General features: G+C 44.4%; 1 protein-coding gene across 1 annotated transcript; it reads left to right on the forward strand.

Annotated features, from left to right (window-relative positions):
- The first annotated feature begins 27138 nt into the window (after positions 1-27138).
- On the forward strand, positions 27139-46012 carry NUAK2 (NUAK family kinase 2). The gene is made up of 7 exons (XM_083444378.1): positions 27139-27500; positions 35240-35360; positions 36721-36872; positions 39411-39476; positions 41605-41724; positions 42255-42387; positions 42803-46012. The coding sequence occupies exons 1-7, from the start codon at positions 27291-27293 to the stop codon at positions 43951-43953; spliced, it is 1953 nt and encodes a 650-aa protein (XP_083300504.1). The 5' UTR covers positions 27139-27290; the 3' UTR covers positions 43954-46012.
- Positions 46013-72089: the final 26077 nt, after the last annotated feature.

The raw sequence follows: 72089 nt of genomic DNA on the forward strand, positions 1-72089 counted from the left end.
ACTGGTACGGTCACATCAGCCAGGATGTCACTGACATGAGTGACCCTGGAATTACCTCCACAATTGTTGTTTTTGAGAGTTGTGTAACAGTCGTATCTTTCGTAGGAGATTTTCTGTGACCTGTGCTAAGTAGTAGCGTACCTGGTCCCTGCTAACTTCAAAGTAAAAACATACTCTTTGATCCTACCTCTATAAATCTGACAGGGTCAATTTATATGGAGGGCCAGCGCTGAGAGGCTGTGTGGTCTAGCAGACAGAGCATTGGATTTGGGGTTCAGATTCCCTTGAACTCTGTGGGTGGCCTTTGACAAATCATGCCCGCACAACCTCAGTTCCATATCTGGAAAAGAGGAGAGATATAACATACTTTTTCTGCCTGTATATTATGAAGGAAGGGGGAAAATGTCATGTGGTTTCCACCTCCTCTTCAAAGACCTTCCAGATGAATGCTAAATACAGAGTGGCATCATTTCTCTTTGCTCCCTGCACCAGCTTGACCTCAGTTCTGCATGGCACCCAGTTGGGTTTAAAAAGAGAGTATAGAATTTGGAAAAAGCTTAGAAAAGGGCAACCCAAATGAGCCAGGGAATGGAGCAACTCCCTATGAGGAAAAGTTACAGCACTTAGGGGTTTTTAGTTTAGAGAAAAGACAAGTAAGAGGCAATATGATAGATGTATGTACAATTAGGCCTGGTATGAAGAGAGTAGGTTAAGAAGCGTTTTTCTCCCTCTCTCATAACACTGGAACTCAGGCACATCCAATGAAGCTGAATGTTAGAAAATTCAGGACGGATGAACGAAAGTACTTCTTCACGCAGCACATAGTTAAACTATGGAACTCACTGCCACATGAGGCAGTGATGGCCATAAACTTAGACAGCTTTAAAATAGGGTTGTTTTAGTTCATAAAATTTATACACCGCTTAGTTGTAAAAAACAACAACCCTCAAAGTGGTTTACAAAAAGGAAGAGGATAAAACAAATTTAAAAGAGGATTAGACAAATTCTTAGAGGACAAGGCAATCATTGACTACTACCCCTGATGACTATGTCTGACTTACAGTGTAGGAGACAGGATGCTCCTGAATACCAGTTGTTGGAAATTCAAGAGGGAAAAATGCTCTTGTGTTTGGATTCTGTTTGTGGGCGTCTTAAAGCATCTGGCTGGCTAATACAAGAAGAGCAAGATACTGAACTCAGTGAACTAGAAGGGTCTTCCTATGTTCTTAGGTTTCCTCTTGCCCATCTGGCTACCTGACACAGTTGTAAAGCTGGTATATCCTTGGATCTAGTCTTCTTTGCTACCTGTAAAACCTGCAGTTGGCACTGATTGAAAATGAAGACAAGTCACTTTGGTAGTTTCTCGAAGTAGAGGGTACTGTTAGATGTGGATATGGGAGACCCAAGAACTAATCCTTTAAGAAAACTGACTGGGTGTACTTGCTGCCCCTTAGAGTTGTGCTTGTTTTTTTGCTTGTTAAATTCAAAAGGGAGAGATAAGTTGTTATATATTTTCAATAAACCATTAACAAAAACAGAGCCAGCATGCAACCCAACCAGAGGAACTGTTAGGGTACACATTTGCAAATATTTTCACAAAGAGGATTTGCTTTCCTCTGAAATTCTGTCTAGTATTTTTCCACCGAGGAATTCTAAGATCTTACTTGGAAGTTTAGAAGTGTCTGCAATCTCCAAGAAACACCACAGCACAACTGAGTTGGGGAGGAAGATTAGATGGGGTGAGATAACAAAGCAGAATTTGTGAAGGACAAGACCAGCCAGACCATTCTCTTTAGTGGCACTGAATAAATCCACTGGGATTTGCTGTCTGCATACTTTCTTGCCTCCCAGATACTAAACAAGAGTTCTTCTATTTTATTGTAATGGTCGTATTAAAAAGGATATTCTACTGTCCCATTGCTTCTAATATTTTTTCAACACCAAATTAAAACCGTCCTTTTCTCTGGGGCATATGATGGTATATCCTGTTCTGATTGCAATGCCTTAATTGAAGATTTGTGATTTGGATAACATGTAGTACTGTTATAAAGTTGTGTTGTGTTTTTGTTTTTAAAATATGTACCGGTATGTTTTTAAATTGCTGTGAGTCACTGAGAGACCGTCTGGTTTTGGGTAACTAGCAACTGCAATGAATAATAATAATATTAGGAGAACAAATTTGCTGTTAGTACTTCAGGGCATCCATTTTATATACATAGGGGTGGGGTGGCTTTAGTTTTCACTGATCTCCCACCTGACTTGGTTAAAGTGGGCAGGAAGAGACACGTACAGAGAGATTATGAAATTCAATCAAAACACTTCATGCATGTTCATTTCTGAACCTAACCAGGAAAACATTCGGACACCTGCAAAGAGTTATAATCGACTTGCATCCAAGATTGCCACATTTGTTATGCACAGAGGCTCTGTGCCTTAGCAGCTACATGATAGGCATAATTCAACAGGTGATACTTGCAGTGATGGAAATAAACTGCACTGGTTGATTTCTGCCTACCATTAAGGCAAAGAGCCTTTGACCACTGAAACAAATGGCAATCTTGTTATCCTCACTGACCATTGATCTGCTCAGCAGACAAGGGACCACTGGCAGATCAGCAGGGTCTGTACAATTCCCATGGCTGGTTTTCCCCTTGCCTCACTCTCTTACCAGTGAAATTTTGCTCTTTAGTGCTAAATCGGAGCAAACATCAATCCAGAGAGAACCAAAATTGTCATTTGTTCCAACTGAGTGCTAAAGAGTGGTTTTCCCTGGGGGAAAGCAGAGGGATAAAATGAAGTGTGGATGAGCCCAGAGTTCACCTTTCCTGGTCTATATAAAGGTTTGCATCCTTGAAGTTCTTCTAGCTCCTTTCCTTTATGAATCACAGATAATATGGACAGCAGAGGGCGCCAGAGCTCTGAGACGAACAGGAAAACCAGAAACCTCAGGTCTGTGTAATTTTCAGACAATTCTCCTGCATCTTAATGGCCTTTGCCAGCATTTCTTTGTCTCACATTCAAGAGTGTGGGATTCATTTGGTCTACGACCCTCAAAAACAGATGAATACCGAGAATACCATCACTACTCTCATATATGCAAAAAGTAGAAAAAGTGTAGTCGTTTATGGCTCCCACCTGGTTAAAGTGACTGCCATGATACAAGTTTACACAGCAGCTTGCTGTGGTGCCACACACACTTGACACGGAAGTTCATCCCAGCAAATTCAGCCAAACTGTACAGTAAACCTATTTAATGTCAAGTTGCAAGAAACACTTGGCAGGGTTCCATTGTTAATTTTTAAAAGGAGCAAGTGGCTAAAGCCTGTCTGATTTAGGAACTCTAACTCTTACTTTCAGATCTGGGATTACTCAACAGGGAAGCAAAGTTACTCTGCACATGTTCAAAGGTGCTGCCATTTATTCTGGGACCAACCCTAGGCGGCAAAAACAGCTTGATGGTCCATGGCTCAGATTAAGGATGCTTCTAGCTGAGGGACTGATGTTCCTCATACATGCAAGCTTTTCATAGTCTCCACATTGCATCATTTAAACAGAGGTTGGGTGACGATCTGTCATGGATGCTTTAGTTGAGATTCCTAGATGACCCTCAGTGAACCTTCCAGCGCTACAATTCTATGATTCCATGATCAGCCTCAAAATGTCGGTCCACATTTTTCCTCATCCAGACTTACCCTCCCCATGGAACCCCACTCTTTTTTAAACAGCCTCACCATTCTGTTGCTAGTTTTACAGTATACGTATAAATGACCTGTTTGTGACATTAAGCCCCAGGCTGGAAGCAACCGAAGTCCCAGCAGTGTTTAATTATAGCAGTGTTAATTGCCTTTGTTCATGAAGCTCTGAGTTCCAGGCCTTTATCTCAAGTACAAGGCAGGAAAGAAACATCCAAGGTACACAATCGAAGTGTACAGCATGTATATTTGTTAATATTCAGATCATTCTGTAGAAGTTCCTTTGTTGGTTTACCATGAAGTAATACCTAGGTGGCTCTACTTGGCAAAAGACAGCATTTTTGCTAGATCTTCCTTGCTTCTGCTGCTTAGGAATCTCATGGAAGAGGACAAAGGATGTAGGGTCTGGTGATAGAGTGAGGCAGAAAAACCAGGGGAACAGGCAAGGGACCAAACTAGACATGATGTTAAATGGCTCATTAGAAACCACATTTTAAAAAACTGGATAGCAGGTGTGCATGGGGGTGGGGGGTGAGAAGATGTTCATCAGGACTGCAGCATGTGAGGAGAGACATTTAACCCTTCACTCCCCAGCCACAATTCTGATGAAAACTGGGACCTACTGTCTACATGCAACACAGATGCCCTGCCACTGAACTATATCTAGCCCTTCCCACGGAGGTCTGTAGTGTCACAATGGCGTCCATTATGGTCCCTAATGCTCTTTATTGAGGGAGAGTTACTCATATAACACCCATTTCTCAGAAGGGAAAATTAAGGCACAAAACAGGGAAATGACATTCACAAAGAGGAGTGGGTGCCTTGAGGCTCATTACAGAGGCCTTTTCTGAAACAGAGGAGATGACATAAATGGTTGTTGCAGCCATCACACGACCTGTCACCTGCTTGTGATCTCTAAGGAAATGAGCCTGGAGTCCTATTGCAAGCCCACAAGCAGCATGTGGAGTGTATTTTTCAACAGTGGATCTGAGAACTTTTCCATCTTTGAGAGCGATACTTGATGGATCTCACTGCCCAAGGCGACAAGAGAAAACATAAACCAGGCAATTTAAGCCGGTGATCAAACCAGCTCTGTTTCGTAGGGTCTTTGATCGTAATTACCAATTGTGGCAGAGTTCTTTACCTTTTGCTGAGGGTGATGGGAAACTGCTTGTCAGGATGAAACATTACAATGAAGCCGTCTGTCTGCCAAAAAAATATGTTCGGCTCCTTCAGAAAACTTGGCCTCAAAGTCCCAGGACATGATAAAGAGATAGATTGCACTGTCTACGTGTGCTTCTGCAGGGACACAGTACACCTCATATGTGCATTGCAATCATGCCACATTATCTTGTCTGTCTATGCATACAACTGTATGTATGGATGTATATTTCTGCACACTGACAGCTACCTGCGTAATACTCCATATCTACGTACATGAACGAAGTTATATCCCACGCTCCATAGATAAAGTTACCTGTGTTTCTGGATTACATTTGCACTAAAATATATAATGCACTTTGTGCCTGATTGCATTTTCAAACCTGTGTTTAATTTTACAGAATATGCATCTTTTTCATTTGTTAATTAAGAGCCAGTGTGGCGTAATGGTTAGAGTGTTGGACTATGACCTGGGAGACCAGGGTTCGAATCCCCACTCAGCCAGGAAGATCACTGGGTGAGCTTGGACCATTCATCATCTCTCAGCCTAGCCTACCTCACAGGGTTGCTGTGAGGATGGAACGGGGAGGGGGAGAACCAGGTACGTAGAGTACCTTGAGCTCCTTGGAGGAAAAAAGTGTATAAAATGTAACAAATAAATAAAATAAATAAATTAAATGCCTCTTTGAAATAAAAATATGTGGTTGACCATATATATAGTCTTTCCCTTTCCTAATTCATCCAATCCTTTCTCATAAAGCTGGGGGCTCCCTTTCAGAGTCTTTCCAGTCTCCCAGAACCCCACCCCAGGATGCCCAAATTGCACAAAGGTACCCTTAACTAAACAAACAAACAAACAAACAAACAGGTAAACAAGAGTGGAGTGAAAGAAAGAAAGGGGGACAAAAAGGGTGGGATTTTCTGATATTCTCCATCAGTTTCCTCAGGTAATCAGAAATTGCACACACATTCAATCACCAAAGAATGTCAAGGAAGCCCTACCAGATGCCTTCAGGCTTATCAGACTTTCTCTTCATATTGTATCACTTTTTTCATTGGCTACAAGGTTCAAGAGGTCACAAGACCAGTGATCTATGTCTGGTCCAACTCAGGCCTTCCATTTTGGCAAGATCAGCCCCTTGGCAGCCAGCAAGATGCTATCTGATTTCATTTCAGTCCCTGTATGAGAGGAATATATTGTCCAGTATTAGGGTAGAACTTCAGATTGGTGAATGTTTATATTTCGACCCATAGGTCCAAAAGGCAACTGGCAAGCCTACCACGCAAAGCCAAAATGAGCACCATGCAGATGTGTCATTAGTGAAGCACCAGAGTTAAAGCTATGAGGCAGCACTTCAAAGGCTTACCATGCTTGGGTCTGGCCTTTCCTCTGGTAAAAAAAATTGGGGGGGGGGCTGAGCGGGGAACAAGGGACAGTTCACAAAATAAGGAATCGGTTTGGGGTTTCCATTCTGAAGAACTGCAGCTGCAGTGCATGGGGTTTGATGCAAAACCTGGTTTCTTTTAGCTCATCACTTGAAGGAGACAGGGGAGCTGTAAAATTTGATTAGGCAAACACAATTAGAGCCTAAACAGGCTCCAAATATTAATCTCAGCACAGCCAAGTCAAGAAGCAACTTGCCGTTGGTAATTGCATCCAAAGACTCCATTTTCAAGAGCTGGTTTGTTATTCTGACTGCACCAGTCGCACTGGGCCTGGGAGCAGATGGTACCAGATGGAGTGTTTGTTTGTTTTTCTACCTCAGTCTGCCAGTGTAACCCATCCCTAATGGGACACAGGTGCTGCCCCTTTGAAGTTTCATTTTATATAACTACCAGAATTAGCTATTCCATTTTTATTATAGCCTAGTTGCCTCAAAAGAAAGGAATTTTGCCGGGGATTTAGAACAGGCAGTGGTTCCTGCTTTGGAGAAGAGAGGGTTGGCCTCCCCCGGGCTGAAGAACCCAGTTCTGGAATCCAGAAGAAACAGACATGGGTTCCCCACCCAGACCTTAAAAGAAAAAAAGACAAAAACAATGGAGATCAGTGCACAGTTCGCAGACCCATAATGTATACAGAGAGCACTCAATACTCATCTTGCTTCAGGGTGGTCAAGGCATCCTGAGCATGACTAACTTTATTCATCATTCTGTCCAGACAAAGAGGTGTCTCTTTAGGAGGGACTCTTGACCGAGATCACATGCTGCAGTCGCTCACTGTGCTGCTTCCATGTGGCAAAAACCAGAAAGATTGCCACAGTCACACATCAGTTCCCTGCCACCCCTCAAGCTATAGGTCCATCTAGCCCAATGATAACTGTGGTAAAGGTAAAGGTAAAGGCACCCCTGACCATTAGGTCCAGTCGTGACCAACTCTGGGGTTGCAGTGCTCATCTTGCTTTATTGGCCGAGGGAGCCGGCGTGCAGCTTCCAGGTCATGTGGCCAGCATGACTAAGCCGCTTCTGGCGAACCAGAGCAGCCCACAGAAACGTTGTTTACCTTCCCACCGGAGCAATACCTATTTATCTAGTTGCACTTTGACGTGCTTTCGAACTGCTAGGTTGGCAGGAGCAGGGACCGAGCAACGGGAGCTCACACCATCGTGGGGATTTGAACTGCCGACCTTCTGATCAGCAAGTCCTAGGCTCTGTGGTTTTGACCACAGCGCCACCCGCGTCCCTTATGTCTGTGGTAGCTGGCAATAATTCTTCCGGTCTCAAGCAGGACCCATTCATAGCATCTCCCAAGATCTTTATGGCTGGCAATGCCAGGGATTGAACTCAGACTTGCCCCATGCAATGCATGTTCTCTGTCACCGAACTATAATCCCCCCAGTATGTCTGGTTTACTCCCTTTTTCAACTAAATCAGTCTGTATGAGATCTACACAGCACACAGCCCTTTATTAAACAAAAATTGTACATTTCCAAAATGGCACAAACATGAAAGGGGAGGGGAAATTATGTTGCTGATTACGCAAAACATCATAGACAACCTCCAGTAGGTGCCCACGACACCTACGCAGTCTAGAGTGAATAACTGCATTTTCCCAGCTGCACAATGTCATGCTTTGAGTACTGGGGAAGTGCGATAACCCCCAGAACACTGACGCAAGTGATGTGCAAATGAGGAACCAGTGTGCATGTATTGCATGAGGAAAGGCACAGTTGAAAGTTGAATCCTTTCTTCCTCTTTCTATTTCCTGTGTGCAGAATGACAATGTTTGCCCTCCAGCAAAGGTAATGACTCTGTCCTGTAGCTCTAGGGAAGCACAGCTTACACAGAGGCAAACTGTCAAAAGAATCTAGCGCACAGAATGGAGGAGGGATGAGCTTTCTGAATGGGTCCAGCCTGCTTACCTGCCCTGAAATCTAGCCAGAAGGGGCAGCACAGAAAATGATGAAGGATGCTCAGTGCAGACCCATAATGCAGCCTCAGTGGGTCCACTGGATCTGAAGCTGACCCCATTGCAATCACATGATGGCATTGGGTTTGATCCAGGGTGGTGCAGTGATTTGCCTGCCTCCCACATTATTATCCCAGATGCCATTCCATTAAGCCCTGCCAGGTAGAAGCCAGGATTTAGACTGTGTCTGTAAGGCTGCAATCCTATGCACACTATTGACAGGGTGTCCCAATGAGCACAGAGAGTCTTACTTCACTTTGCAATCCTTTGCATGTTTACCCAGAAATAAGTCCTAGGTGGAATCTACACGCATATAAAAAAAATTATGAAAATGCTTTTTTAAAAAGTGTTTTTAAAAATACATTGAAGTTTCCATAAGGCTCCCCATTCTTATCGAGTGTCACATTATTATTATTGTTGCACTTGTTGTTGTTGTTTAGTCGTTTAGTCATGTCCGACTCTTCGTGACCCCATGGACCAGAGCACGCCAGGCACTCCTGTCTTCCACTGCCTCCCGCAGTTTGGTCAGGCTCATGTTTGTATCTTCGAGAACACTGTCCAACCATCTCATCCTCTGTCGTCCCCTTCTCCTTGTGCCCTCCATCTTTCCCAACATCAGGGTCTTTTCCAGGGAGTCTTCTCTTCTCATGAGGTGGCCAAAGTATTGGAGCCTCAGCTTCACGACCTGTCCTTCCAGTGAGCACTCAGGGCTGATTTCCTTCAGAATGGATACGTTTGATCTTCTTGCAGTCCATGTGACTCTCAAGAGTCTCCTCCAGCACCATAATTCAAAAGCATTAATTCTTCGGCGATCGGCCTTCTTTATGGTCCAGCTCTCACTTCCATACATCACTACTGGGAAAACCATGGCTTTAACTATACGGACCTTTGTTGGTAATTGTTGCACTTAAAATATACTTAAAACATTTTATTTTCAGCTGTATGGCTGAGTCCCTAATCATCTCAGTTTGCTTCCAAGTAAGTACACTCAGCATTATGCTAAGTGACAACTGGAATGTGTGAAACAGCCGCCACTGATCTCTACAGGCAGAGTCATCACCTCGGACAACAACATTTACATTTCCCAGATTCGTTAAAAGAAAGAAACACAGATCTTCAGTCAAATATTGTTCAAGGAAGCCCTCATCTCTTCTGAGACCCAACTCTGCTAAGCTGGTTGCTTGGGTGAGATGTCAGACAGAGGCATAATTGACTTTAATTAGTTTTCATACCAGATAGTAACACTCCTTGCCTACAGTTTAAAAAAAAAAAATCAAACAAGGTGTGAAATTCACCCTTCCTTTGAAGAACAGGGACAATAGCAAATAATCTAATCCTGCCAGTTTCAGTGATAAATAAAAAAAAGGGGAGGTAAACACATTAGCACCATTAGGGAAAGCATCAGGAGAGTAATTTATGGTCTAGGAGATGTCATGATTGCTAACCCTTGCTACAGAAGAATTTCACCATAGTCATCTGTCGGTGAAGCCATTTCTAATCAGTCTTGCTGAATTCTTTTTATCCGTTTCTTATGGACAAAAGATTCTGTGACTAATGGACAGGTTGAATGTAATGTGATTATTCCATTCCCCGGGTTCAGGTATTTATAAAAGCTCTGTTATTATTGTTGTTATGCCTGAATACTTTGTCGGGGTGGGGGCAGTGAGAGCAAAACCATTCTTGGAGGCCATATTGGTGATGGCAAGCACAGTTCCACCCTCTGCTCTGTGTTGCCTTCCACTCTGTTACAAAAAATAAAATAATATGTAGACTTGCTCACTGAGATTTCTTTCCTGATGCATGGCTCCTGTCCACTCTTAGTCCCCTCTCACACAAACAGTCTTCAGGCAAGATCTAACAAAGTTATAAATGTAAAGGCAAGCTACTGCCTGCCACTCTCTCTGTCTGGTTTTTTCCTCTCTCTTTGAGCATAGCTGCTCTGCTCTCTGAATGGGCAAAAGGTAAAGACTGAGGAACCTCTCAGCTAACAACAACCAAGGTAGGCTGGTGTGGTGCAGCAATACTGCAGGGCTGACTTTCTGGCACCCATGACACTGCTGCCGTGGGCCAGGACAGTGAGAACTAGCAATGCATAGAGATAGATGGATTGAATGCATTTTTATGCCTCTTTTCATTCAAATGAATCCTGAAGTGGCTTACAAACAATAGCTATTGCTATCACCACTGCTGCACATAGGCAGGCACAGATAAATTTGCAGGGCAGTCCTCCACATGCCTTCTCAGAAGTCAATCCCATTGGGTTCAGTTAAGCTTCCTATCAGGGACGCGGGTGGCGCTGTGGGTTAAAGCCTCAGCGCCTAGGGCTTGCCGATCGAAAGGTCGGCGGTTCGAATCCCCGCGGCGGGGTGCGCTCCCGTTGTTCGGTCCCAGCGCCTGCCAACCTAGCAGTTCGAAAGCACTCTCGGGTGCAAGTAGATAAATAGGGACCGCTTACTAGCGGGAAGGTAAACAGCATTTCCGTGTGCGGCTCTGGCTCGCCAGAGCAGCGATGTCACGCTGGCCACGTGACCCGGAAGTGTCTCCGGACAGCGCTGGCCCCCGGCCTATAGAGTGAGATGGGCGCACAACCCTAGAGCCTGTCAAGACTGGCCCGTACGGGCAGGGGTACCTTTACCTTTACCTAAGCTTCCTATCCCAGTTCAGTGGGATAGAGGCCTGCAATCTCTCAGCCTAACCAGAGCTGTTAAGTGGAAATGTATGTAAATACAATATTTTCTCATTGCTGAGTTACGAAAAAGCTGATCCAGAAGCAGAAAGATTAGTGAGCCAGCAAGGAAAGTGCCCAGATGCTAATCTCCCCGCAAAATGAAAAAGATGAAAGAGTCTTGGGGCACTTTAAAGGCTAACGAATGTGTTATGGCATCAACTTTTATGGACTGGAGTGCACTTTATCAGATGGAACAAGGCCCATGATGCTCTGCAGATGTACAGCCAAACCCTTTGCATCTTTATGCAGAAGCAAGTCCAGCTGTGTTCAGTGGGGCTTATTCCTAGATAGGTGTGGATCACAGCTTTTAAATGTTGTGGAAGAGAGTGTGTTAGGCACCATTGGCATTATACATTTATTTATTTATGCATAAAAGATAGGTACTGTAAAGGTAAAAGGTAAGGTAAAGGGCCCCAGACAGTTACGTCCAGTCAAAAGCGATGTTGGGGTGTGGTGCTCATCTCACTTCAGGCCGAGAGAGCCAGCGTTTATCTGGAGACTCATGGAACTTTGAAGTGTCAGGCATAGCTCTAATGGCTTTAGCCCAAACGTAGCAGAGTTTTCCTGCACAGCGAAGAAGCTAGTTGAGGTGGAAATGACTAGTCAGCTAGACTCAGAATAACTATTTACAGGATTTATTAAAAAGGAAAAGAAACCAGCAGAGTTTCTGCATACAAAATAAAGCAAAAATAAATCCTTTCTTTCTCTCTCTCAACCATACACAGCACTCCTACTCCTAACACACCCAACACACCAAACTGTGCTAGCATTCCTAGATAACAGAGTTGAGTGCTGGTCGTTAACCAATCAGAGTAAGCAGTTTCTAGGTCAAGCAGACCTTGGCTTTCTGCCAAGAGTAAATTGACACTGCCTTGAGTTAATTGTGTGAAGCCAGAATCTGTAAGTTTCCATGAGAATCAATTAACAGAAACTGAACACCCCCTCACAGATTCTGCTGAACAATTAACATCAAATAACACCTTTGTAGGAGATTATTTTTCCAGCAAACCTAAACTCTTGCACATTTGCTTGTTCTTTATCTTTGCCAATGGTTTAGTTAATACATCTGCTACATTTTCTTCACTTGATACATAAGTACATGTGATTATATTGTCCTGTACACAGCAACGTACATTTTGGTATTTTACAGAGATATGTTTGGAACGCGATTTGAAACCCTCTGTTTTACTTAAGGTTATACAAGCCTGATTATCAATGTAAACTCGTACTGGTTCTCCACAATTTACATTTAAATCTGCTAACAAATGCTTGAAATAAATCACCTCGTTGCACAATTCACTCAATGCGGCGTACTCAGATTCCGTTGATGACACACTTACAATGTCTTGCTTGCGTGATCGCCAGCTGATTAAAGCTCCACCAACCATTATGACTAGTCCTGTGACAGATTTTCTATCGGGCAAATTTCCCCAGTCACTATCACAATAGCAAACCAACATTTCATCCTCTGAAGAATTTAATTGTAACATATAGCCAATTGTCTGTTTGAGGTATCTCAGAACTTGTTTTACCCCTTTCCAGGCATTTAGTGTGGGTTTTGAGACCAATCTACTTAATATGCCTACTGCATAGCTAATATCAGGTCTGGACCACTGTGCTAGATACAATAAACTTCCAATTACAGAATGATATACATCAGGATGTTCAAATTCAGGACTCTCATCTATATGAAGTGTTTTTATGAAACCTGGATCCATAGGCACCACTGCCCCTTTGCAATCCTGCATCCCGTATGTAGTCAGTAGTTGTTTAACTTTGTTCTGCTGACTAATTAGGCAGCTGCCATCTTGGGCCCAGCACACTTCCAACCCTAGATATGTCCTAACCGGGCCTAAGTCTTTCATTTTGAACTTACTGGACAATTGCTTGGCAAACCTTTTAGTTTGTTTATCAGTTTTGCAAGCATACAATACATCATCTACATAAATCAGACAAAACTCTTGATCACTGCCTGTACCACGTACATAAACACAATTGTCAGCTGTACTCTGCTTGAAACCAAATGACACTAAGGCCTCATGGAAACATTTGTTCCAAGATCTTGCAGCCTGTTTGAGACCATATAGAGCTTTGTTTAATTTCAACACTCTATTGGAACCTGTCTCATAACCAGGCGGTTCGGCTAGATACAGGTCTTCTGATATTGATGCATGTAAATATGCAGTCTGGATATCAAAATGGTTTAACAAGAGTTTTCTCTTTGCTCCAAGCGTTAGAATCAGCCTTACACTTTCCGCCTTAGCAGTAGGGGAAAAAATCTCGTCATAATCTTTTCCAGGCCTCTGAGAGTATCCTTGAGCCACTAAACGAGCTTTGTATTTGTACTTTCCTGTCACCAGAGGTTTAAGTTTGTACACCCACCTGCAACCTACAATCTTTGCCCCCTCAGGCGCTGCTACTGGCGTATAGACCTTGTGCTCATTCAGAGAGGACATCTCTTCCTCCATTGCCTGTTTCCAGAGCTCTGCCTCCTCTTTTGGTAATTTTAACACCTCCTGAAAACTCTTGGGCTCTGCAATTACACTAAACACATTTGCAGTATCCGGAGAAAAACGCACCGGAGGTACTCCTTTGTTTTGTCTTTTAGATCTTCTGGGAGAAAATTTTTCTTCTGACCCACTTTCCTCCTCAGAACTACGACCTCTCTTTTGTTGCTTAGCAACTGGTCTCTGGCTAATTCCACTTTCTTGAGAGCTCTTATCTGAACTTTCCTCCCCCTCAGACTCTGATTCTCTATGTTTACCTTCAGAGTCATGAAGCTCCTGAGAAGGTTCAAACCAAACCTCAGTATTGGCATGTAGCCTCTCCCAGCCACTATGTTCACAAAAACTGGCATTCCTGGAGATCACAATGCCATTTGTCCCTTCAGCAAAGCGGAAACCTTTTCCCAGCTCCTGGTAACCCACAAACACTAACTGTTTGGTCTTAGGATCTCCCTTCTTTCTCATTTGCTTTGGAATTAATACCCAGGCTTTTGATCCAAACACATGCAAATGGTCAATTTTGGGTTTTTTGTGAAACAATTTAAAGTACGGAGTTGTACCTATTGTTTGGTGAAAGAGCCTATTTTGGAGATAACACGCGGTGAGCATGCTCTCCCCCCAATAAGACATGGGCAAATCAGCATCATCAAGCATGGCAAACATCATATCTTGTAAAGATCTATGTTTTCGCTCTGCAACGCCATTCTCCTCTGGGGAAAAAGCGTTCGTTTTTCTATGCCCAATGCCACGCTTTTGTAACCAATCTCTAAAAGCATTTGACATAAATTCGCCACCTCTGTCCGTCTGAATCCTTTTGAGTTTAGTGGACAGAAATCTTTCCACAGATGCCACTCAGCCTTTAAACTTAGTGAACACATCACCCTTATTCTTCATGGGAAAAACCCAAGAATAACGTGTGGCGTCATCCACAATTGTTAATGAAAAACGCGATCCACCCCTGCTTGCAGGAAATGGACCAATTACGTCCATGTGAACCAGCTGTAGCGGTGACTCACTAACTCTGTCACTTCTGGGGTAAGAGACTCTGTGGGTTTTAACCTTTTTACAAACATTACAATCAAGGTACTTGTTACAACTCTTTAAATCACACCCATCAGCCAATTCAGACATTTTTAGTACACTTTTCCAGCCAGCATGCCCCATTTTCCTATGCAATAAGTGCACACAGTTGTCATGTATAGCTTTGTTATTCACTGCAGGCTGAGATTTACTGACTACTGCTGCAACTTGAGATCCTGCTTTAAGCCAAAACAAGCCTCCCTCTGACTTAGCAGTGCCTAAAATCTCACCAGCCTTCTTAATAATGCAACTGTCTCCTTCAAAATACACTTTAAACCCAGCTTTTAGCAAACAATCTACAGACATCAGATTGCTCCTTAATGAAGGTACACAAAGTACATTTTGCAGGCATTCACGAAGACAAGGAACAAAAACTGCACCCCCCGAAATCACTTCAGAAGTACTTCCGTCTGCTAGAGCCACCTGGCTGCGCTGTGCTGAGTTCTTGGAAACAAACAATTCATCTGAATTCACGATGTGCCGAGACGCTCCCGAATCGACCACCCAGACAGCTTGTTTCTCATCAGCAATCTTGACCTCTGCGGTCACCAGCTGAGCCGACTGTTTTCGTTTGAAGAATTTCCTTTTACGCTGCTGCTGCTGCTGATCTTGTCTCTGCTCCTGCACCGGCCACTGAGACTTGACCAACTCTGGACATTGTCGTTTTAGATGCGCTGAAGACCCACATCGGAAACAACGCCTAACAGCAAACGCTGACTCCTCACCGGTACGCTGCTTTTGTGTCACCTCTGGCACGGCATGAGAACTCCTTCCAAACCGCCCGCCTGTAGAAGCCTCTGCAGCAAACGACCTTTCTTGCCTCTTCTGCCATTCTTCAATCAAACGCCCAGTAACATAACTGACTGATAAATCACACTCCTGTAAACCTTCTAGAGACAAAACTAAATTATCCCAGCTTTCCGGGAGAGAACTCAAAATAATAGCCACCTTCTCCTGCTGGTCTAACGCACAGTCTCTTTCCTGTAGCGCAGTAAACTTTAACTGTAAACTGTGTAGGTGTTCCTGCATTGTAACCCCAGGCTGTAACATTGCCTTGTACAATGCCTTGCGAATGAACAGCTTGGAAACCGCTGTCTCACGCACATGGAGTTCTTTAAGTGCTTGCCACACACCTCTAGCTGTCTTGATTCCCCTCACATACGGCAACTGGGAATCTTCCAGCCCCAAGACAATTGTGGCCCTTGCTCTTTGATCTTTATCGAGGTCTTCATCATCAGGCTTCGCAGGAAACTTACTCACCACTTGCCAGAGACGATCCCTCTGCAGCACTGCCTGCATGCGTTCCGACCACAGCAAGTAATTGGAGTCATTCAGACGCTCAAAAGCCATCTGAACTGGTTGTGAGGCCATCTTGAGAGCGATGTCCCTGGAACCCGGAACCAGCTACTCACGACCACCGAGAGAGAAAACAGGAACCACAGCAACCAGCATTCACACGCTGCGTCTGTTGTCCTTGTGTCCACTGTGTCACCAGCTCACAACAGTCAGGAACCAGCCAGTGTCCATCTGCTGCACCAACAGGAACAACAACTTCTGGAACTACTGGAACCAACACCGTTGATGCTGACACCACCACAACTCAGGCTGGCAGCACAATACCCATAACCTCATGGAACTTTGAAGTGTCAGGCATAGCTCTAATGGCTTTAGCCCAAACGTAGCAGAGTTTTCCTGCACAGCGAAGAAGCTAGTTGAGGTGGAAATGACTAGTCAGCTAGACTCAGAATAACTATTTACAGGATTTATTAAAAAGGAAAAGAAACCAGCAGAGTTTCTGCATACAAAATAAAGCAAAAATAAATCCTTTCTTTCTCTCTCTCAACCATACACAGCACTCCTACTCCTAACACACCCAACACACCAAACTGTGCTAGCATTCCTAGATAACAGAGTTGAGTGCTGGTCGTTAACCAATCAGAGTAAGCAGTTTCTAGGTCAAGCAGACCTTGGCTTTCTGCCAAGAGTAAATTGACACTGCCTTGAGTTAATTGTGTGAAGCCAGAATCTGTAAGTTTCCATGAGAATCAATTAACAGAAACTGAACAGAGACAGCTTTCCGGGTCATGTGACCAGCATGACTAAACCGCTTCTGGTGCAACAGAACACCGTGATGGAAGCCAGAATGCATGTAAATGCTGTTTACCTTCCTGCAAGGTGAAAATTAAAATCAGAGACCACCAGCTAACTATTATGGAAAGATTACCTGCATAAAGCTGGTGCATAAAAGAGTTTTTAGCAAGTGTATAGATGCTGAAATAGAAGGTGTACATCTGTAACATTTTGGTTGGCCTTATAAAAAGATTGCCCTGATAGGGATTTTGGAATTATCACTATTGACTCCTAATGATGCAATTCAATGCTTCTTCAATCTGCCATTCTGCTAGCACAGCGTTGCGGGGTGAGGCCCCGCGCCCCACAGATGCTACAGTTTAAACAGCCAGTGGCAATGCCCCCCAGCCAGGGGCACGACATGGCTGGGTGCCCTAGTGATGTGGGCAGCATCCTTCTGCCCACTGCTGGGTCACCACGAGGTCCTAAAGCCCCTCCCACAATGCAGTTCCCCAGAAAAGGGGAACTGTCATCCCAAAACAGAGTTTCTGGGGAGGTGCTGAACCCCCCCTCCACCCCCCAGCTAGTGTGAGCAACAGGGCTAAAGATGTGGCTGCAGCTCCATTAAGCCTTGTCACTGCTCAGCTGGAGTTTGGATTGGTCTGCCAATTCATGCAATCAAATATGCTGATAAATTCTAGTTCAGCAATTTTACACAGAGATCTTCCTTGATTGGTGGCATTCAGGTCAGCAGCTATGAGACTGGGGTGTTCTTCCATTGTTTTTTGACCATGGCCATTTTTTAATGTCAGATGAATGTTCACTTACTGTTGACCTCTTTGTCCGATGGTCACTGTATTAATCTAGTGTGCATTTGAGCTTTACACAGAAGTGTCACAGACTGTTCCTCCTGCTTTGAGTTTACCATTTCCCCTTGCTATATCCCAGTTGCAACACTTCATGTTGCAAAAGAATCCTTGGTTTGTTTGTTTTTCTAAAAGGAAAGAGATAAAATTAACAATGACCTCATCCATTTCCACATTTCTGTATATATTTAGACATCTTATCTTGGGCCAAACTACAGTGGTAGGTGTTTACATCTGAGATGCATTAAAAGCAGGGTGCCAACCCCTGTAGGCCTGGAGGAGGAATGCAACTCTTTTCTCCCCTACTGTGGTGCTGAGGAAAACCCCTCTTCTGATGCTAGAACTTGCTTCAGCAGAAAACCCATTAGCACCGATGGGGAATCCCCCCTCCCCCTCCAAGCAAATAATAGCTTCAGAAACACAGCAGGGGAGAAAAGGGGGTTAAATTCCTCCCCCATGGCTGCTCTGATTTTATTATCAGTCCTCTCAGCTGATACTAATCACACCACAAAACAAACAAACAAACAACAACCTTTTAGGCTGGATGCAGAGGCTGCATTTAATGTAATGTCAAGCATACTAGTTTCCTCCTTGAAATTCATGGTAAGAGTGGTCATTTCCCCCTTCAGTATTTTTCTCCCACCTCAGGGTGTGCTGGCATCTGTCCTCAGATACCACTATTGCCCTGCAGGGCTGAGATCACCTGGAGGCACAACTATGCATTTGAATATATAGGAATGACACCTACAGCAATGTATTGGAGCTGGCCAACAGTAATTCCCATGGTGAGTCAAGGCCATTTAGCTATGTCTCCCAACAATGGGCAACAATAAATACTTCTAAGGACAGAGAAGACACAATGCAGCTCTGTTTACTTTTAGCTTCCTGCATTCAGAAACGTTGAGGGACCTTGGAATGTCTTACACAACCGGAAACTGAGACACCCACACCCCACCCCACCCCACCCCCCCCCCGCCTAGCCCTCTATCCTTGCAAAGTATTCCATTCTTCCTCTATTTATCACCCAGATAAAGCCTGGCAAATAGATGCTCTGCTTCGGCTACAACATTCTTGGGATGCTTCCCCCCCCCCCAAGGCTAAGCTAGACGATTGCATCATGTTGACAGGGAGCTGCAAATGTTTTGGGGAAGTTTGATGAGTGTGAAGTGTTTATAAAATGATCTTAGAATCTGCCCCTGCGTTTGCCTGGCTGCATCTTCTGAGACTGCAATCTTCTGTTTGAATAAAGGAAGAAGAATGATGCATACATGACCCCTCCAATGCTTTCTATTCAGTTGGCTTTCAACCAATCTCTTATGGCTACTGGCTAGCAGCTCCTTCTTCTGCACTTGTGGCTGCTTTGCTATGAGGCCAGGTTCAAGGTACTTGTGTCAATTCACAAAGCCCTAATTTTTATTTTTTTAATGGGCACAAAGTCCCTTAAGGGCCATCCGCTTCCTTATATTCCACCTCCAACACTGAGGTCCTCTGATGTGGCACTTCTGGTGGTGTCCTACTAGGGACGTACAGTGGCAAGCCTACATTTTGGGGGGCCCTGAAGTTTGAGCTGTTATGGGGGCTCCTTCGCAACTAGCAATGTGGCCTGAGTAACCACTGTTATCTTCTTCCATGGAGTTGTTCCCTAACAGATCATACCATTAAAAAATAAAAATTAACCACTACATTCCAGATTTTGCTTTAAAGTGCTGTACTGTGACACTCCATTTTTACATCTTCTGTGCTACTGAGTCTCAAGCTTGTTGTGTGACTCAAATTGGGTCGACTATTTTTTAAGCTTTTATTTTTTTTAATTTTAATTGCTTTTAATTTGTAAGCAATGTAAAGTTGCCTCTGGGGTCTCTCCGGGATTAAGGGTCCTGAATCTTAAGCTTCATTCGTTTCATAGTAGATCTGTCAGTGGGAACCTAGTCTCTATTGATGAGTACATGGCCTTGAGGAAATAACAATCCCCCTTCTCACAGTTTACTGCTAATATCTACTTAGCATCTATTGCCTTCTGAATAGTTGATCATTTATTCACATATAAAAGCAAGCTAACAAATAAGGAAAGGGAAAGAGGTGGCTTTCAAACACAGGGCATTTTACATACTAAGGCTGCAATACTAACCCCACTTACCTGGGAGTAAGCTCCCACTGAATTTGAAAATGCTTACTTCTGAGTAGACCTGGTTAGAATTGCCCTGTAATCTGATACTCATTTTTGGTATCAGGAGAGGGTTTTTCCACACACCTTTCACAAGGAAATGTGTTAAGAGCTGATACTCATTAACAAGTTGAGATAAACAAGCTGCCTTTCATGCAGAACTAGTAGCTAGTATATGTAAAACTCACTGCAGATTATCTGAAGGCAAGAGTAGGTAAAGCAGGTTGGGGGTGGGGAGGCCATTAGACAGGGAAGGAGAAAGGGGGAATGACACAAAATTAGATGATCAGGGCATATTAAGAGTTAAAACAGAGAGCACTCTTCTTCATTCCTTGCATTCCCTCAGCCAGTGACCCCCCTCACTATTATAAAGCCCCCAAATTGCTCTTGATAAGCATCAAGGGCCATAGCGCAAGATGAAGTGTTAGTTACTGTCTGACATTTCCCATCATTTTGTGAATTTGAAGTAGATCCTGAGGATTCTGTTTCCTTGGTGGTGAAAGCAAATAGTTCTTGATAATGGAGGGGTCTATAGGCACATTAGTCGTCCCCCTCAAAGGCAGGGTGGGTGGGTGGAGGGGAAAGCAGCTGCCCAGAGGGAGGAAAACCTAAACCTTTGGTTTCTTATTCCATCTCATGCCCTTCTGTTTTATATTTCCGTGCTTGATCTTTCTTATCAAACGGCTTCCTGCAAAAGATCAAATGCAAACGGCAACCATAGAATGTGACATGGAATGTCTTGTGACCACATCAAAGGGAATAATTAAAAAGTTGTGTCGGAGGCTTAGGAGCCCATCATGCTACATTGGCCATGAAGCATAAAAACACTCAGCAAAAGGTGAGACGTTAAAATTTCATAACTTGAGCATTACACAGCAATAACTTAACAGTGTGTGCCTGTGTGTGTGTGTGTGTGTGTGTGTGCAGACTGAGCCCAGTGTTTCTGAGGAGCAATATGATGATGATAAGAGGATGCCGGCTGCATCAGACCAAAGATCTGTGGACCCCAAGGTTATGCTTCCATCCACAGCCACAAGATGCCTCTAGAAGGGAGATGCTCACACACAAGGCATATAATGGCAACAGCTATCCCATGTGGTGTGTCCTCATCATCTGGTGCTTAGTGCTGGAGACCTGGAATCCACTGTTCAGTAGACAATCCCCATCATCAGCCCTTAGGAGTCATGCTGTTGGGATCTCGGAGGGAGAGGACTCAACTGGCAACACAGGAAATTGCCATTAACTGGAAACATAAAAGTTCATAGATGCATACCTGCAGTAATCCCTACTGATAGTATGTTGTTCCATGAGTTGATTAGTCTTCCTCATTTGACCTCATTTGACAAGGCTAATGCGGGACTGTGGGTTAAACCACAGAGCCTAGGACTTGCCGATCAGAAGGTCGGCGGTTCAAATCCCCACGACGGGGTGAGCTCCCGTTGCTTGGTCCCTGCTCCTGCCAACCTAGCAGTTCGAAAGCACGTCAAAGTGCAAGTAGGTAAATAGGTACCGCTCCGGCAGGAAGGTAAACGGCGTTTCCGCGCGCTGCTCTGGTTCACCAGAAGCAGCTTAGTGATGCTGGCCACATGACCCAGAAGCTGTACACCGGCTCCCTGGGCCAATAAAGCAAGATGAGCGCCGCAACCCCAAAGTCGGTCACGACTGGACCTAATGATCAGGGGTCCCTCTACCTCTACCTTTACCTTTACAAGGCTAATGAGTTCATCCTGCGATGGGTTCAGCTCTTTGGTAGACAGTACCTGTCGGCCCCTAGGAGCCCTTTCATCTTCTAAGTTGAATTTATTGAAGGCATTTATTTGTTTAGTGTATGAGTTGCCTAAAGCAAAGCAAGTGGCATCCAGAGTAAAACAGACAAAACTGAAACATAACGTACAGTTTGATTGGAAAGCCACAAATCGATAAAACCAACCCAGCAGCAGTACAACAACAAAAGCCAACCATAAAAATTGATAGGCACAAATTAAACCCCAGCAATCAATCCATTTAGCAAAACAAAACTCAGCCCCACTGCAAAAGATAAAACTAGCCAGATTGTCATAATTCTGCAGATATTAAAATAGTACCGACCATGTTAAATAATATTGAAAGGTGTTAAGAGGTCTGGGGAAGAAAAAAGTGTTGCTTGGGACCAAGAAGACACAAAAGTAGGTGCCAGGAAAGTCTTTATAGAGGAGCATTCCGCAGATGGGGGGGGCACTGCTAAAAAAGCTGAATGTCAAATTTCAGGGGGTTTGAAGATGGGCCTTCATTAAAGACGCCAGGGCATGGGGTAAGTGTAAGTGCATACAGGAGCAAGAGGTGTTTCTTTAGATCAGGGACCACCAATGTGACCCTCATAGGTGTATATATTCCTAGAGTGACCTTTATTGGTGCCCAAAGAGCTCCTCTGTCTGGTGAAATTAGGCTAATGGAACTGGTTGCAGTTTGTGCTTGGCCACAGTGTGCTCTGTGATGCCACAACAACTTCTTCAGCTTGCAAATTTGCCCGTGGGCCCTAAAAGGTCAGCAAGTGCTTTAGGTGTGTGAGAAACCTACCTGGAAAAGTAAGAAACATTTATCAATTAATCAATCAATTTATTACCTATCCTTCACCATAAGGTTCTATCGACTGCTATCAACTGGACACATCTAAGTGTAATACTGGATTCCCACAGTAATCCCTGATAAAATGGTCTCCTCTGAGTGTATTAGTCTTCAGTCTTCCATGAACTCATTAGTCCTTGAGTGACCCCAGCTACATGGTTGATGGTCACTGGTTCATCCTGTGATCTCTGTATACACAGCAGCAGCAGCAGCAAAAAATTCTGCCTCCACAAATTTGGCACATTAAGCAGCCATCATTTTGGATATTCCTGCCATGTACTCAGAGGGCAAGCCCGAACACCAGCTTCTTCCAATAAATGTCCCCTGTCCTCAATATTAGTTGTATCTGATTTACAAATAAATTATTTTTGCTTGGCAAACTGAAGTAGAAGCAGCAATGGCCTGGCTTCCTGGCTCTGCATCAGTTTAGTACTGTAACTCTAAAGCCTCCTTTGGAAACGTGGCCTCTCCGTGAATGAGGCTCTAGTATTTGTGGGTTCAGATAAGGATAGGGACACGGCATTCAGCTTTCTGAGTCGCTAGGCACAATTAGGTAGCTGGATAACTGCATGCCCTCATTTGGGTAAACAAGTAAGGCATGCACTGAGCTGTGAATGGCAGCATTGCAAGCACAAAAAGGCTAGTTAGGTTCTGCCATGGAATCTCGGATAAGACACGCTATTGACCTCTTCCTGTCTATATACTGTATGCCTATCTCAAAACTGTCCTGTTTGGTAATAGCAGCAGAAAGAAAGAAAGAAAGAAAGAAAGAAAGAAAGAAAGAAAGAAAGAAAGAGAATGTAGCCGGTAGAGCACGAGACTCTTAATATCAGGGTCATTGGGTTCAAGCCCTATGTTGAGCAAAAGATTTCTGCATTGCAGGGGATTGGACTAGATAACCCTCATGGTGCTTTACAGTTCTATGATAATATAGCTACTGTATGGTGTTTGTATGTGAATATTTGCAACTTGGATGATTAACAATGTAATCACTCTTCCCAGCCAATTTGGGTTATGCTCTGCACTGTGGAACTCAGCAGCTAATCTGTAGCCTTGTTCCCTATGCCTTTTCAAGCAAGTGGCTCCTTGAGTTAGGTCTCTCTGGGTGTGTTTTTACGTATTTAGTCCAGAGTTGCTTCCATCCAGACTATCACTATTTTCAAGTGGCATTCAATCACATACCAACACCAGATTTAGGGCGCAGAGCCAAGGGGGCACATGATGATGGTGGTGGTGATATCTCTATTTATATGGGTACCTTTGGAGATGATCCACAAAAAAGCAACTGTATCAAAAAGAATTATTGTGAGAATAAGAAATATCGGGGGGACGGGACCAAATTTCGTCTTCACTCAGGGCACCATATTACCAAAGTCCACCTCTGCCCATACCAGTGAAATCAGGTTGCCCCATTAAAGTTTATTTGTCAGTCTTGTGCAACAAACTCGCTTCCCGAAAATATCAGACTTTTTGCAATGTGGAAAATGACGAGAAAATTCACTGGAAAGTGTTGAATAACACTTGCTTGACACACTGTTGTCTGACCTACCCACAAATGTATCAACATGAATGCTAAAAAATAGCTGTCGTGGCTTAACCTTTCTGTAAACAAATGAATAAGCATGTCATCTGGAAGCAGCCTTAATGGGAGAGTCATTGACAAGGAATGCACGAAGACTCCAACAATTGTGGTCACTGATCTTTATCTCCAGATTCACTGGATTTGGGCTTTTATGTTGCTTCAAGTATCCTTAAGGTATTCAAGTGGGATTTTTTTTAATGAGCATTGCAAAGCATGCACATCATTAAACTTAAGATATGCTTGATCATCTTGTTACTTCTTAGATGTTCAGGATAGCAAGCTGCTACCTTTCTGCTTCCCTCCCATGAGCAAAGACTAGCTATAGTGGAGAAGATTAGGCATCCAATGTGTGCTGAGATTGGATTTCAGAGGCACAAGCTTTGGTTGCCAGCATGGAACCTCATGGGCTCAAGTACAGTATGCACACAAATTACCGTAGTTTGTTCAAACATAGGTCCTTATAAGCAAAGCTCAATAGCTGGCCTCAGGAGAGAAATAAATTGCCCTGTGATCTTCAGATGAAGGGCTGTATGGAAATTTAATTAATTAATATTTCTCGGTCTAACCTAGTTATCACGAGGATAAAATGAGATATGGTTGTGGTAAGGTTCTCTTTCCGCTTTGGAGGCCCTGAGAGAGGGCAGAAAATAAAACAATATGGAAGATGTAGTTTCTTCTGTTGCAGAAAAGATACATGCACCACGTGTCTTCAAATATCTGTTGATTTTTTGGTGCTGGGTGGATTGCTTCAACATAATGGAGTTATGTAGGAGTAACCTGCCAACGAGATATTGGAGAGCCTCAACATTTTTAAAAAATAAGTGTGGTGTAGTGGTTAAGAGTGGTTGACTCGTAATCTGGGGAACTGGGTTCGTGTCTCCGCTCCTCCACATGCAGCTGCTGGGTGACTTTGGGCTAGTCACACTTCTTTGAAGTCTCTCAGCCCCACTCACCTCACAGAGTGTTTGTTGTGGGGGAGGAAGGGAAAGGAGAATGTTAGCCGCTCTGAGACTCCTTAGGGTAGTGATAAAGCAGGATATCAAATCTAAACTCTTCTTCCTCTTCTTCCTTTTCTCTCTTTCTCATAAGAATTTCTAGATAACTAAACATTTGCAAGTCTTAGTGGGCTCCGAATATTATATGCAAGTAGTTGTTGATGATGATGATATTGTTGCCTGCATTTACAAAACATTTGTCATGTAAGAATTGCAATGATGCCAACTCAATACTGTATTATTATTATTATTATTATTCCTGTAATGCTACAAGTGACCTTATTCAAACCACACTAGACACCCAATTGATTGAATTAATCTTATATTCAGCTGTGATCTGCCTTGATTGTATTAGTGTGTTTCCCTGGTATGTGTCATTGCTGCCCAAGCGCTTTGAAGTTCTGGGAAAATCCAGGTCTGTATGAGTAACTCTGTACTTATCTTTTTCTTCAATCAATGTGATGACCTCACATGCCAAAGTCAGGCTGAAGCTTTTGTTTTGACTGCTGTTGGAACTTTCCTCTCTAAGATCTGAAACCACAATGTGGCAGTCATTCCAACTATTATTAAGTTCCATAAAAAGGGGAGGGGGGTATTTCAACCTATATGAGGGTTGTTTTTCAGATGCAAAAACAACTCTGTAAGAGTTTTTATTATTTAGATTTTCTAAAAATGTACCCAATGCCCAGTAGCTTCTGAGTGTATATTCAGAGGGGGTTTTGTTTTTTAAGGCATAGATGATTGCTAATACAAATAAGAAAATACAGCAAGGGGAGCGCTACAAAGAATTACAACAAGACCTGCAGCAACCTTTCTACATCCCAGCAAATACTATTTTTTTAAAATCAAAACCCCCCACAGTTGAGTCAAAATAGAGGTTGCATATTAATTTTGCATAATGTGTATAGCCCAGCAGGTTTTTTATTGAACCACAGGAAAACAATCCACTGCTAAAGGACATTCAAATATTAAGGCTACATCCTATGCACACTTATCTTCAAGTAAGCCCAGACTTACTTCTGTGTAGGTATGCATAGGACTGGCTGTATATATAGATTGCAGAATAAAACAGGATGTTTCCCATTAATTTTGCTTTAGGGTTTTTGTAGCAACAAATATATTCACCATTTGCTTTTGCATCATTTCCTTAGCATATGTCTTCTGGTTGTTGTTCTAAATACACTGGAAGTCTTAGAGCAGTGATGGGGAACCTCTGGCCCTCCAAACGTTGTTGGACTCCGGTTCCCATCAGCCCCTGCCATCATGGCTAATGGTGAGGAATGATAGGACATATAGCCCCAAATCATTCTGAGGGCTACAAGTTTTAAACATTGTTTCCTTGGAAATAACTAATTGGGAATAGTGTCCTAGTGAGGAAGGGGGCTTTCAAACAACCTGTTTATTGAGCATTCATTCTGATTTGTTTGCAGGGCGGTTAGATGATGTTGCATCAAAGGAAGTGTTATCGCACTTCCCAGTGTATTCTCCCTCACTTTCCTTATCACAGAGAGTTGCTATTGATCTCCTTTGTTTCTCAAGAACTCCCAATCACCTATAATTTCACAACTTGAATTTGCAAGTATGTGATTGAATCCCACTTGAAAACAGGGACAGTCTGGGAGTGACCTTAACACTTTTTTTGTGTAAGCAAATCAGGATGAAAAGAAGTCTGCAAGGGACCGATGTATGACATTCACTGTTGATGGGGAAATAAGTATATATGTCCTGCCTCACAGGGCTGGTGTGAGGATGATGGGAGAGGCAACATCTATGCTTTTTGATAAAAAGGCAATAAATAAAACGCAACCTTTTTTTCTGATGTGGTCCCGAGGTGCTAAAACGAGCATGTTTGTGGAGTGCTGAAAGTCTAGTAATGATTTTGTAGGATGCAGTTATTTTCAAGATTCCCGCCTCTTGCTTGCTGCTGGAAACTCGCTTTCAAACAGCCATGCTAAGGCTGGCTTTCCAGAGACCCAGCCCCCGCCGTGTGGCTCAGTTTCTGTAATTTTAACTTGTCTCCATAGAACCGATCACGTCTTCTTGGCTTTCTTTGTCTTTTGAGACAAAGCCCGACCACACGATGCACGTCTTTCCTTGGAAGTCAGCCCCAACTGAGGTCCATAGAGCTCTGCTCCCACGCAGATGCGCCTGGCGAAGCATCCTTGAGATTTCTCTGACAACACAAGGCTTCTTGTCCCCCCCCTCCCCGCTTTCTCTCCCCCACCGCCACGGACACCTTGCGAAATAGGTTGGCCACGTGGGCCGCCGCAGCCAATGGCTGCAAAGGGGGCGGTCCGGCAGCGGGCAGGTTTGTAGCATTTATTGGCTCGGCGTTGGCCGGCCGGCTCCAGCGGCGCTTGCAGTCTGCTGATCGCTCTCTCTCCGTCTCCCTCGCTCTCTCCGCCCGCTTTCGCTTGTCACCTGCGCCGGAGGGGGCGATGGATCGCGCCTGGCCCTCCGATCCCCCGGCGGCCTCCGCCGCGCTAAGGGACGGGCTCCTGCCGTCGCCCAAGCCCCCGGCGAAGAAGCAGGCGGTGAAGCGCCACTACCACAAGCACAACCTCCGGCATCGCTACGAGTTCCTGGAGACCCTGGGCAAAGGCACCTACGGCAAGGTGAAGAAGGCGCGGGAGAGATCTGGCAAGCTGGTAAGGAGAGAGAGGGAAGCGTGTGCGTGTGCATGTGTGCGTGTGCGGATCCGCTTTACGCCAGTATGCCGGGACCCTTCAGGCTAAGGTGCCTATTGCGCTGCGTGCACATTTCCGCCAAAGCTTATAGGCCAGTTATTGGTTCTTGGGGTTCCAGGCAGGATTCTGACCCTGTGCCAACTCCTAGGTGGGGAGGTCCCAGCAGCCCCCCCATAAAATATTTGAAGGGGCCAGGCACCCCCAAAGTTGATTGGCACTGACATTCAAATAGGGTGCGCGCGCCACATCTTGTGATCGATTATGTGGGGTGGGGTTTATCTGCCCCCAGTCAAATATTCTAATCAGGTTGGCACCCCTGGTTGGGGCTGCTGCAAACCCGGACGCGCTTACACGGAAGTCAGGCCCCTTGAACGCCTTGCTTGCTCCTAATCTTGCATAGGATCGCGCTGTTGATCGGTCTCCTCCTTTGTGTCAGAACAGGGTTGCCCCGAAGAAGTTCCTTTGCTTGCCTGTATAGAATCCTCCCTCACCCTCCGCGGTGCCGCAGTTTGATTTTTCTTCCCAGAAGGATTCCCCGGGAAGATCTCCCTTGAATCTTCCCGCTGTTTGTGCCACCATCAGCACTGCTGTTCCTTTTCAGTTTAGCAGCGAGGTGGCTGGCAGCGGCAGGACGCCCTCTGCCAAATCACCCTGCTCAAAGCCCTTTCTCCCTCTGTCTGCCTCTGCGGCAAGCGCGGCGTTCTCGTCCTCCAGGTTTTAAGCCGTGTAAGCCGGCAACTGGGACCCCCTTTGCATTTCTGGATGGCGAGATGCCTGGCAGCGGTTTTTGCGCATCTGATGCCATAAAGGTTGGCAGATTCTCCCTGGGAGATCACAGAAGTCTTCATCCTCTACAGCGCAGGGTTCCCTGCCGCAGACAGCAAAGGCTGCGGGGCGATTGGTGCTGCAGGAGAGCGCTTTCCAAGAGCGGGGGGGGGGGGGCAACGAAGGGGCGCGTGAATCGCGATTGGACAGCTTGCAGGGTTTGCTGGTGCCCGGGGCAGCTTCGAGATCCTTGGGAAAAATGTCTTTCTCTCACCCACCAACCCCCAGCATAGAAACAGATTGCATAATGAATGTCAGTTATCTTCTGCCAGAGTGCGTTTTAAAAAATAAAAATTAAAAATAATCTGCAATTCAGATGAGCCTTGTAACTAGCTCTGCAATCTGAGTCTATGCAGATTTACTCAAAAATAAATTTCACTGGTTTTTAATGGCACTTCCTCTAAGCTAATGGTGCATGGGTTGGCAGCCTTCACAAATTGTGAAGTTGCAGGGAAGGGAGGTGTGCAAAGAGAAAGAGGTTGGTTGGGTGGCCCTGTGAGACAGGGGTCACCCCCCCGCCCCCCCCCCACTTTTTGGCAAAGGCCTCCTGGTTCCAAATTAGTGATGCAAACAGTGAAGGCAAAGCAAATTAATCCTAATCTGAGTTAATAAACTAAATTGGCAAGCTGTGGGACAGGCCTGTGCAAGTTAATGGTGGCCTTGCAAAACTTCACTTTCCTGGTGTGAATCATTCTGGCTGGTGAGGAACAGAGTGGTAGGATTAAGGGCAATTACATCCTACTGAGCCAGGGTGGTGAAAATTTCACCTCTTCTGCAAGACTGCCTTAAGTAGCTTTCTTTTTTGGTGACAATGGCAAGGCATTTATAGCAGCAGCTTCCTTGCAAGGCTGAGCTTTGGTGGTAGCCAAAATGCCCTTGTAAAATGGGAGGGCAAGTGGTCTGGGGGCCCCTTTTGGCAATGGCACTCTTTTCTTTCCCCTTAAAAGTAGAGGACAAAGCTAGCCAATCCTCTGCTGCTATATTTAGTTCTCCTCTCTCCTCTGCTGTTATTGATCTGACATGAATTGCCTGTCACTGCCACTGTTTGCCTTTGTGGCTGGCCTCATTTGAAATGGGGAAAGTCGACTTTCATTGGCTGGAGTTTTCAGGCAGGGAGGGAATCTCTGCAGAATCTAGGAAGGGACCCAAAGCTCTCAGGGTCGGTCTCTCTCTCTTCCGATTTGACCTTGCTGTGCTGGTGTAAATTAGTATTTCTGGGGAAGGTACATCAGTGTCTGTGTGAACACAATTAAAATTAGCCCAAAGGTTGTTAGGGACTGTGTTCTAATAGCAGCACTTCCAGGTTCTGAACACTGGCACCTAAGCCTGTTAGAAACCTACTGCACAATGACAGTGGTCTCTCTACAAAACCCCTGTAGGAGAAGGCGTGTCTATGCAGGCCTTGGCAAAGCCCTGGATTTTGGGAATAAATTAATCTGGTGGCATGATCATCTTGGCCCATTAGTGAGCAGTGTTGATGTGGGTGGTGGATAAACAGCTCCCAGTCATGCTGACTGAAGTGGCAGTTTTGTTTCCTTGTGAAAGGGGAATTTGCATGTTGACTTTTGGGTATTGTAGAAGGAAAGAATAAATATTACTGCAGTAGTGGGCTTGGCCTTTTTCTGCAGTGCTGAGTTGCTCAAACATGCAAACAAAAATTGCAGGTAGTTTGGCACAACCTGATGCCTCTTTTGTTTCGCATCATATCCAGCCTAATCTAATGAATTGTGCCTATCCCACCCCCACTCCTTTTGAAGGTTCTTTGCAAACTCAAACTGCAAACTACAGATCAATCATGGAACTGTAGTGTTGAACCATGAGGGTCATCTAGTCCTAGTCTAGTGCAGGAATCTTTTTCCCAATGTGGTGGGGAGATTGAGTCTCCTGCTGTACCAACTGAGCTATCTCTGCTACCCCCTTCTGGGGTTCTTTGCTTAACATCTAGCCTGATAAAAACACTTTTGGGGGGCCAGGTGTTACCTGGCTCCTATTAATACATTCAAACCTCGTTAAGCTTCACTGGGCTTATGGTTGCTGGGTCTAAAGATCACCCTTCCTCATATTGCCACCTTGGTTTCTTTAACTGACAAGTCTGTTAAGTATTTTTCAAGTCCTTGATCAGTGGCTTTAACAAATTGCCTGATTGTAGCCCTTAGGCAACCAGGAATTCCATGCTGGCTAGTGAGCAGGCTGGTGGCGTATGGATGGATGGAACTCTTGATAAAGCCCTCCTCTTGCCAGACCATTTGGGTGAGGGTTGCTCATTCCTATGCACATTTGTCTGGAAATGCACACTGATAGCCTCTTAGCAGACTGGTGACTTTTGTGACTTTATTTCCAAGGCTGAGTTAACCATGCAGCAACTGTGCAGGGACATAGCAAAGGAAGATCTGCTATTAAAACCAAGAACTGTTTAGTTGTGACTCTTGCATTGCATTGGACTAGATGATCCTTGGGATCCCTTGCAACTCTACAGTTCTATGATTGTATTTTTCTGTAAGTATGTCTAGCACTGTCTTCTTGGGCAGTACCAGCATTGCTCTCCAGATGCTACTAATATCAAACGGTGCAGCTCCTCTCCTAATTTCAATGTAAAACCCCAATTTCATTCTGTTTATTCCATTTCCACATGAATGAAAATTGAGATGTATGTGATAACCGGTGCCTCTGTATAGAAGACACAAGAGTCACCATATCTCAGTGAATCATCTTGATACCTGCTTTTGCTGACATCTAGGCCTGCTTAGGCTTCAAATGCATCCAAGCAAATCTTGCTCTGTGATGTTGTGGATCAAAGGAAGTAAATCCTGAGTCAGCTGTAGAGGAGTGCACATTTTAAATGAACTGATATTGTGTCAGACGTACTGTGACTGAAGAAACCAATGAACTTTTAATGCAGGCACCTTTCTATGTACGTAAGTACCCCACCGGGTACTTAATATATTTATTTGCAAACAAAGCTCATATCGGGCCTTATGAAATTACTGGTTTATTTGCTTACACAGAGATTATGAGCAGCCTCCTTTTCTATCTGGAGCTTCATGTGAAACTGCAGACCAGATGAAAGTGATGAGCTGAATTGGTTTCTACACCTGTTTGCCATTCTACATCTGCCTAAATGCTGGAGAGTAGCTTTTAGCTTTTGGCTTTCTGCCAAATCAAACAGGAAGCCTGCTGTTTCTATAGACTTTGCTAGCAAAATGTGATACATGGACTCCTAGTCCTGTGCTGTGCAGACAAAGGGGGAGGGTGGTGTGCCTAAAAATGGAAAGTCTCTCTCTCTCCCCACCCCACACCCCCAGTATCTTGGGAATATTGTGGGGTAGCTGTTGGTCTACTGGTCTGTGGCGGCAAAAACAGAGAGCTTGTGGCACTGTTGACACTCACTCTCTGCCAGTAGGATATAATTCATTGCTTTCTGGGACTAGGGCAGTGAGCAGAATCTGGAACTGGTTTTGGAACCACCTGACAGACTTTCATTACCTGTCGGGAGATCTCTTCCTCTCCAAAACCATAATTAAAACCGGATTTGAAATGGGCTTTAAAGCCAAATTATAACAATCAAGCAGAACTGACTGGGGATATACGTGGTCTGCCTACAATCATAGTGCACTATATACAGTGGTTAAGCCTCACAAAAGATGTGCCTAGTCTAACTGGTCTCTGAAAGGGTGTGAGGCTAGTAGTCTAATGGAAACTTTCTCAAAGTCTCTTGTGGGCCAATGACACTTACTTTCCAAGTGCATTATGAACAGGGGCAGGGGAATTTCTTATGGGTCTACAGTCATGCTCTGATCTTCATTGCTGCCATCTAATAAGAGTCCTGCTCAGCTGCTGCCACCCCCCCCCCATCAAATGTCATCCTCAGTGAAGAAGAAAAATTAGTGAGATGGATAAAAAGTTGCTAATTTTTGCATCCCTTCAATTTGTACACTTTATTGTCAGTTATGTGTGTGAGTTTCTACAGAAATGATACATTTCTAACACAGGAACAGGCTAAAGGCCACAGAAAGCACAGATCCGGTTACTCTTTTTTAAGCAAAATTAGGAGCTTTCACACAATTTCAGCTTCTAATGTGTCCCTTCAGGGATCTCTAGGATGAAAAGTTTCAGAAAATCAATAATGCAAGCCTGGATTATTGTTGATACTAATTTGGGATCGGATTATCAACATTCATACATCGCACATTGAGTGTGTTAGTTGCAGGTTTAATCACTTCAGAAACTAGCTAAAATTAATTTGCTAATCCAGTCACTGCGGGGTCACTGAGGAAAATGTAGCACCTCCTCACACTTGAGTCTGTGTGCTGGAAGGGCAGCCAGGCAGGTGCACAAAGGCTTGCATGTGCTAATACATGTGAGCACACTTTGATTTGTGTGGCCGTCGCCCTTTATTAATTTATAGTACTTTTATATCACTTTTTGCCATACAATGGTCCCAAAGTGGAGCTATTAAAAGGCTGAATCTTCTCTTCCCAAGTGAGCTCAGTCTGGCCTCCAAGCTGTGGTCCTTTAATTGTCAGGCAGCACTCTTAATTTCTGGGAAGGCAAGGCAGGAGGCTCTGGGGTAGCTGTGCCCAAATCCTTAGGGCAGTTCAGACCAGACTAGATGCCTGGCATTCTGGGCACATGCCTCTGGGTCAGTGAATAATGGAGCAATGGGGATTCTCAATAGTGGGGGTTCCTGAGGGGAGGGGGTGGAATGGATGAGGACCTTTGTAAAATTAGTAGGCTGTATCTTTGTTTACCAAAAAAGGGCTTTGCATTGTCCAACAGTTGTGCACATTCCAGAAGGGAGACCAGGTGATAAGGCACTGAGGCAGAAAGGGTTAAAGATTAACCCCCTGAACCAAGGCCACTTAGGGAAAGTGACTTGAGCTCAAACACACCATCTGTATTGCTTCTAACATTATTTACACCTCCTATTTATTTGGTTCCCCCATTCAACCTTGCTAGTTGGTAGGCAATGCACTTAGCAGATAAAGTCTTTACTGGATGTGGGCGTGATGCTCCCGACTTGTAACTGTAATGCCAAGTGTAGGTTGGATGTTGACTTATGTGACAACTCTGGATTAAGTAATTCCTATTGCAAGAAAACTGTAGGCTGCCCCCTGCCCCCAGGCACCTCTCCCTATATTATTCATTTTCTTTTATGTCATTGATTGATCTATACATCTCTCTTGCATAGAAGAACCTGCTTTGAACTTCCCTGATCATTTTTGCAAGAAATGATTCATGGTGTGCCTGGTTGAGCTCACATAATTGGTTTATCTTTTGGGGATACAATTCCTTAACTTCAAAAAGCTCAACAAACTCATAAGTGGGAAGGTGGTGATGAAATAGGTATTGCTAAACAACACACTGCTGTGGCAATATTACCCAGTGACCCTAGATATGGAGAGCAGCCAGCATTGATGGGTAAATATTGGGTTAACAAATTCTGGGACTTGCATGCACCACTTACATTTCTCTGAAAATATTCTTGTTAGGATAGTTTTTGTGATTATTACACTGTGATTGAGGGCAACTTTTATTTTCCTAAAAGTGCAGTGGGAAAGGCCACCATCTTGGATTCTCATTTGGCTCGCTTGGAAGCTTGAAAGCAAACCACTTAGAATTGTATATGACTGCTAAAATCATGGGGTTTTTTTGAATAGGAAGTGCACATGAATCTGATTTCTTGGATCCCAAGCTAACTTTCTAACTAGCAACTGGACCATCTCTTGATTCTGTTGCCCTTAGTCAGGCCTCCAAGGCCAGACCTCTTTGCTGCCGAGGCAAACAGGGTACCCCATCCTTTGAAATACTTACGGTAAATCAGGGGTAGGCAACCTAAGGCCCGTGGGCCGGATCCTGCCCAAACACCTTCTCAGTCCAGCCCATGAACGGTCCGGGAATCAGAGTGTTTTTACATGAGTATTTAAAATGCATCTCTGGGTTATTTGTGGGGCATAGAAATTTGTTCATTTTTTTCTTCAAAATATAGTCCGGCCCCCCACATGGTCTGAGGGACGGCCCATGGCTGGAAAAGGTTGCTGACCCCTGACTTAAATGCACAGTGGCGCCCTCTATCTGTTAGTGGTAATAGTGAATTGTGTGTTGATGGTGGTTGCATGGGAGAGAGCTCTAACACTTCACTGCTTTTGGGATGCAAGGCCAGGCCTCCCTTTCCTTGTTGTTGCTGGGAGGCTTAGTATTATGTGTCCTCCAGGATCCTTTTACAGGATTAATGCTGTTCCGCATTCTTGTCTGATAGAAGAAACGAGGTTGTGCTGGATTCCCTTGTAAATTCAACCCAAGGAGTCCATTGTCTTCACAATCCCTTTGAAAGAGGATTAGCTGCATCTATTCTCTGGTCCTCTCACTTTCCCTCTCTCCTCCCCTTCATTTCCTTGTGGAGGAATTTTCATAATAAAGAAATCTGAGCAAACTTTGGAAGGTTTCCTCCTGCCGGTTCAAATTTCCACCATTTTGGATTGCTGGTTGTATTGCTGGGGTGGGGAGGGGGGAGGAGTTCTGTGTTTACTAGTACTTCTTTTCCACAAAAGAGAACATTACCTGGAACTCATGGCTTCTCTTCCATTTCTTCCTTTCTTTATAAATTTGAGCGACTTATTCTCAGTCTAATATAACAGAGAACTGTTCCTAAGGGCATCAAGTAAAGCTATTGATGTTACGTCATGTTCACTGGTCACATTCCATACAGTGATGTATCCTAACTGCAGAAGGGTCATTTTTAATAGATATCACCCCTGTGACACAGAGCTTGTAGCTGGTCTATTTCCAGTCATGAACACACTGGTATGTTGTATTTCCATCAGCAACGAAGGAGATGACTTATTGGGTAACCATTTTTCAAACTCCCTGTTTTCCAGGTTGCCATCAAATCTATCCGGAAAGACAAAATAAAGGATGAGCAGGATCTTGTCCATATCCGGAGAGAGATTGAAATAATGTCATCTCTCAATCACCCCCACATCATTGCTGTCCATGAAGGTAAGAACATTTAACACACTGCCCCTCTTCAGGTACAGGTACCACTGTATATCCATATAATATTGGTGCCAGCCTCCTTTTCATTATTTTTCAGACGTCTGACTTTTCAGAAAGGGGTCAGACTTAACTCAAGAAGTTGTAGCTCCAACCAGATATACATGGAGAGACCTGTATATAATCAATTCTGATACTGTTAAATATGATATGCATAGGGCATGATTTCCATTTACTATAGGTATCAAAAGTGTGGTAAAATGTTTCTGTAATTTTTAGGAGGCTATCTGCAAAACTAATGGGGGGGGGCCCACAAAGCTCTTTTCACTAAGCAGTGCTGGTTGCTGTTTCTTCTGTTTCCCATTCTAATGTACAAATAAATGCCATTTTTTGTCAACTCCACAATGTTGCAAGGGTTGAAACACTCTGTGGCTTCTACCGGAGGCACAAATGGATGACTCAGTAGTAGCAGCAGCAGCACACAGATCTAGAGGGTAAAAGTTCCCCTCCTACACCCTTTCGTACTTTCTTCCTTGTTTTTGTGTACAAAACAACTTGTAGTGGCGGCATGGTCTCTCTCTATTTTTATTTTTTTTTAAAGCAATAGCAGCCAGCTCCTATTATTTCCAGCTTTGAGAGTAAGGATTCCTGCAAAATTGTTCTTAGAACTCTGAAATGCCACGTAAGGTGTGTGTTCTAACCTGGAGCCTGGCTCCAGGTATTGCATATTTATTGTTGGCATATGGCAGATACGTGCAGTATTGTAAATACTGGTGACGGTGAGAGTTCTTAAGGCACCGTGCTGCTAAATATAGCAGAAGGGTTGGCATTTCACAAGGCTCTGTGTGTTTGTACAGCCTGTGCCATTTGGTCCATAGCTCTTACTTTAACCCCAAAATGACTTGAACGGTGTGTTAAATTGTGATAGGAAAAACCTGACCCTAAGCTACTAACTGGTAAAATGCATTAGACTTGAATGAAATGTGCCTGTTTGTTAAACAGGCAGGTGTTGTGCCATCTTAGAATTTATATGAATGTACTCTTTAAAATAACGCTGCATTTGCAGCTGAACTGAACTGAAATGGTACCCTAGAGCACCAACTTCATGAGCCTGATTTGGAAGGGACACAAGTCAGGATAGGACAGGGACGGGGTTGTTGGACTAGAATGCCCATCATCCCTAACCATTGATCACCTTGGTTGGAGTTGATGAGAACTGGGAATCCAACAATGTCAAGAGGAGCAGAAGTTCCGCACTCTTGGGATAGGAACTAAAGCCACAGACTTGTCATCAAGATTGTTCAGCTTAGAAATCTTGGATTCTTTGTGATTCATCTTAATGCCGCCCCTGTTCTTGTTTATGTAGTATTTGAAAACAGCAGCAAGATTGTCATTGTGATGGAGTATGCCAGCAAGGGAGACCTCTACGACTACATCAGTGAGCGCCAGAGATTAACTGAGCAGGAAGCCCGACATTTCTTCAGGCAGGTGGTGTCTGCTATCTACTACTGTCACAAGGTGAGTCAATTGGATGACTTAAAGTCTTGGTGCACCTTCTTATGTCTGTGCTGTTTCTCCAGCAGTTACTTAAGACACTTGGAAAGTCAAGAAGCGTAGGAGTCTTGGGACTCTGTTCAAATATCACCAGGAGTTGCCTCCTTGTCTTCATTGATCTCCCCAATGGTGTAATCCACAAGTTCTGCTTACCCATGTTACAGCAAAAAAAGAGGGCTCATTCTCTTGCTTCTTGCTTTCCTTGTATCTGTTGATTCATCCACAGTGCTGTTTGCCCTGCTGCTTTCGCTTGGGAAAATCCACAGTTTACCGCTGAAGCTGAGCAAACCGGATTGCTATTTGTTCCAATTTAGCACTAAAGCACAGGCTGTCTGTGGAAAAGCAGCAGGGCAAAGGCAGAACTGCTCTGACCTGTGCCTAGAAACCATGGGGCAAGCGGAAAACCACTCTGACCCATTCATAAGCCTGTGTGAAACAAGTATGTGGATCTGCATTGGTCTACAGGGAACATACAGTGCACAATATATTTGCATCACCATGCAGCAACATGCTTCAAGCACGGAGCATACAATATGTTATGAATGAACTGTTATAGAACAGTTACAGATATAAAGGCTAGTAATTATTGGCAGTCATAGGAATTTTGATGTTAACAAGGACATAAACATTGGCGGGCTACCTTCCTCCTTGAAGGAAAGAAGTGATAGGGGAGGGCTATTAGACCCTTGTCCTGCTGTACATAAGTGGGCCAGTTTGAGCAATACTGCCCATTCCAAGCCATGGTGCCCCTGGGACAAGTCACCTGAATTATAGTGTACACATAGGCCCAAACTGCATGCTCAGTTTCCACAAAGGTTTTTATGCGCACAGGCTGTGTTGTTTGGATGTGTTCTATGTGTAGCATTGGATTGGACAGGTACTGTGTTCTGTGCAGAGGTGTTATGGTGTTCGGAGACAAGCAAAGCTGCATATTTCCTCAGGGTGTTTTGTGTACTGCTAAGGCACTGTTTTCCTAACGATGTTAGTCACAGTAGTATTGTCAATGTCAAGCTTGCACTTGGGGGAACACCCATAGCTGTCACACTGGATTTAATACTAAAAATGTAAAGCATTCTGGCTTGCATTTTCACTTTTACTTGAAGCGAAAGGGTCCCTGTGAAGCGACAAATTCAGTTGTGCTGATCTGTATGGGGAATGCGAACAAACCTCTTTCTACCTGCTGTGTCATCAGTTTTTTATAGTTTTCAATTTTGACTGTTAAGGAAACAGATGCTGGTAGTATTGCATCACTGAATGTTTAGAGACAGAGCCCATGAAATTTCGTTGACTCTTGAAAGTCTGGATTTGGTTAATTTTATTTTTGCCCCTTGCAAAGTGTATACCAAAAATGGTAAGCTCATTTGCTAAACTGGAAAGCAGCTAATCTCATTTATTCTACCTTCAAAATGTATTCCTGTGATCTGCTGAAGTTTTGAGGCAGACAAAAAAAACTTAAGGTGATAGATTGAGCTTGGATAAAGCACTCGTAATATATACCCTGGCAATAAATGTCTAGAATTCCTGGCCTCCTCCTACTTTGCATGTTTTGTTTTTGTTGCAGAATGTGGGGAGGAATGTAGAGAGGGAGGTTTTGGAACTTTCTTTTGGGAAGGAATTTTGGGATTCTAGGAATGTTAAAGGCCAGAGGACAAAATGGGCTAGCGTGGTACATAGGAAGGTGTGAGCAGGGAACATAATTGCAATTTGTCATGGCATTACCTAAACTCCACATTGCAATAATATGGACTAGGAGCCTGACTTCTTTCTACTTTACTCATGAAATTGTTAAATATCAGGCAATGATAGCAACTGAATGTGCTGGCTCCATCACATGATTTCAGGTCCATGGCAGATAGTGGTACCAAACATTGGTCAGATAATAGGCAATATGTGGATGGCCATGACATGATGCATCTTGAATGCAAAGGAGAGAGCTTGTATCTGAGAAATGACACTAGCAAACCTGACATCTTTCACCCACCATCTTGTTTTGGAGATGGGGAAACAAGAATAGCAACATGCAACACTTGGTTAAAGAGGTCCTTTGTAGACATTCAGAGCTTTTGTCATTGTATAGTGCAATTGGAGCTTTCATTTGTGGTGATCCTACTTATTTTCATGGACTTGCGATTATGAAAACATGGCTCTCAGGTTTGTATGCAAGCACGTGCTCTTATGGAAAGTTCTCTAGTTGCTCTTCGACAGTAGAATAAAGTGGAAGGTTCTCAATTTGAACCTAATTGTTGGGCTGAACATTTGCTGGAATCCCTTGTTAGAACTTTCTCTCCTGTATTCCTAGTGGGTGTGTATATTGTGTCTCTCACTTTAGTTTCCTGTCTGGCTGCTTTGGGCTTTTTGCCCTTAAGAAAAAAACCAACAGTCTGTTAAACACACTGCTAGCATCTCTATAGATGGACAGAATTAGTAGAGGCAGACTTCTAGCATGCTTTGGCTTCCACCAGAAAAAACAAACCTAAACTCTCCTTTTCCCTCTCTCAACAGAATGGAATTGTTCATAGAGATCTGAAGCTAGAAAACATCCTTCTGGACGCTAACGGCAACATCAAGGTAAGTGGAGCTATTCAAGTTGTCAGTAGCTTGCAACATGTGATGCTCAAATGTCTGTGAGGACATTATTTGCACCTTTAAAGTCAAGGTTGCTTTCAGATTTAGCAAAATATACAGAAAAAAGAGGACTTTAAAAGCGCAATAGAAAGCTAATGACAAAATTAAAATCAATGCAAGAGAAAGGGGGTGGGAATCTAATAAATGTTGTAGCCAGTGAATATGCTTTACATTTGCATTGTGGAGTTGGAACCTGGAGTCTTAATGTTTGGGCAGCCACAACACCCTTCATCCTTGACCATTGACCAGGCTGGCAGGATGCGATGTGATTTGGAGTCCAACAACATCTGGAGGGCAGATGTTTGGGCAAGGATGGTTCAGACCATGTTCTCTGTGGGTTGTTCTCATTTCTAAACTGGCACCCGCTACAGTTGGATGCCAGGGTTGCAAAGGGGAAAGGTGAGCCTTGCTATTTCTTGTAACTGTGGAAAACAAGAAATGCTGTCCTCCAGATCCTTGATATTTGTCGGGGACCATGATCCTTTAACCAGGGAGACGAAGGAGCTATAAATAGCCAGCGGTTACCAGAATACCAGGGCATATCTCCCATGATAAACATGCAGCTATTCCGTGTAATCCAAATAGTGACTCATGGCAAGTTAGGGATAAGGGGAAAGTTTTTTGTGGCTTACAAGCAAGGAGGAAATGCCTGTGTCCAAGATGATTAGACCACATATTTCAGTTGTCAGGCTTAAGAATAATCCAACAGAGTTTACCCTGGTTCTGTGCAAAAGGATAATACCTAGAGTTGTCCTACTATGGAATAATAAGAAAGTGAAATTCCCAGGCACCTTTTGAGCAACAGATGACCAAGTAGGAAACTTCTCTGATAATTTAAAGAAGCAATGTTGACTATTCACACTCCGTGGAAGGATAAATCTTACGCCAAGGGTAGCCAGGATGTGGCCCTCCAGATATAATAAAATCATAGATTTGTAGAGTTGGAAGGATCTACGAGGCTCATCTTGTCCCAACCTTCTGCAATGCAGGAATCTTTTGCCCAGTGTGGGGCTTGAACCCATAAGAGTCTGAGCCTCCGCCAGCACAGCCATTGGTTAGGGATGACTGAGTTTGCAGTCCACCAGCAGACAGTACATAAGGGCAGCACCTTGGGCTACCCTTTTCTCTATGCAGAGAAAAGAAATCCATTGTAATAGCTTTAAAACTGCGATGGTCCTACTGGACCGCCAGGCATCTGCTATGATAATGGTACATCAGCTAATTCCCATAGGTGCTTATGTAGCCAAACCCTTCTGTAGGGGACCTATGAGGTCTGGGTTCACAGAGGTGATGAGGGATACATGAAGATGGCACTGCCTCAAGGCCCAGATTTGTGGTGTCAGCCCACTGAGTTTCCTACCTTTCATAATGCAGCAAGAGGGACTGGTAGGAAAATGTGGTATCCCAGAACTGTTAAACTCCTGCAACTCCTCATATATTGCAAGGATAAGGAAATAAGACTCCCAAAGTTCTGCTTAATGGCATAAACCATGTACTCTTTCACCCAGAGAGTTTTTCCTCCTTAAAAAAAAAAGAGCCAGTCAACTGTTAACATAATGGAGATTTTTGTGCAGTTAATAATAAACAAAAGACCTCCCATGGTCTATGTTGCCTGAACAATAGGCCGTTCCGCAACTGTGAACCTGGAAACATGTTCTGTACCTTCTGGCTGATCTGATTGGCTGTGAGTCTGGATAAACAAAGGTATTAAAAATGTGGTATCAGCAGATGCTTGCAGCTGTGGCACAAGCGCAAGGCTGGTAGAGCTCAGCTGCTCAGTTCTTCAAGCCCTGGTACATTCCTGATGAAGCAGCTCTGCTTTTAGTCTAGGAACTGAATGTGCTTTTAGGGCTTCCACCTTTTTCCTGGAAGGCTCCTGAACAAGTGCATGGCAGGCAGAAATTCAACCGGTGCAGCTGTGATCCAGTGCCCAGCCCTAGAAGCTGTGGGTTCAGATTTCAAATCTTAATTCAGGCTAGCAATATTTTTAATAGACACAATGCAGGTTATGGTAGTGGTCTTCCACCAACAACAGTGCTAACCTGTGACCTTATTTCCCTCCCACCCCTAGATTGCAGACTTTGGCCTCTCCAATGTCTTCCAACAAGACAGGTTCCTCCAGACCTTCTGTGGGAGCCCCCTCTATGCATCGCCTGAGATCGTCAATGGAAGGCCTTACAAAGGACCTGAGGTAAGAGGGCTGCTTATAAAACAAACTCCATACCCAAACATTCTCTCAGGCCAGTCCCTCATGGGCTGGCAGTTATGTACCTTCTAGTCTGGGCTTCGCTCTCATCTTCTGCCTTCCTTCAGGGCACAGAGGCCTTAGGTAACCCCAGGGAAGGTGAGGGTTCCCCTTCTTAGACCTGTGATGGTTCTGTCCATGTGCTCCCAGACTTGAGGTTCCTTGTCTCATTTCCTTGGCAAATATCATCAGTAAGATGATATTGTCTACATGGCACATAGCTCAAATTATGTGTCTTGATATGTCTTTGCCTAGCAATTAAAGCAGCCTGTTCCATCCAACACCTGCTCCATCCAACATATGAGCCCTCCCTGTGTTTGGAGCTATAACTTCTGTCAGCCCCAGCCAGCATGGTTGGGGATGAAGGGAGCTGTAGTCCAGTGACACCCAGAAGGCTGAATTAAAGCAGTAGCAATGAGCAACACAGTCCTTGTTCTTTTCAGCTGCTGATGCTGCTGTCTCTTCTGTTTCTTCAGGTTGACAGCTGGTCCCTTGGAGTGCTCCTCTATATTTTGATTCATGGCGCAATGCCTTTTGATGGTCAAGATTACAAGACTCTGGTCAAGCAAATCTCAAGCGGTGACTATAGAGAGCCCACCAAGCTATCGGGTGAGTGGAAATGGCAGTCGAAGTTCTGCATTCTGCCGTTTTGATATTGTTTTATGAAAGTGTGGATTACACATCATGTGCCTCTGTGTGCAGTTAACACAAACAACATAAGGCACATAGCAGCCAGTGCATGCAACTGTCCCTGTTTATTAAATAAAATACGTGGTCATGAACATAAGGAGAGCCTAATGGATTAGGTCAATGGCCCATCTTAGTCCAGCACCCTGCTCTCACGGTGCAGCCAGGTGTCTTGGCTTTTGAATATCTGTTAAACAGGCCAAGCCATTGGCTGACATGGAGGTGGAGAGGTCAGAGTCTTCACTTACTTGAAGCACACAGAGATTCTAGGGAAAGGAGATTTAAAATGGAACATGGCCCTTACCTGTGTATCTGATGTGGTTTCTTTGTCCTTCAGAGGCCTGCGGCTTGATCCGGTGGATGCTGATGGTGAACCCAGAGCGCCGAGCCACCATTGAAGACATTGCCAGCCACTGGTGGGTGAACTGGGGCTACAAGGTGCCCATTGGGGAGCAGGAGTCCTTGCGTGAGAACGAATCTCCATTGGCCACCGTGGCAGAGTGGCTGCGCCGCTCCTCCAGGCCCCTCTTTGAGAATGGCTCCAAGGTCCGCTGCTTCTTCAAGCAGCACATCCCTGGCGTCACGTTGGAGAGGCAGCGCTCGCTGAAGAAGTCTAAGAAGGAGAACGACGTCTCCCACGCTCTGCAGGAGACAGGGCCTGTTCCTGAGAACCCATCCAAATCTATCCTCAAGAGACCCAAAGGCATCTTGAAGAAGAGGAATTCCTGCGAGAAGACCCAGGCTCCCCCTCCTCCTCTAGTGACGGCGCCTCCCGTGGACATGAGGAAGGAGGGCAATACTGGAACTGCCCTTGACTTGACTTGCGTCTTGTCATCCAAGGCTTTGAACTGCAAGAACGAAGATGCTGCAGCCACTCCTACCGCACCCAAGAAGGGAATCCTGAAGAAGCCCCCAAAGAGAGAGTCTGGCTACTACTCCTCCCCAGAGCGCAGTGAATCAGTGGGTGTCTTGGACTCTAGCATGGACCTCGATGCCAACGTCTTTTCTGGTGACGCCTCCTCTGCATCCTCACCTCAGAGCTCCAGTTATGACCATCACACCAGGAGGAAAGGCATCCTGAAGCATAATGGCAAGTATTCTTCCAGCAGCACCGAGTCAGACAGCATTCCTGCCAAGGTCTTCTCCCCTTTTACAGAAGTCGCCTTGCCCAAGCTGCCCCTGACCTGCCGTAGTCGCCCATCCAGTGCGGTGAGCGAGGACAGTATCCTTTCCACAGAGTCCTTTGACCAGCTTGACTTGCCTGATCGGATGCTTGGGAGCGGAGGCATCCCGATGCGAGCATCTGTCTCTGCAGATGACCTCCTGCAGCTGGAGGAGGAGGGAGAGGCGGGAGGTCGGCGGCTCCGCCGCTGGACAGTGACTCGTTGCCAAAACCCTCTGGCAGATAGCTGCTTCTCCCTGGTGGACTGCGATAACGTCACCGAGGTCTACAAGCGGGCTGTGGCCATCAGCATGAAACTCAGCTGAGGGGGCCACGGGAAGACTTTGCGCTAATCAATGCACACATCCGCAGCTATGTCTCGCAGTGGCTCTGGCTCAGAAGGAACGGAGTTGTCCAAACAATTTGCACTTCCTTTTGAGGTGGGACGAGAGAACTTTCCTCAGACTTTGTCTTCTCCTCCCCCGACAGGGTTAGAAGTGCAACTGGCTAGAAGTATTTATTTGTTGCATATGCTTTGGAATGTAAAGAGAACACTCAAGGTTTTAACAATGGCTTGTACTGGGTCAACAGGGTACAGGAGTGTGTTTGGAGGGAGAAGAAGGTATGTTGGTAGGAAGTTTGTGGATGTGGGATGGATCTGTAAGGGCAGTGTAGTGGGGCTGGAGTATTAGGGGAGAAACAGGGAGGCATCTGTTAAGTGCAGGGCAATGGGTTAAAAAAATAAATCAATCTCTGCCTTCTCACACAGTGAGTTGAAATCCTAAATGGTGGAGACCTGTAACACTCCCTTGAACACTTTCATCTTCTCCAAACAGACCCTGATGATCATCCTTCTGATCTTATTGACTGGGATGGTTATTTTATTTGCACTGTGCTTCTTTAATTGCACAAAGATAGTAACTGAGGTAGAAACTCCTGAAGGGGAACAATGATGTGGCAAGGCAATAGGAAAGGAATAGCTCTTAAGCTGCAAAAAACTAGGTTCCTGGCCCCTTGGAGAGTATCTGCACTACAAACACTAAAAAGCGTGTCTTGTTATATCCTGATATTCTCAGCCCTAAAAAAGTGGGGAGGGGGCAAGGGCTTGCTAATGTGATTCTGAGCATCCTCCATAAAATCAAGACTGTCTTTAGAAAAGCCTTGGTGGTTGAACTAAAAGCATGCAACCATGGTGTAAGTAGGATGTCAGCTGTTGAGAATTCACCACAGTAACAGCACACAGGACCTCAAAAAGATGCCTCACCATCCTTCCTGCTTTGGTTTATTTATTCATTTGAGCAGACTAGAATACTTTGATTCTTATAGATTCTAAAAATAAAAATAAACTAATGCAATATGGCTAAAGGTGAATCTCTATCCTTGGTGTATCTTTCCTCTCTGCACCTCCTGAGAGAGAGATTGCAATTTTGAGAAAGTCAGTTGGACAACACCTGTGACCATTACAGCAGTCATTGTGTATCTCAGGAGATTGACCTGCCCTTATTTTTGGGAAAAGATCTTGACTGAAATGTGAATCAAATCAGAACTGGGCATTGGGGCACATGACATCTGAATGCCAAATGGAAGCCTTTATTGGAATGGGAGCAAATAAGGAGACGGGTTTAAAAGAATAGGCACATCAGGCATTAGAGAAAATGGGCATCTTGTCCATGATAAACACATGTGCCTTTAAATACAAAAGGATGAACTGTGGCTCTGAGCATTAGATAAGTAAACTTATGCAGTTTAATGGAAGAAAGCCTTCTGATGTCCTTCACTTCTCAATAGCCTCTTATACCCCCTAAAATTCCTCTCTAGAGGTCTGGGGGGGGGGGCCACCTGAATAATGTGGGGTGAGGCTGTGGGCAGAGGACTGGAAACTTTCTTTTTATGAACTCCTTGGAAGTTAACTTACCTCAGCCTATGTGTGTTTGCCCGGATAGCTGTTACCTAATGGGGATTTTGCTGTTGCCAAGTATTTCAAAACACTGCTTTTCTGAGCAATGCAAGCTACTTGATGAAATGTTTTTGTTTCTTTTAATGGTTAAAGATGGTATTTTGTGTATGTCTGTGTTTTGTTGGTTGTTGTTTTTTTTTAAAAAAGTAACTGGTGACTTTATAATATCTAGCAGGAAAGTGATCTGCAGAACATTTCTATATTGTAACCCTTTTGGATTCCAAATAACCTGTTGCACTATCTTGCCATGCCTTCTCTGGTTGGCCTTCCAACTCTGTTTGCTTTGATTATTATTTTTGCCATCCAGAGAAGTTAATTAATACAAAAAAGCAAAATGAGACTTGAACTCTCTGGTCTATGCAGCTCTCCTTTTCGCAAGCTGATGGCAAACAATGGTTATGCAAAAAGAATAAAGGAAAAGGAACCAATTGTTGGGTGCGTCAGTTGTCGTCATTGCCACTTCAATGGTTTGCCTGCCAAACGGTTCAAAGGCTGCTCCCCACCCACTTTTCTCTACTGGTCTTTTTCACATTATCTGAAGACTGATCTCCTGAGATCTTCTGGAGCTCCTCACATCAAAATACTCTCTAGGCAAGATCACAAACTCCTTTGGCCATCGATCAGGAAATACTGTGAGCCCCTGATTTCCATATGGGCAATTATGACCATTAGAAGGTAAAAGCGGGTTTTTCATACCTCATTGCAACCCCAACTGATTATAAAACATAAATTACTCATTAGTTTTATCCCACTTCTTCCTATGAGGGGCATGCTAGCACCCGATAATTCCTGTTGAGGCACAGGAGAGCACTGTAATGCAAATGGTTGGATATTAGAGCCCAGGATTGTTGCATTAAGCACTCCAGCCCCTGCACCTCACTGCCTCTCAGCAGTGAGAAACATCTCATTCATGTTAAGTAATCACGTAGGCAATAAAGGTCTATTCTTTTACTTTCAATTATATCCCGCCTTTCCTCCCTGGTAAAGGTAAAAGGTAAAAGGTAACCATCCAACCCTTGGATGGTTAAGTCCAGTCAAAAGGTTGTGGCGCTCATTTCACTTTTCAGGCCGAGGGAGCCGACACAGACAGCTTTCCAGGTCATGTGGCCGGCATGACTTCTGGCGCAACAGAACACTGTGACGGAAACCAGAGTGCACAGAAACGCTGTTTTCCTTCCTACCACAGTGGTACCTATTTATCTACTTGCACTGACATGCTTTTGAACTGCTAGGTTGGCAGGAGCTGGGACCGCTGACATCAGCAAGCCCAAGAGGCTCTGTGGTTTAGACCACAGCTCATGGTTCTCCTGAGAGGTGGGGCAGCCTCTGAGTCTTATGGCTGGCTCAAAGTTACCCAACGAGCTTCACGGCTGAGCACAAATTGAAGCCTAGTTCTCCCAGGTTCTAGTCCAACACTAACCACTACACCATAAAATGCAGGAAAGGTGTTTGTACAATTTCAAATGCACCCTCCCAATTTCTGTTGCCAAAAGGCTTACACAGAAGCTGGAAGTCTTCAGCAGTATTCTTACTGGATGCTATTGGTGTAGTAACACATGAAGCTTTCAAAGAGTCTTTCGTTCGTCTAGCCCAGTATTCCCACTCAGCCCCTGGAGAACCATTGTCAAAGGCGGTGATCTCCACCCTGCCCCACACCTGCTGCCTGATCCTGCTAGCTAGAGATTCCAGGGATGGGGCTTTCTGTGTGCAAGTGTCTCCTGCTGCTAGGCTATGTAAAGTCCCTCTGGAGTGGGGAAGTGGGATAAAACGGACATAGAACTGCACAATTTTGGGGAATCCCTTCCAACAAATAATATTCAGCAAATGGAAGTCTGAAAAGAAGTTGATGTTGCAGAGCTGAAGCAAGGATTCAGGATAATCTTAGGGCTCATCCGCACTGCCCCGCTGCATTTCCCCCAGGGAAATCTGCAGTTTAGTGCTGAATTGGGAAAAAATGGCAATTGGGTGTTCCATGGATTGCCATTTGTTCCGAATCAGAGCTAGACCACTGGTTTTTCCAGGGGAAAGTGACAGGGCAAAGGCCAAACCGCTTGAACATGTCCCTTCGTCTTGGCTGTAAATGAGGGTAGGTGGTCATCAGCCCAACTAGTGCCTTCTAGGCAGGAAGGAAACAAAGGTTAATGAGGAAATTATGGGTATTGCCTTCTATCCGTTGAGCAGCTCATGATACAGGGGCATATACTGTGACCTGGTCATTGCCTCGAGGGACACTAAATTGTTGTAGGGAGAATCTTGTCTGGGAAAAATAATTGCAGGGGTGGAGCAGGAGAAAATCAGGAAGCTACTGAGTTTGCTGATGAAGCAATTCCTGTGCTGCAGAAGCAGGTGGGGGAGACTATGCCTGACAACCATCAAACCCCACATTGACCTCCCCGTTGGCAAAGGTTTGGCCATCCCACTGATTCTTGCCAAAGTGCACTTTATCATGAAAAAAAGTCTTAAAAATATCCATAGTTTGTTATTTCTTGCAGTGCTTGTTTAACCATATTTTTTTAGACTAAATATAGCTTAATCCTGCAGTGAGATAACTGGTGATCTTACATTCTCCCTCTCTCATGAAAAAACCTGATTACCTTTATAAGTACAATAAATCTTTCAACAAAATTAAGTGTTCATAGGGGTGTTCGTACATTCTTGCAGGGATACAGTGGTACCTCGGGTTAAGAACTTAATTCATTCCGGAGGTCCGTTCTTAACCTGAAACTGTTCTTAACCTGAAGCACCACTTTAGCTAATGGGGCCTCCTGCTGCCACTGTGCCGTTGCTGCGCAATTTCTTTTCTCATCCTGAAGCAAAGTTCTTAACCCGAGGTAGTATTTCTGGGTTAGCGAAGTCTGTACCCTGAAGCGTCTGTAACCTGAAGCGTCTGTAACCCGAGGTACCACTGTACCTGAAATAATGATTCTGCAACAGGCAGAACTGCAACTTGCAGTTAAGATGTATGAAATTTTGACACTGCTGAAGACTTAAGGTCCAAAATTCATGTGGTAGTACCAAAAGCTGTTCTAGAGAGCCAACTCCTAGGGGTTTAGGTCACTTTGCCCCCTAGTAAAATATTTGAGGGGGCTGGGGCTCCTAAAGTAAATGGCATTGCCATTCAAATAGAGTGTGTGTGTGCGCGCGCGAGCCACATTATGCAGGTTGGGGCTTACCTGGGTGCCCCAATATTTTATTCAAGTTGGCACCCCTGTTCTAGAGCATCAACTTTCAGGAGAATTTGACTACCCCTTTCCAATTACAGTGGTACCTCGCAAGACGAATGCCTTGGAGGACGAAAAACTTGCAAGACGAAAGAGTTTTTCATTTTCTGAGTTGCTTTGCAAGACGGATTTCCCTATGGGCTTGCTTCGCAAGACGAAACGTCTTGCGCCTTTTTTTTTTAAGCTGCCAATGCATTCCTATAGGAAACCATCAATACACATTGCTGCTTCACAAGGCGAAAAAATTCACAAGACGAAAAAACTCGCAGAACAAATTAATTTCGTCCTGCGAGGCACCACTGTATATGCAATTTCTAACCATGAAGCAATTAATACCTTAGCAATTAAGGTCACAACCATACCATACATTTAAAGCACACTGAATCATGAGAACGGTAGTTTGCCCTTACAGAGCCGCAGTTCCTAGCACTCTTAATAAACTGCAATTCCCCATATTTTGGGGAAGGGAAGCCATGTACTTAGAATGGTGTGAATGTGATCTATGTCTTTGTACAACTATTTAGAGTTTACGTCCTTAAAAAGAAAGAGCAGCATGAGTGGGGCATCTTAAATTTGACACTAACAGCATTTAATACCCGGGAATCACAATTAGAGAAAGCATTTCTAACTTGCTATTCCTCACAACGGGTGGGGTTCAATAACAAAACAGCCATCACCATTTCAGAAATGCAGTGATACAAATAAATATATCTAGAGCAGAAAATATACAAACCAGCACAGGATATGACTCATGATGGGCACTCGGAAACTACTTACCAAATGCCTGGTTAATTATCCTTTACTTTCTACCAAGCACAATTTCCTAAAACAAATTCAGACTCGTACTTAAGGTTACTGTCTGGGAACCTACTTAAAGCACAGTATTTTCTCTCTCTAGCATTGCCACTTGCATGAAGCAAACTCTTTAGCACTGCCACTTGCATGAAGCAAAAAATTGTATCTTTCTTTCAGCATTCAACTAAAATGGTCAACTAAAAATGGAATTGAATTGTGCTGCATCTTGTAAAAATCTGAGAATGGTTTGCAAAACTTGGATATCAGCATGCCAGAAGACCTGGAAATTATGTTAAAAGCCTGAATCCAAAGCCTAAATGTGTAAACAAAACACACATACACCATAGGCCATTGCTGTTGCTATGTTAGATTTAAGTTAGCTTTTAACATTGATTTCCATTTAAATGCTTAGTCTAATTTCTATAAATATCTGTTCTTGGGGAACTTGCCTTCAGAAATTGTGCTCGAAGGCCTTTACAAGTTGATTAATGGAGCATAGTGTTTAGAATTGCGCATTATGTATACAAGCACCTCCAGCTGTAATTGCATTGCATTTGCACTAGAAATACCTCCAGGTGTTCTTGGACTCGGACTCCCATCAGCACCAGCCAGCACAGCCAATCATCAGGGATGATGGAAGCTGTAGTCTTAATAACCAGAGGTTCCCTATCCCTGATGTTTCATTTATTTGATTGATTGATATACTGCCCTCCGTTATAGATCCCAAGGAGGTTCACAGGATAAAAGGCAGGATAAAAAACAAGTAAATAAGTAAGGCAAAACAGCAAAACAATAACAGGCACATTTAAAAGGCTGTAGAATATTAATTAGCCCAAGACCTGGTTGTTGTACACCTTTGGTGCGGTTTGATTTCCCCGTAGCCATCAGTGTCTATGCATTTACATCAGTTGCTCTCTGACTTTCTGCTGGAAATAATTGTATTTCAGTATTTCCCACAAGCAACGACTGAGGCCCTGAACAAAAGGGTGTTGGTGAACTGTTCATACAGAAAGAACTCATATAACACACCACAGAAATTGCAGCATTTCTGAGCTTGTTTGGCCTGTACAAAGTATCTCCATGTTCATAACATTCCTTTAGCTTCTGCGGGAGAAAGACAGCCAGATTGTAACTTAGCTGCTGATTTTCTAAATATCTGACCATTAGACCCGGTGATGACAAGAGCCAAACTTTGGTACAATTAGAAGACAGTTGCTGGAAATAGGGATGGCTTTTATAGTAGCCTGTGAAAGCTGTCACCTCTGTCCTTTTGGGGGTGGTAGTGATTTGTGGGTATTGTATCTCTAGGGTACTGCTGTGAAGAAATGAACGTTTCCACACATCCCCTCCTGCCCTCTTCCTCTGCTCCTTTATTCTGTGGCTTCCAGTATTGTCCCCAAGTGTGTTTTATTACACAGTAAAAGCACTGTAACATGCGCTCCCATTTCCACTTGGGTTAATAAAAACTTACAGATTCCATCTCCTTACCCCCACCTTGGGCTGCTAAACAGAGAATGAAATGAAAGTAATGAATGCCAGGAATTCTCTCTTTCCCCTTCCCGATTCAGATGACATTAACGAGGGCAATGTGCAGTTTGCTCCCCTGCAGAGAATTCCGCGCATGCTTCCAGGTCCATTAAGAAAACTCAGGAACACTCTTAAAGCCTTTTTTTTGGGGGGGGGAGGACATGCTGATTAACAAGGGCAAAGTCCCAACAAACCTCGAGATTTTAATGCGGAATTTGGAAGAGGAGACGACAACTTGCCAACCTTTTGCAAACTGGCAGCTGTCAATGGCTGATGGAAGGAGCATAGATCGCAGGAGTTCTGTTCCCTCGCTCCACAGACTTTCCTCTAGCCTGTGCGTGTTGGCACACTTGCACCTCAATGACCTTGGTGGGGCTGGCAGGCATTTGACAATAGACCTGCAAGGTGACAGATGATAAGCAGCAGTAGCAGGATAAGGCAGGGGAGCAGGTGGCTCAACCGTAGCATCTCTTCTGCACTTCTTTGTGCAAACAGTCCATTTTAAATGGCCCTAAAGGAAGTTGAGGACATGACACATGTATCTAAGCACATGGCATCCTCTGTGACTGGGGCTATATGCACAGCTGGCATGTGGGGTTCTGTAACACACGCAGGCACACGAGGCCACATGCAGATCACAAAGCCAACAGAGCTTTAAGAGTGCAAACTGTGCCTTCTATTGGTAACCGTGGGAAACAAACCACTGGAAACTGAGGTTTGCATAGCTCTGTTCGCTCTAGCTTTCGCAGTTAGGAAAGTGATGGGGAAATGCATTCGAAAAATGTGGAGTGAATTATTAACATCCTGCAAGCAAATCAGGATGAACGCAAGATGAATGCTCGTTGTTGTATAACCTCCTCACAAATAAACCACAATGAAGAAGAAGAAGAAGAAGAGGCGGAAGAGGAGGAGGAGGAAGAAGAGAAGAAGAAGAGTTTGGATTTGATATCCCGCTTTATCACTACTCGAAGGAGTCTCAAAGCGGCTAACATTCTCCTTTCCCTTCCTCCCTCACAACAAACACTCTGTGAGGTGAGTGGGGCTGAGAGACTTCAGAGAAGTGTGACTAGCCCAAGGTCACCCAGCAGCTGCATGTGGAGGAGCGGGGATGCGACCCCGGTTCACCAGATTACAAGTCCACCGCTCTTAACCACTATACCACGCTGGCTCACTGATTTGCTCACTGATATAATGTAACCACTCTGGAAACTATGGGCAAGCAAATCAGGATGAATCCACAACATGTAGGTGGTAAGAACATAAGAAGGGCCTGTTGGATCAGGCCAATGGTCCATCAAATCCAGCATCCTGTTCTCATAGTGGCCAACTAGATGCCCATGGGAAACTGGCAAGCAGGACCTGAGCACAAGAGCCCTCTCACATCCTGTGGTTTCCAGCAACTGCTAGACAGAAGCCTTGCAGCCTTGTACCATGGAGGCAGAGCATAGCTATCATGGCTAGTAGCCTTCATCTCCATAAATGTGTCCATTTCTCTTTTAAAGCCATCCAATATGATGGCCATCATGGCCTCCTATAGGAATGAGTTCCATAGACTAACTATGCACTGCATGCAGAAGGACTTTATTATACAGTGGTGCCTCGCAAGACGAAAAGAATCCGTTCCGGGAGTCTTTTCGTCTTGCGTTTTTTTCGTCTTGCGAAGCAAGCCCATTGATGGAGTAGCGCTATTAGCGCTATTGGCTAAAAAAGGGCTAAAAACGGCTTTTTAAGGGGGGGGTTAGCGGTTTTGCTGCTAAAATGCTTTTAGCAGCTTAGTGATTCAGAATAAGGGGTTTTGGAGCAAAAATAATAATCATTTTTTTCCGTCAATTTTCGTCTTGCGAAGGAAGCCCATAGGGAAATTCGTCTTGCGAAGCGCCTCTGCAGACGGAAAACCCTTTCGTCTTGCAGGTTTTCTGTCTTGCGAGGCATTCATCTTGTGGGGCACCACTGTACTTTATTCAGCCAGATTGGATGCCCACTTCATTGGGGGCCTTCGGGATGAGCCCTACAACTTCCACCACTCCAGTTATCCTGGCTGGTGCTAATGAAGTCCAGCAACATCTGGAGGCAAGTCACAGTTTCTCCACCAGGCCCTGAGTTAAGGCCCTTGTTACTGTCCTTTACCCCTCATTATCAAAATGAAAATCTTCCCCACTGATGAAGAATTAAAAAGTTAAGACTCTTGGAATCTTGGCTCTAGTTTCCTCCTCACTGGTAAAAGGGGGAAAATAAACAAAATTGCAGAGAGAGGCCTGCAAAGTAGAACCAGGTGCAACTTTTTCAATAGGAAGGGGAGAGAAAAAAGCTCTTTTGGAGTCTGTATCTATTCCAGACCCCATCCTGCCTCCCAAATCCTGAGCTTCTGTTTTGAAAAGGGAACTGATTGAGCACATGGCTTTAGCAGGTGTTGTTTCTGCTGGGAGAGCTTGTCTGGCCGCTGGTCTGCCGCTTTCATCTCACAGAGGAATGTTAATAGGATGGAGCCCTGGCCTCAGCAAAGTGTCAACCTTCAATACAGGGAATGTGCTTGCAGGCCCCATTGCATGCTGCAGGATTAGGGGGCATCCTCTCAGATAATAAATATTTTCTGCCTGATCTTCTCCATGTGGCTTTGAACTCTCAACATCATCCAGACACCCGCCCCTACCCTCTGCCCCTTGCTTTATTCCCAAGACAACCGTTTCACTTATGCTGCAGAGGAATCTCTGGATGCACAAATTGGTCAGAACTTCAAGCAGGTCATGAGCTCCTTAACTTCCCAAGATACATGCTCACATTGCACCAAATAGCAATTCTCCAATGGGAAAGCATTGCACTGTACAAAATATTTTACTGTGGAAATATTGCACAGTTCCCGGATGGTGCCAGCGATTCAATACTGTATATGGTTTTGTTTTGTTTTTAAAGTCTTTATTTCTAACGTTTTTACTTTCCTCATCAAAGACAGAGAATACTGTATGAAATGGAACCAAATTTGAGACTCTGTACTATTCTGGTTAGTGTCATCACACATAAGGGAAATAACTCATTCAAAGTAATCCATCGATGGTATTTGCTTCCCCATGCTCTGTAGGGGACTATCGAGGACTAATACTCCACTACGCTGGAGTGTGTGCAGGGATTTGAGCACATAGTTATTTTAAAATAAAGAAAGAAAGATGGAGAAATGGTGAGTTCATACCATCCAATTTCTCTTGTAGATGCAAAACTATTCATGAATATATTATTGAAGAAAATGAACCGTATGATTCCCCAGTATACACATATAGATCAGATAGAGTATATTTGGAAAAGATCAGTTACCAGCTCCATCAGATGGAAATTACATGTCATATACCATGATGGGGGTGGAGACCACCCAAATCAATCATCATGTTCAATGCTTAAAAGGCATTTGGCAATGTAGGAATCTCAGAACGTAATCAATAGATGATGTATATAGTTTTAATTCTATCAATGTTTCATTTTTTAATTATTGCTTTCTCTATGTTTTTAATAGTTCTTATTTTTATCTGTGAGCTGCCTTGAGTCCCACCAGGGAGAAAGGCAGGGTATTGTTGCTGTTGTTATTTTTATCAGGCTTCAGTCCGTGTAGGTGACCAGTTCAGATGTGCAAATAGATGTGGTCACAATGCCACGTGGTTTTGTGTCTGCATTGTTTGTTTGGAAAAGGGATAGTAAGGAGGCAGGCTAATTCACCATCAACATAGATGGTGACTGATTAGTGCCAGCTAATATCATTTAAATTGTGCCCCTTGTCCCCCACCCCACTCCTGTGCTGTTTCTTTCTCTTTGGGTGAAGAGGATTGGTGTTTTGGCCCGGCATCTGTTGTCATGGGAACAGATCCTCCTTCCCTCCTGCCGGAGCTCATTTGCAACCCTCTGCATGCCCCCAAGCACAATGGAAGAGAGCTGGTGTGGCAAAGAAAGTGCAGCTTTGTTTCTCTTTGGGGAGGGAAAGGAACATTTTTGGTAATAATTCTGCAGACTAGTTAACTGAAGGGGAAACGTATTTGTGTGGATTTCAGGGAGGAGTTCATTTGCGGGGAGTGATTGGGTGGGGCTTTTCTTGGAGGAGGATCAATGTGGAAAATGAGCATGTAAAGAGGGAAAACTAATCAGGGGAAAAGTTTTTAGTACAGGTGAGCCACCAGAGTGGTAATTCAGTGTTTGGTTGTTGCAGTAGAACATAAGGAGACCTCGGCTGGGGTCAGACCCAAGTCAGAAAAACTTAGAGTTGGAAGGGGAGATGTTGAGCTGAGCTTAAACTGCTGCTGTGTATTGAAAAAGAGAGGAGAGAGGGAGACAGTGTTAAGGTTGAGAGTGAAGAGGACAAGACCTGAACAGGGGGCTTCTAATTCTTCAACCCTATAATATTGAACGGGACGCGGGTGGTGCTGGGGGTAAAAGCCTCAGCCCCTAGGGCTTGCCGATCTAAACGTCGGCGGTTCGAATCCCCGCAGTGGGGTGAGCTCCCGTTGTTCGGTCCCAGCGCCTGTCAACCTAGCAGTTCGAAAGCACTCCCGGGTGCAAGTAGATAAATAGGGACCGCTTACTAGCGGGAAGGTAAACGGCGTTCCGTGTGCGGCTCTGGCTCACCAGAGCAGCGATGTCACGCTGGCCACGTGACCCGGAAGTGTCTCCGGACAGCGCTGGCCCCCGGCCTCTTGAGTGAGATGGGCGCACAACCCTAGAGTCTGTCAAGACTGGCCCGTACGGGCAGGGGTACTTTTACCTTTACCTATAATATTGAACAGTATTTTTTCAATCTAGCTGGATCTAGTTTGGCCCCAGCACCATAGCTGTCAACTTACAGATTTGAAAATAAGGGGCCAGCAGCCTTGAAAATAAGGGACCAGCAGCCAAAATAAGGGACCTGCAGCCTCACCTGTTCCAGGCACTCCAGTCTTCCTGTCCTCCTGCAGTCTGGTCAAACTCATGCTGGGTAGCTTCAAGAACAACTGTCCAACCAACTTTGTAGCCAGAGGTTCAACTGAATAGAATCTGAATCACATGCACCACAAGGCCTATGCAGCCTCAACTTAAGATGGCTCCCCGGCCTGGCTTTGCACTGCAAAGTTTGCAGCAGCACGTGCAACAAAATGGCGCCCAGCATTCAAAAAACCCCTCAGCTTGCATTAACTAGCCACACACAAGGCATGCAAGCTCCACCCCCCAGTCATTCTTAGACTTCTTATTGGGTGAGCAACACAGCCAAGCAACACAGTTGGAGCCTCCCTCCTCCCTGGCTGGCAGGGAGGGAGGGAGAGGAGCTGCTTCCTTTGAAATTTAAGGGACACTATTTAAGGGACATTTAAGGGACATCCATCAATACGGGACAGCAGTGGGACATGGCACTGGAATAAGGGACTGTCCCTTCAAATAAGGGACACTTGACAGCTATGCCCGTCACTGCAAAGTTTAAAAAAGCATTAAATAGTGGGGAGGGTGTTTAAACATCTCCTAAATAAGACTTTCCTTGTTATGGAGTTGTTTTTAAGATGGATAGCTTTTCTACATCTGCCAAATTTTATACTGTTGTTTTATTTGTTTTGACTGTCCAATGCTTTCAAACAATGAATAGTTCCGCTATTGCAAGATTTTCTTGTATTGTGTTTTTACACTGAGTAAGCTACCTCGAGCAGGTTATGTCCAAAATGGTGGCCTTTTATGTAAATAATAAGTAATAAAATTCATTTCAAATTTAATACCGAACTACCCAAAAAATGCTTCCAGCGTCCCTCCATATGATTGGCACCCCGCTGGGATAAAGGGTTCCACCTCTTCCTTTTCCTGTTTAAAAGATCTGCTACCCCCCAATGTTTCATAGATGAAAACAGAGAAATTCCTGATGCTATTTGCTTATCAGATGCCTCAGACAAATGTTGCCAACCTTTTCAGGCCCATGGGCATGTTTAGAATTTTGTAGTAACTTCTGTAGGAAAACATCTCTAGTCATGTCCAGTAGAATTAATCTGAGCCTTGAAAAGCACATAGAATATCATTCTTCCAACTTCCTCAACTCTTTGTACTTTTTAAGGTAGAAAAGGTACTCCTGACCTCAGGAATTATGACCTTCACCAGTGCATGACCAAAGAGACTGTGAGGTGAGGGGGTGCTCAGTGGTTTCCTGGGTGCTAGGAGAAGACCTCAAGGGTAAAATTGCACACAAGGATGTCAAGTTGATGACCCCTGACCTAGAATATCTGAAACCAACTCCATGACAACTCAGAGCAGGGCCTTTTTCATAATGGCACCTGACTTGTGAAATTCTGTCTTGGTATGCATTAGACAGGAAATACATTTTTTTGTATTTCCAGTACCTGCTGAATACTTTTTTACTTTAGCAAGCCATCCCTAAAGGGTGATCCTAGCTTTGTTACTTATCAACTTTTGGGTTTTAAAAATGTATTGCATATCATTTATACTGTAAAGACTTTTTTGTTCATCACTTTAATATTTATGAATGTAAAACAATTGGAATAAATCTTGTAAGTAAGTAAGTAAGTAAGTAAGTAAGTAAGTAACTAAATGACATTTAAATGCCAAGAAAGTAATTGCTCTTTTGCCTTTAATTATCAAAAATCCATTGGTAATGTTCCCCCAGTAATGTAGATGCAAAAATTATTTTGACCATTGACAGCATTTGGCATGAAAAAAATATCTCCTAACCTTCTTGCCTCCAGTGAATATAAAGCTACCATATAGGTGACACTGGCCAGGAACCAACTAATTTTGAAATAACCTGATTGACTTCCTAGGAAAATCTGAAATAAGTGCAATCTTGCTGCAGCGTCTGTCACCCCACCAGTCGTTCAAATGCCCAATCTGCCTCGAAATGCATTAACTGACCCTGGGCAAATCACCAGTATGAGAACCAAAACCATTATTTGAAATTTGCACTTCTCTGAATTTTGCAGTGCATCCAAGTAACGTGTACAAAAATGATTATATTACATTAAAATGTGCCTAATGAATGTATTAGTAAAAATGTGTTAAAATGCATATATTAGCAACAAAAAAGTGTTAAAATGCATATATTGGTAAAAATGGCATACACAGCTGCATTGCGTGGTGTAAAAACCAATTTGCAAAAATATATACTTTGGAGGGAAAGCATTCAAAAATGTGTGTATGAGGCGAAATCCACACTAAAATGCTGATGGATTTTCAATGAGGAATATATCTATATCTATCTATCTATCATCTATCTATCTATCTATCTATCTATCTATGATTGATGTGGAAAGGTTGAGAACCAAATGCAAGTTTGGAAAAATGAGAAACTGGGAGAAACCATAATTGAGAGAATTCCCCACCCCTAACTGACTCTCCCATTTCCACACCTCTGTCTTGTAGGCCAGCCATCACACATACTGGGCAGCAGCTCAAGAATCCTGCAACCTGCCCAGTGTCCCAGCTCCCCCTCGGGTTTCCAAGCCAGCTTTGTGCCACAGAAAAGGTGTTTCCTGGCCAACCTTGGGTGGTTTCCAGTGACCTAGTGTTGACCTCCGGGACGGGCCTTTAGCCTGAGTCTAGAGAGTGTGGCTGAGTGCGCAGCTGGGAACAAAGAGTGTCTGCGGTTTCTCTTTACTCTCTCTCAGAAGGAGGAAGGAGAGGAGGGCAGGGCGGGAATGTTATGGCTGGGGTCTGGCTGCCTTGCTCTGCCTCTGCTCTTGGCAAACATTTCATTGTATTGTTGAGGGGCCGCTAAACCACCATGACATGCCTGTGAAACCAAATGGGCCAGCGGAGAGAAAAGAGGGACATTTTTCTTCCCTGAATACAAATTGTTAGCAGCTGGCTCAGAAATGGGTAATAAATACCAGGCAGGCCACAACTCTCAGGGAGTCTCTGAGCAGGGAGGGTTTTGTACTGAAAAGAGCTGGCTTAGCCTAACAAGAAATACTTCTCCTTGGTTTTCAGCTGTAAGCAACAATGCGGCCAACTTCTATTTCTAATTATATACCTTGGCCTAGTTCTGGAGTCGCTCCTCTGAGATTTCTTCAGGGCAACACATCTGTATGAACATGCCTCCTTCTCCTCCCAGTTTGGCAATTTAGTGCAAATTGTATGTTTGGAGAAGTACCCCCCAAAATGAAATTCAACATGGTACATGAGACCCCTGTGTTATCCTACAATGGGTTACGGAGACAATTGTGTGGCCACTTTCGTGTTGTTGAAAAAGAAGAAATGCCCCACCATTTTGTACAGCTGACAGAAGCACATTTAGATGCACACTGTGAGATGCTGTGATTTAAACAGAACTACCGTGCAGCTCAGCATAACAGGGAACAAGACTGTGACCACAGGCCACCTATATAGCTTCTCAAACTGTTGTCCAGTCACTCACCATTGAGAGGACACTGCTGCTCTCCCTTCTGATGGTTCAGAATAGAAGGTGAAAGGCGGGCGGGCGTGGGGAGGAAACGACACCAAAGTCTACCCCTGCCTGATACCCTTATTTCTGTGTGTAGCCACATCTCAGCTCTACTAAGATCATTCTACACTTGCCTACTTCAGCTTGTTCCCAGCTTGTCTTGCATCTTCAGTCTTTTCTCTACATAGCTTGTGCTCCTTCTCCACTCTCCTCAGAAAAAAGAAACCCAAGAGAAGGAGGGGGGAACCTGCCTGTTCAGCAAAATCAGGGTTCTTTTTAATAGCACAATAGCACCAGCTTTTCAAGAAAGGTCTGCTACTTTTTAATCCTGTTATGTTCATGCATCAGTGAAGGTAAAGTGTGCCTGCTACTATGGGAACATGCACGTATAATTTGTGCACGCAACATGCACACGTAAAGAGATACCGGCAATCAAACAACAACAAAAATGGTATGTCTGTAGCCAAGGACTGCTGTGAATGATTCTACATGTTTTTACTATATAGCCGATAGATGCTGATGGTAAAACATTGTCTAGAATGCAGTTGTTACCCGAAGCAGATGTTGGATTCCAGGTGTATATTAATGGATTCTTATATTCCCCTCTTTTTGCTTACTTGGCTGACACACCTGACCAGTTTAGGCAGAAATCTGTTATCAGAAGAAAAATATGTTTGCAGAACAAGTTTTAGAGAAGGGAAGCTCAGTCCCTTGCTTGGAACACTTCCAAGCACTTACACTAGGGATGCACAGCATGTTAGATTGTACAGGTACTCTGTGCAAATCTAAAGAACTGTGCAAAACTCTTTGCATGCCCAAGAAAGGATCAGGCTTGTGTTTTTCAAACAGCACTCCTCAAATGCGATGTTGCAGATAATTTTTGAAACTGATAGGATAGGACCTTCAAAAGCATTTTGTGATAAGGCAAGGAGGCTCCGCTGTTCAAAGTAAAAGTAAAAAATAAATTCTGTAGGCCTGCCCACACTATTAAGCTCTTTGGATCTTGAATAACAGAATCATAGAATTGTAGAGCTGGACCATCTAGTCCAACCCCCTGCATTGCAGGAATATGCAGCTGTTCCATATGGGGACTGAACTTGCAACCTTAGCATTATCAGCACCATGCTCTGACCAACTGAGCTATGTCCTACGGCTTGCACATACTAGGAGGCTGTGTACAGAAGCAAATTTATCTGAAAACATCTCAGGTTGGCTACTAGACCTATGGTTATCATTCACCCCTCCTGAGTCCTATTGCTGTTGTGGGTAGGTGAGCCTGCATACTGCTCCTGGTCTTGCTTCTGGGACCAGCACTGCCATGTTCCACACTGCTGCTACCACCACACAGCATTGTGGCCTTCCTTTCATTTGCTGTCACCAATCCACCCTGCCTCTTCATCTCCTTCCAGACCAATTGGAAAGAGAACAGGAAGATGCAGCAGTGCAGCGGCAGTAAAGGAGACAGGATGACACAAAGCAACATGACTTCCCTTCTCTCCTTCCTCATGACTGGAGGCCCAGGGTTTGGACAACTTTATTGGAGAAGATGAAGAGTCCAAGTCCTGAAATCATCAAGACAACACCTGAGAACTGGCAAGGCTAAGGAGGCCAATGCAGACACAGTTCAAGGGAATCAAATGCACCAAGGTTAGTTCCAGAAGACCTGTATATATTGAGCATTCATCCTAATTTTTCTGCAGAAAGTTTGCAGGGGGGTTCAGTGATGCCAACTACTTACTGAACATTCATTTGGATTTGTTTCTGGGATTGGATTATTTTGTGCCAAGCAAATATTACCCCACACTTTTCAGTGCACTTTCTTATCACAAAAGACAGGGGGGTTTTGGCACGCGGTGTGGGCTTGTTGTACAAGAGCTCCAAACAGACTTTAATTGCACAATCTCCATTTGCCAATATGTGATTGAATCCCACCCAAAAATATCGACAGTCTTGAAGTTCCCTGAATGAATGCATTTTGAGCGGGCAGAGAAGTTGCATGGGCAAGTCTAGAGCTGACTTTGGTTTAAGTAACCGGGAGCAGAACTTGGCTTCCTCTCATGTTGTTTACTAGACTATGGCACCTTTGATGACTGGCAGGAGACAAATGACAGGATATCTCACTGTTGGCAAAATCCAGCCTTACACTTTTTGGAGCTGATATTAAAGAGAGTTTAAGAAACAGACAAGAATCAACAAAGCTAATTACACTTGACTCAACTGAACTCTGGAGATCTTAAACAGGGTAAATGGAAGTCTGACTTCCTCTCCCTCTCTCCCCCACCCTTCTCTCTAAACACACACATCTGTGTAACATACTACATTATAATAATAATAATTGTCGTTGTTGTTGTTATAATTTATTAAATTTCAATACCTCCCTTCACCTGACGATCAGAGGGTGGTTTACAATGTCAAAACATACATACATACCATAGTAGCAAACAAAAACAATGACTACGCCCTACACAGTTTAAAAGACCATAGTTAGTTTAATTAGCCAAAGGCCTAGGAGAAGAGGGATGCTTTTGCCTGCTGCCTAAAGGTATGTAGTGAAGGTGCCAGGTGAGCCTCCCTGGGGAAAGCATTCCACAAATGCAGAGCCTACACTCTTCTGTGTAGAGATGGACAAATCTGTCAAATTCAGTTTCTCTTAGTTCATCATTTTCCCCATATTGAGTTCAAGTCTCCTCATTTCTGCATCAATTTGTGATTGCGTCCTCATGAAAACTCTTCATCACTTTAGTGTACATTTCTCCTAAAATACATCTTTGCATGCAGTTCTGCGCAACACAGAGATTCTTGTGAGCAATTTTCCCTAATGCATTTTTGCATTCCCCCAATAATATGCATTTCATGCACACTTTCTCCTAACATTTGTGTCGTTTTTGGTTGGTCGACTGTATTGCAAAATTCAGAGAAGGAAGACTTTGGAAGGAAGCTGTGTTGTGGGTTCTTGTATTGTTTCAGGAAGTGTGTACATCTGCATTAAAATGGAGATTCCACTGAATTTCTCCCCTACCCCTTAATTTAAAGGCTGTAAGCCAGAGTTGAGTACCAATGTGGCTTTGCACAATGTCTAAATCAAAAACTTGTTGAGCAAGCAGGGTGGAAATGGGGAACAGTGGTCCACCAGCCACTCTTGTCATCATTTTGCAGTGCATGAGAACAGAGGGCACATCTAACAGAGAGGGGGAGAGCGAGAGCGAGAGCAGTTTTGAGCCATGGACTCCTGATGACATTCTGACCTCACGTGCAGCAGCTATAAACAGGGCCATGTGTGAGCAAGTTAAAAAACATATACAGCTATGTGACTTGCCCATCATCTCTGCTGTTTGTATAACAACAAAGATTTTCCACTGAGTTCATAGTTTTCTTTTTTCCTCTTTTGTGGCAGAACTTTTGTAGGGAACTCCACCCCTCGGTTGACGGCAGCTGCCACAAAAATGGCACAGCTAAGAAAGGCACCACTAGAAAGCATACTTGGTTCCTGTGGCTGGGAAAATTTCACCCAGGCTGCTCCATTCCATTAAAGTAGTCATCTCGGTCTATGAGAAAGACAGGCTGATTAAGATCTCTTTTCCAAGGTCACTGAGAGCAAGACAATGGGAGCTCCCAGCACATTGCACCCAGGGTTCACGGACGAGAAGTAGCCATATCTATTTGTTTTAATTTCTAGCCTGTCTCATCTTGAAGGCTGAGCCCAGGTAGAAGTTCAGTCCTAAAAACCCAATGCAAGTTTACCCAGAAATATGTTCCACTAGGGTCAATGGGGTTTACTCTTAGGCAAGTCAGTATAGGATTGCAGCCTGAATGGGGTTCACCATCAGCTTTAAACTGCATTTTCAAGCAATCTGACTCAGGGACACCTGAACAGAGATGAATGTGTGTCTGTGTGTTTCTATGTATATTGTAATATGTGGGTTAATGGGGTCTCCACCAGGGTATAAACTTATGGGCCCAAGCTCTGCCTTGATTTCCGGTGCAGAGCTCCTGCTTGAAACACATAGGATACGTAAAGTGCAATCCCATACGTATCCGCTCTGAAGTGATTCCCACTGAGTTTGGTGAGACTTAACTTCCACCCAAGTAAGTGGCTATAGGGTTGCTGCCTTAATTCCCTAATAAATAATTGACATTTCCTTTATCCTCCTCAGTAGCCGCTGGTGAGTTGATGCAGGTAGGGGACCACTGCTCTCTTGGCTTCCCAACACTGCGGGTCGCTAGTGTTTCCTGAGAGGGAGAGGCACAGAGAGCTTGGGGTGATGCTGAGTTGTGTGGTAGTGGAAGTGACGGGTTGGCTCGCCTGCCATGCACTGCACCAAGCTCCCCATGTCTCCCCTCTTCCTCTTTGGAAATGGCAGCAACCCACTGTGTTGGAAAAGCTGGGAGAATAGCAGTGTCCCACCTGCACTGCCTTACCAACTGATCCTGATTGCCCTGTATGCTTCTCCTTGCCCACTCTCCCATCCTGTTACCAGCGGTGGAGGCTAGTCTATTGTGACAAATGGGGCACTGCACCCACCTCAGGCTGCTCCCAGCCAGCTCCCAAATGCTTGCCTTCTTACCCACACATTCAGTCTAGGGAGAAGCCATGGCTATGAGCTTCCTGATGCTTAATCTATGTGTTGCCCTTGTACAGCACAGCAGGGAGGAGGATGGGAACAAAATGAGTATTAGTAGGCTCAGTCTGTCATTGCCTCTGACTCTATCTCCCATTGGCTTCTCTGCTTTCCACCCTACCTGTCTGGATGTGTACCAGCCCCACTGGTTAACAGTCATGACTAAAGAGTGAGTAATCTCTGAGACTGCAGGATGTAGGCTGGATGAGCAGTTGAGAGGAGTGTGTGTTGAGAGAAAGATGCCATCAGCCTACTGGCCATATATCTGTATATTCTGGCTTAGTATTTTCATGTAAGAGTGTCATAATAATGGACAAAGGGGCCTGTCATGGACTGGTTGGGCACAGAGGAATGATGAGAGGAACCAACTGGGGAACCACCAAGGGAAGAAGGCTCAGAGCCTGGGGATTGATGGTGGGATGATGATGGGTGGTCAGAAGGAGAAGAGGAAGGAAACTGGGAGGAGGAGGTATCAGAAACTGAAGAGGTAACAGGGCTTAGTGAGCTGGGAGAGTCTGTGGTAGACAGAAGCCCAGAATCAGAGGCAGAAGCTGAAGCAGGGGAGGAGGGTGGTCAAGAGGCAGAGATGAGTCAGGCTGGTGTCTCCCCCTCCTGCTGCTACAAACTTATCTCCCCACTGGTCTCCCAGAACCAAAAGAGGCATGAAAAGGGCGAAGGAGAGGTTGGCTGCACACAAGTATAGTCTTTGCTTGCTTGGGGCAGCTGTGGGGAGGCAGGAACTTTCAGTCTCAGCAACTGATCCATGGGGCAAGACCTACAAGGGATGAACTGCTGTGCTCATTAGGCTTGACACTTCACCAATCCTGTGCAGATTGTGTTCTTGCTAATAAAAAGGTAACTCCCACCTCACCTGTTTAACTCTTACCTGCCAGAAAGGGCAAGAACCCATCTTTCAACTGGTTGCTTTATATACTCCTAAATACCTTTTCCAGAGTCTAGATTATGTTGAAAGATCTTTCTGAGCGCTTCACACTTCAGGCTTGAATTTGGGGGTCTAACTAGCACAGACTCCCCCAAACCTGGTGCCTTCCATATGTTTTGGACTCCAACTCCCATCAGCCCCAAGGATAGGTCTTGTAGTCTGAAACTTCTGGAGGGCACCAGATTTGCGGAAGGCTAAACTACCAGGTCACTCTAGATGAGGCATTTCCATGCAAAAATAAAATATGTCAAGTGGTAAGCTCAACATGATGGACTGGCGATGATTCAATGCCTGGGTGGAGTCAGCCTGAATTTACCAGGACTCTGCAATCACAGGAAGGACAGGAAAGAACAGATTTCTCCAACAATAACAATACCATCACTGCTAACACACCACAATGTTTTAAAAATAATCCATGCTGCAATGGGGAGGACATAGTATTAGTCACATGTTTTAATTATATGCTTTCCAACTCCATCCACCTCTGGTCTTCTCTAAACTGTGTGATAAGAATATTATGGGACACCTTGCAGCAAAAGGTTGGAAGGCTGAGGCTTCCATTTTACTCCACAGTTGAGCTGAAATATCAACATAACAGTGCGTAAGGTTAGTGGGAACAGAATATACACCTTGTGCCCTTGTTTCAGCAGCCTTTATCTCCCATTGTATTTTGGAGATGCACTGCTGAACATGTTGAGCTCAGTGGGAAATACTTTTGAGGATGCAGGCTCATAAGGATACTGTTTTGATGCTTGAGGTGAAATGGGATGTGCTGCCTTTTCTTGACCTGCTGCTGCTACTTCTCCACACACCCTACAATTTTGGGTGAGATCTCACCCAATTTGGGTGATTTCAGACATGATATTAACCCAAGTCAGCACTGATATCGGAGGCACTTCTGCGCTGGTGATGAAGTTAGTAGGACATTCACAGGGCTGCTACCTTGGGGTCTTCTGACACAGTGAGATACGCAGAATGACCATCTCTGGAAGAGGTAAGTGAACTTACCTGTTCTATGCCGTTTATGTCATAGTTCATTGGGAGCCTGGTTTAGCACTGGAGACCCAGGTGGAATATGGCAGAGATATTTGGCTCTGCCACAGATTCCTCAATGCAAACATAGTCATGCCACTTTTACCCCCCCCCTTTTTTCTCATCATTTCTTTCAATTTTAAAATGGGCACTGCAACCCTTTCTGCTACTGCCTGCCGGCTTTCACACCACAATCTCAGACTTCGAGATATGCAACTGCACCAGCCAGAACCTCAGCCAGTATGTCTAGACACTAGAGTGTCATCAGTAATAGTTTAAAATATAGACTTAAGCAAGCACTTTCTCTTACCAGCCTTGCTGAAGGAAACATGCCTGGTCCTTGTAATTTTCAAAACCTCACAATTTGATGTGAGGCTCAAAGAGAGAGGGAAAATGCTGCAATCCAATACCCACCTGCTTGGGAATAACCCCTGCTGCTGCTGAACTTAATGAGACTTACTTCTGAGTAGGCATGTATAGGATTGTGCCATAATGTGAAACAGAGTGGCATCTGTATCCCTTTTGATAATCCCACTCATTATTGTGCTTGACTCAGGAGGAGAATTTCCAGACAGAGAAACAAGTTTGTGTGTGAGAGAGTAGCCTTCAGTTGCCCTGGGCAAATGGCAGGAAGGTGAATCATCTACTTTTGATGAGATATATGCCTTTTGAATACTAGATCCTGCATTAATCTTAGGTATTTGTGCCTTTTCTTTTCTGCTTGGTGTTGCTACACATGTCTGGATGACAGAGAAATGGAGAGATCAGGGAGGGGTCAGCCAGAGTGCTCTTTCTCCTTCCTTGCACGTGTTTATGGATGACAGAGAAATGTAGAGGTCAGTGTGTATGTTTGTTTTGGATGTGTGGTCTATTGAAAACAGTCAGCTGACCATATGGGGGGGGGGGTTGTCTGGAAACCGGTGGGGCAGGAGTGATCTCTTACATGTTGCCCAAAAAGACAGAAAATGCACAACCAAAACAGTGGACAAAAGAAAGCAATATTTGCATACAACTTGCAGATGCTAATTGATATAACAAAATCTGGGATAGCTCAGTTGGTAGAGCGTGAGACTCTTAATCTTAGGGTTGTTGGTTTGAGTCCCACATTGGGCAAAAAGATACCTTCATTGCAGGCAGTTAGACTAAATGACCCTTGTTGTCCCTTCCAACTCTACAATTTTATGATTCTATGATTAACTAGCTAATTGTGTAGATGCAAGTTTAGATATGATTTCTACAACTTAATTAGATAAGCATACTAGCATAACAGGGAAGACTGTTACCAGATGATCTATGGGCCTGCTCAGTTAGCTGCTTAGGTGCAGTGTTAATAGGCCATTTCAAATTCCTGCCGCTGCCCCAACAGAGACTTGGACTGCACAGTCCTTCAAAGAGAGGACTACCCTCCGGCAGCTCTTCAGGTAAAGGAGTGTAAAAGTAGGCCACTCAGGGATGGGGGCAGAGAGGTAATGGGCGACTGCCCAGAGTCAAATTCCAAGCTTGTGTATGAAAAGCACACAGCTGCCTCAAATAACTGCTAAGTGAAAGTTAGTGCCAGCTGCTCAGATGGCAAGGGAGCTAAATGCCAGCTGCCCAGTCAGCTGATGCTGACCTCCCTTTGTGTCATTCAGTAAGCTCACGAAATGTTACGTGCGTTCGTTTAATCACAAATACGCTTATCTGAACTTTACTTCGTGCTGGCATGCCAGGAATGGCTGAGTCAAGGTGAGCCGCATTCTGCGAGCCTGCTTTGTTTTTGCTGTGAACCATGATTTCGATATAGCTTTGGTAGGCTCAATATATTTCTTCAGGTTTCACTTTATGTAACCCCAACTGGAGGCAGTGGGGGGGGGGGAACCTTTGATCCTTGTAACGAAGTACAAACTTCACCGCGTCACAATAAAATAAAAACCATGCTGTGAGCTTCTAGGCCAGAGGTAGATAACATGGTGCCCTCTGGGTGCTTTTGGTATTCCAGCTCCCCTCAGCTCCAACCAGCAGGACCAAGAGCCAGGGCTGATGGGAGCTGGAGTTCAGCAACATCTGGAGAGCATCATGTTAGTTAGCTTAAGGCCGTGGATGGGTGCTGAGACAGCTTCTGGTTGGGTAGGTTCTCCTTCCCTGGAGATATCTAAGCGAAAGCTCGATGGCTATCTGTCTGGGGTGACTGAGCTACTGGACCTCTGTGGTGCCCTCCAGCCATAAAACCCTATGGTTCTGCTATTCTTCAGACAGGCCATCACTCCCATCTGCCTGCTTCAGGCTGTGCTGCTTCAGAACACTAAAGAATAATAGGATCATAGAATTGTAGGGTTGGAAGGGACCCTGAGGATCACATTGTCCAACCCCCTGCAATGCATGAATATGCAGCTGCCCCATTGTCACGGAATGGACTGAGGAGCAATGGTGGAGACCACCCCCCTCCTCCTGAACCTTCCCAAGAAGAGGACAGTCTAGATTTACAACAGTGGTTTGCAGAAGGTCATAGTTCAAAGGCTACAGAGGGGAGAAGCTGGGAAATATTAGGAGAGGAGCAGGAGGAAGAAAAAGCACCAGGGGAGAGACAGCTTCAGCGTCTTTAAAAAGCATTCCTGACCCCGGCCCCCTCTGCCAGGACCCGGCGGGCATTGAGAGTAGGAGAGCAGAAAGCTCAGAAGCAGAAAGCACAGGTCAGCTGAAGCAGGGATGACGTATAATAGGAGAGACGGAGGGGGTGGGACTTTACTAGGAGTAATGCCATTACCCAAGACAGATGGCATTTCTAGCTCTCTCTCTGTGAATATTGAATAAAAGACTTGCTTTAGCTATGCCTTGGGTGCCCACCTTGGGAGGGATCAGATTATCTGAAGCCTGACACCCATACAGGGATTGAACCTGCAACCTTGGCATTATCAGCACCACGCCCTAGCCAACTGAGCTATCAGAAGCTGCTACTGAACCTGCAGAGTGAGTTTTATCCCACCAGAAGGGAAACTTGAGGTGGTGGTGGTGAGAACAGGGGGCTGGGCTAGAATGGGCTTTTTGTCTGATCCAGAAGGGCTTTTCTTAAGTTCTTAATCACATCTAGTTCTCCGTATCCTTCTAGGATTAGAGAGAATGACTTTCAGCTGTATAAGAGCTGAATACAAGCCCTTGCATTTTTCTTTTATACTGCACTGAATTTTGTATTGCGTCAGTGCGTCCCTGTCCTAGATACTTGTTGCTTCGCTGCATTGACCCCTACTCACTTCTGAGCCATTTTGAAGGCTTGGGACCCAAATATCTGCAGGAGTGTCTCTAATTAATTAATTTGTTTATTCATTCAAAATCACGACCTTTTACACTTGCATCACGGTGGTGTACAAGACAAGATCAGCCTGGAAGGGATAGCTTAGGTGGTACAGCATGAGACTCTTTCTCTCTGGGTTGTGGGTTCAAGTCCCACATTGGGTGAAAGATTCATGGAATCCATCCGGTTGGACTAGATGACCTTTGTGGTCCCTTCCAACTCTACAAGTCTGTGACTCTGTGACTGGAAGACTGCACAAACCCAGAGTTGTGCTCCATGTACCTGTATATCTCATGTGTGAGAACAGCCTTTGCCTCCAGTTCTTTGCTGGGAAGTAAGGTAACAAGAGATTTCATAAGCTTTCAAATAAATCACCTCTTTCCTCTTTGATGGTGCGCATGGGAGAATCTCCATCTTTTACCAGTGCATCATGCCTATTCAGTTCCATTTGTTGGCTCAGTATCTTGTTATGGTGCCAAAATATTCCTCTCCAAACATGGATCATGTAACTTACTCTGCACCCTATGTCCACTTATCTGGGACTGGGAGCAAGCCCCATTGAACTAGAGAGGACTGGGGCTGTGAAAATGTGAATTGGCATAAATAAAGAATCCCTTTCTGGAGGTTCCCCGGGGGGTGGGGGTGGGGGTGGGAGTGATACTGAGCAAATTGCTCCATGTCACATGAATTCTGCATTTTGCATTGGGTTGATCTTTGGCTAGATCTGGAGACAAACTGTATATCAAAGATACTGGTGTGTTAATTTGACAGAGTGAAACAACAAGGATGGGGGTGAGGATGGGAGAGAGATGTGAGATGTTGCTTCCAACGTGGTGGGGTTTTTTTTATTTGTTTAAAGTAGTTTTCAATATTCCTTCTTTGATTATTGACTTCCTTTGTAGATCTCAGGACGGAAAATTTCCTGCTTTGAATATTCTTTGACTACTGACAGCATGTCACTTAAGTTCCACAGCTGCTGAGAAAGGATGTAACAGAGCAAGAAAAGGCTTTGATCATCTTCCCAGGGCAGGGCAGAATGTTGAAAGCAATCTAGCAAGAGCCTTTTGCTTCCAGGATCCAGGGCGGCATATAAATGCTTCAACAAACAATTTGTGTGAGCAAGGCTCAGACACTGATATCTGACCTCAAGGCTTCATCGCATATTGCATTGATCATAGCTATTTAGATAGGTGTTTCAGAGATAGCATACCTGGCAGATCAACATATAAATGTCAATAGAACCATAAGCTGCTTGCTGTTGATTATTAGGCAACATGTGGTTGCAAGTCCCTGCAAGCAAGTCTTGTGAGTTCAGAAACTGCAGAGTATGGAAATAACCAACCAAATTTGCCTCCCCTAGAAGAGGATGACATTCCATTTTTAGTAATAGGATAAGCCAGACTGGTACGGTAATTAAAAATAGAATGAACCGAATGGTTACATTTAGGTGATCAGCCACTGTCCTCCATTTCCCCCTTGCTGCCACAGTGGTCAATGGCAAAAGTCTTTTTCTTAAAAAAAAAAACACTCATAGAACTTTAGGTAGTTTCACCCTAAAAATGCAAATCATTGAGTTCCAGTACAATCCATCTTATTTGGGGCTGTTTGTAAGGCCTCCATCCTAGATCTTTGGAAAATTAAAAAAAAACAAAAAACAGATTTGATACATAGCCAGACCTGGGAAATGAATCATAGAATTGTAGAGTTGGAAAGGACCCCGAGGATCATCTAGTCCAGCCCCCTGCAATGCAGGAATATGCAGCTGTCCCATATGGGGACTGAACATATAAATTGTCATCACTTTGCTCTAACCAGCTGAACTGTCCAGAAGACTGGTCCTCTTCTGTGTAGCTGGTCTAGGCTGCCTAGATCTTTCACAGGTCCCATATAGCATATCGTGTCAGGCTATAAAGGTCTTCTTTCAGTTTCCTTCTATACCTTTTAGATGACATTGCCAAGATTTAATTTCTGGGACTTGACAAGATAAACAAAGAGCCACCACCCCACTCTATTTCTGCACACCAAAATGAGGGGGTTCCTCTTTGGGGTGGAAATCTGCCTTAAAAGCATCAAGGATGGGTTGCATAAAAGGAGCCGGACAGAATGAAAAGCCACAGTTGCCTTGCTTTCCACTTCACTGGGGTATTTAAGGTTACTGCATTGCTCAGCAGGTTGTGGTATGGCCCTGGTGATTGCAAGGAGCAAAGCACCAGTCTCTCGGCCCCATCTTTTGTATACAATACGCACAGGATTCACAAATATTTATTGAGGAGGGGAGGCCAACCAGCTGCAATTCTGTTTGCGGAACAGATACCTAGGATGCTCACTAACCTCATTCCCTACAGCTCCAGGCTGCCAGCTGCTCTCACCTGGCAAAAGGAGACATGAATTGACTTAATCACAGGATGTGTGCCACACCCATGCATGGTCTCTTTGGCAAGGTAGCCAGTGTGAGCCCAGCCATCTGCAAGGGCCTGAAGCTGACTTTGTCATGTCTCGAGATGGCCCCCTCAGAGGATACAGCGAGGCATGAGCAAGAGGCCCTGTGCTTTGCAGACATGCATGACCACAGCGTGTCCTGAGGAGGCAATTCCACGCACAAATAACAACAGCAGTAGCTTTGCCTTTCATGAAGCAGTGCAGATTTTGTGTACCTTATGAAGCGGTGGAATAAATGTTACCAGTGACAAACTAGCATTGTTTTCTTTTTAAAGAAC

This window comes from Podarcis tiliguerta, assembly GCF_965153285.1.
Source record: "Podarcis tiliguerta genome assembly, chromosome: 6".
NCBI lineage: Eukaryota > Metazoa > Chordata > Lepidosauria > Squamata > Lacertidae > Podarcis > Podarcis tiliguerta.

Coding starts and splice junctions, on each gene's coding strand:
- NUAK2 (XM_083444378.1), top strand. CDS start 27,291: ATGGATCGCGCCTGGCCCTCCGATCCCCCGGCGGCCTCCGCCGCGCTA. Junction 27,501..35,239: donor GGGAGAGATCTGGCAAGCTG/GTAAGGAGAGAG, acceptor CCTGTTTTCCAG/GTTGCCATCAAATCTATCCG. Junction 36,873..39,410: donor CTATCTACTACTGTCACAAG/GTGAGTCAATTG, acceptor CTCTCTCAACAG/AATGGAATTGTTCATAGAGA.